This window comes from Manacus vitellinus, unplaced genomic scaffold, assembly GCF_001715985.3.
Source record: "Manacus vitellinus isolate BGI_N305 unplaced genomic scaffold, ASM171598v3 scaffold_108_pilon, whole genome shotgun sequence".
NCBI lineage: Eukaryota > Metazoa > Chordata > Aves > Passeriformes > Pipridae > Manacus > Manacus vitellinus.
Window position 1 is genome coordinate 627112 of NW_021938835.1, and position 51026 is coordinate 678137.

Sequence of the window (51026 nt, forward strand, 5' to 3'; positions counted from 1 at the left end):
TCCCCTTCCCTGCACACGCTCCAGCCCCTCCAGGTCTCTCTTCCATGAGGTTCCAGACCTGGACACAGCCCTGGAGGTCCCTCAGCAGTGCCAGCACAGGGGACAGTCCCTGCCCTGGGGCTGTGCCCACACTATCCCTGATCCAAACCAGGTGCCATTGGCCTCTTGCCCCCCTGGGCACACCAGGGCTCGTGTTCATTCCCTGTCTCCAGCACCCCCAGGGCCTTTCCCACCAGGCACTTTCCCCTGGAGCTGCAGGGGGTTGTTGTGACCCAAGGACAGGACCAGGCACTCGCCCTGGTTGGATCTGAGTCTGAAACTGCTGAATTTTCTCCCCTTCTCAAAAAATGCCTCAGGGAATATCTACGGAATTGGACAAAGAAAATAAATTAAATTTAACCAGAGCTGATACCTTTTGGAAGAACAAGATCCAGCCTGAGATGACTTTGCCTGTGTCACCACCGCCAGCACTGCTTGACTGGGGCTGCCTGACATGTTCCTTGGGAGCTGGAAGCACAGTGCTGTTCCCTTATCACTTAAAAAGAGGAATGGGAAATAACTGAAGGCCATCAGATTGTCTGCTGAACACAGGCAGTTATGAACTAAAACCCACAAATGGAAAAGTTCTCCCTTACTGCCTTCATCTTTTATTTTATCTCAGTTTTCTCCTTACCTTTGTAATGTATTGTGCTTCTTTGTTTCAAACTGGAATTCATTGCACCAGACTTCATTATTTTATTACACCAATGCATTTCTAGAAATATCTACAAATATCACAGTGGATAGAGGAAAGAATCTGAGTCACAGGACATAGGAGACATATACAGCACATAGGGGATCCAGCCTGAAAAGACACACTTGAATTTGCACATGTTCTGGCAGAGCAAACAGAGATTTTCTTTCAAAGCCTGGTTTGATGCCGTTCTTCTAAAAAGTTCACTCAAGTGCATTTTCACTGAAAAAATGTACTTGGACAATTTCAATGGATGAGAGACAACGTTTCACAAATTCAGAAATGTGTTATTTTTCTGGGGGGAAAATATAAATCCAAGTGCCTCGTTAGAATGTCTCCAGCTGAACCATGCACACAACATTCCTTGCATTCAGCTACTGACCTGACCTGACCTCTTTTAATTTATGACTTTGGGTGCAGGGATAGAGTGTAATCAGCTTTCTATTCCTCAGAAATCACAGCTACAATTACACAATTACAGTTACAAACCGCTGCAGGCACAGAATGTCATAAATTAGTTATGTGGTGTGATTTACACCCCCACAGCTTGTAGATCTTCCAGGCTGCTCTCTTCCCTTCATGTTTAATTTAATTATTAGCGCCGAAACAGCAGCTGTAAGTAAATGTTTGACTCGAGTACATAAAGGGACCTGCAGGTTTTACACGTGTTTCTGCTGGTAAAGGTTCAACCAGGGGATTAAAAAGCAGAGGGAGCTGAGCCGGGAGCGGGAGGGAGATGTGGTGTGTGAGCGATGCCACCTCCTGAGGGGAGGAGGTGGAGGAACAGCAGCTCAGGGCTGAGGGTGAGGGTGTTTGATGCCCCTCTTTGCTCCCCTCAGCCCATTTTAGGCACATCAACCCCTCATGCTGAGGCCAAGCCCTGCAGGTGTAACTCTGGCAGGGGGTTTGACTCCAGTGGCCACTGGAACTGAGCCTTCTGGAGAAAGTGCTGCGTGGGAGAGGGGAGAAGAGAGGACTGCAAACTTTACCCTATAAACACGTAAATCTTTACTATATTCTTGACATCTTTCAGTACTCACTAGTTCCCTAAGATTTTATAGGATCTTATTTTGTGTACAAGGGTTGCAAAGACCAAAGAGAATCCTGAAATCACAGAATGGTTTGGCTTGGAAGGGAGCTTTAAAGGTCATTTAATCCAATCCCCTCTGCCATGGGCAGGGACATTTTCAACTCCACTAGGTTGTTTAGAGCCCTGTCCAGCCTGGCCTTCAATGTTTCCAGGGATGGGGCATCCACCACCTCTCTGGGCAACCTGTTGCAGTTTTTCACCCCCCTCATTGCAAAAAACTTCTTTCTTTCTAAATCGACCCTCCCTCATTTTAAGGCCATTCCCCCTTGTCCTATCACTGCATCCTCTTGTAAAAAGTCCCTTTTCAGCTTTCCTGTAGGCCCATTTTAGACACTGGAAGGGATTCTAAGTTGACCCTGGAGATTTCTCCTCTCCAGAATGAACAGCTCCAGCTCTCTCAGCCTGAATATCAGTATAAAGTTTGCTGCTCCTGTATAAGAGAAAGCCAAAATACAGCAGTGATCCATTACTCTGGCACATAAAGAGAAATGAATATCTGAAACCATCTCTGACAGAGACTTCACTTACTGTGAAAGGGCAGCTTTCAGTCACAGGCTTGATATCACAAATACAGCGCAGAGGAGATGTTGATTTAAAAAAAAAAAACACACAACCCTGCCATTTCTACTTGGTGATCTTAACAATGCCCAAAGGGAGCAGTAAGATGTCAGTCACAAGGATGTATTTCATGAAAATGCAAAAAAGAAACAGCTCTTCCAGTAAAACACCTACTGTTATGGTGACAATCTGCTCTCTCATCACTGCAGTGGCAGTTTGGATCCTGCCTGCAGGTCACTCTGGGAATAGTCATTAATATTCTATTTTCAGAGGTTACTCATAACTAGCAGCCTTGCAAAATCATCAGGAAAGAAAGAAAGAAAGAAAGGAGAGGGGTATAATTTCATAGTCCCATGGTAGTTTTCCTGGCTTTATCAGGGCAGTCCTGTGGGATCTGGAGCCCTGGACAAGGCAGTGTCCACCTGACTTACTGTGCACTGGCAGAGAGGTGTTGAACACAACCAGTTTTAAAGGAGCTCTGGATACATTTGCACTCTGCCTGAACTCCTGGAAGAATCTGGCTTTGCATGTAAAGCTCAGGAGGAAGCCTAAAAACATGACCTTAAGCAATAATAAAAAATGTAACGAGTGGAGAGAATGATGTTTACATTTTCTTGGCACGTTAATATGCACTGAAAAGTTCTTTAGGAATAAACTGAAAGATAATCAGAGCAATTAAGCTGTTTGGACCAGAGACAAAGCACTTCTAAAGCTAAAGAAAATGTTGCCAGGGGAACTGATGTATTAAAGAGCACTAAAAATTTCCTTCTCGGATTTACACTCCTCCTGACAGCACCAAAGCTGCATCTCCTGTCATTCTGTGACAAACTTTATTACTTCTTGTTGCCTGGACTTCATCTACATTCCCTGAATTAGGACATTTTTGTTTTACCAGCTACAGCTCACCACTGATTTCAGTGCTGGAGAGGAGAAATACACCTGCCAAAGGGGGAACATGGAATGTGGTTCACAAGGAGTGCTGGCAGGAAAGTACTGGAGAACCACATTCCAGTTGTGCAGATTTAGTCAGGTCAAATAAAAACTGCAAGGAAAGTAGTGGGGGGGAAAAAAAAAGAAAAAGTGGTTAATCCTGTGGTCTCCTGTGTGTGAAAGTCTGGAGGAAGGTTATATCCAAAAATTTCCTCATTAAGGGCTCGCAGCAATTCTTCACACAGCTATGGCTTTATAATAACCAGCAAGAAAGAAAAAGAAATAAAAGAAAAAATGAAATGAGTTACATTTGTGTTATAGGGTTTTTGAGAATTTATCCAGGCCTTGATTTAGAGCAGCATCACTTCATGAATCTTTAGATCAAGACAAAGATTACTTGCTTTCCTAGGAAAGAGAGAAAACAAGATTCCTCAAATCAATGGGAAGCATCATTTGTTGGTGGGATTGGTCCCAGCTGACTTTTGCAGCCTAAACCAGAAAGTCCAGTCTAACCCAGTCTTTCAGACAACTCTGGAGTGAAAATAGAGAGGCAAGGACCCAGCTTGCACTGAGTGTTTGCTGTGCTTGAAGCTGAAAGCAGAAAAGGGTCTCCAGAGCTCTCATACCCTACAGCCTGGGAACAACACGGGGGAAAATGCATCCCAACATTCCCACAGGAAACACAAAGAGGAAATGGCACAGCCCTGTTATTTCTGGAGCTTTTCCTTAGGCTTCTGATTAAGGAAAAGTGAGACTACACTGAGATCAATTAAAAGATTTAAAAAATTTGTGAGACACAAAGAGGGGTCTGTGTGTCCCACTTTGATGTCTACAACTAATGCTGATAAAATCTGTTTTCAGTGAGAAACATGCCTTGCAGATCACCAAACATTTTGGCAAACAGTGGAAGAAAGGAGCAATGGCATAGAAAGAGAGGGTAAAAAAAACAGAACCAGAGTTGGAAAAGTTGTGGCTTAACATCTCTTTGGCCTCATTTGCTCCTGGAGAGCAGCATCCTGTAGGCATCAAGATAGAGGCAATTAATTCAGTCACAAGGGCAGCTTGTCTCCTCACTTAGTCTTTTCCAGCTGTTTCAATTCTCCTGCTCTTCATCAGAGAAAAGAAAGTGTATTTTTTTTAATAGGGAGCCATTTCTCAAAATCCATGTAATGGTCAAACCCCTTTTCAAGCCCATTTTCATGAAGAAATGAAGAATTTTATTCCTGTTTCTAGCACTTGCCTCAAATCAGCTTTAATATTTTAAGTGCCCCTTCTCTGCTGCTCTAATGCTCAAATCACCTGGTTATACTTTCTTTGACTTTTTTTTTGCCTAAATAAGCCAAAGTACAGCATGGCACTGTGGGGCCTGGGGATTTTATGAATGAAGGTGTTTAAACGCTGCTCATTTTCCATCACAGAATCATAGAATGGTTTGGGTTGGAAGGGACCTTAGAAATTATGTTGTTTCAACCCTCCTGCCATGGGCAGGGACACCTTCCACTACCCCGGGCTGCTCAGAGCCCCATCCAGCCTGGCCTTCAACACTTCCAGGGATGGGGCAGCCACAGCTTCTCTGGGCAACCTGTGCCAGGGCCTCACCACCCTCACAGTAAAGATGTTTTTCCTATTATCTAATCTAAACCTACTCTCTTTCAGTTTGAAACCATTCCTGTCATGACAATTTGTCCAATTCTCCCACAAGAGATAAAAAAATTGCACTCATGGCCCCAATGGCAATGACAGGAGGTTCCCAAGAAGTCCATTTCCCTTGGAGCTTCTTGTGAGGGATTGCTCAGCAAGCTGTGTAGATTTATGTTCCAGACTAACACACTCCAGAACAAAAAATGTGGGGGGTTGCTCCAGCAGTTTACACATCACACAGAAAGGAGTTTGGAAGGGTTGGGGTGGTGGGGGGGAATGTGTAAAAATCCTCCTACTTACAGGCAGAAGAAAAAGGAAGGATTGGAAAGAAGTGTCTAGAGGAACTGGAGTGGGAGGTAGGAATCTGCCTGGTGTGCAGGCTGATGATTCACAAAATGACTTTCTGTTTAAATCAGAGTGGCAAACTTAGGACCTGATCTTTTGAACAGTCATGGGCATGGGTAGCCTTGGGCATGCAGGCTGTCCTCAGCAGCTGGGGATTCAGACACTTGATCATGTGGTGTCTTATCCCATACCCTTCCTTACCAGTGCCAAAGGTCGCATTCACCACAATATCACGGTTCATTAGGCAAGGCAAAGTAAGGAAGGAGCTGGCAGGGCACTAATAAATAGTTAATAAAATATGAATGCGTGTGGTGGTTGCCTGAGCAGCCCTGGGGAAAACAAGGAACGTTTGAATCCATTCCCTGAGCCCCAGGAGGATTCCTGATGTAGCCAAGCCAGTGGGGGTGTGTGGGTGGAGGTGACAGGTGCTCTCCTGATGATTCCCACTGGGGTCAGATCCAGATTAGGATATAAACACTCTGGGCCACAACTCAACTGGTTCCCACTGCGGGTTTCAACTTTTCTCAGTGATTTTGGGGGTATTTTCCAACCTAAATGATTCTGTTCACTCTACACTGAGGGGATGCCAGTGAAGTCCCTGTGGTGGGGCAGCAGCTCAGGTGCAGTAACATGACATCCAAAGGGACCCTCACAAGCCTGAGGCCTGGGCCAACAGAAATATTGTGACATCCAGCAAGAAGGACCACAAAGTTCTGCACATCAGGTGCAACAACCTGAAGGTATGAGCTGCAGTGGTCCCACCTGAGTGACAGTGGGAGACAAAACCTCAGTGAAGAGAAATGAACATCGGGGTGAACACAAGCCAGCAGTGCACTCCCACTGCAAACCAGGTACCAGGGCACATTCCAGAAGTATTGCCAGCAAATTCAGAGAAACCATTATTCCCCTCCACTAGACACATCTGGGAAGCTGTGTGTGGTTTTATGCCCTTCAGCACAAGCTGGATGTAGAGAATTCCAGTGGCAGGATATCAAGTGGACAAAGGTCTAGAGCACAGCACCAGGGAGGAGATGCTGAGGGGGCAAGGCTTTAGCCTGGCAGAGAAGGGGACAAGGGTGATCTAACAGCAGCTTAAATCTACCTGAAGAGCAATTAGAAAGATGACAGAGCCAATCTCTCCTCAGCAGTTCTGTAAAAGTTTTAAAAGCAGCTATTATCCTTTCCAAAGCATTTTTACGAAGAGTTATCTATATTAATTCAAGCTAAAAATCCAGTCAATCTCTTTTAACCTTCTGCTTGGGAAACCAGTGATGGAATCTGCTTTTTAGATGTTACACCTTTTCTTCCTCTACCTTTATTCAGACATAACTATACAGAAGGTATTTCAAGAATGTTTTTATAAAATCGGGGTTGTTGGTGGAACAAGAAAATGGGATTTTAGACTTTAAAAATGGAGAAGTTTGTAAAAACAAGAAAGCAGTAAGAAAAAATTGTAATTGGTTAAAAAAAACCAAAACAACACCTTCCTGGATGTTTCATAACTATTGTTTTTAACAAGGCAGGGTAACTTTTTTTTTTTTTCTAATAGAGCAAAGTTTTTGAAACATCTTTTCGGAAATTGGTCACAATTCCCCAGACAGAATGTTTCATTTCCCTTTGTTGAACTGAACCTTTCATTGTGGCATTAATTTCTGCTTGCTAGTGCTTAGTAGGAAATATATTTCAGGAAAGTTGCATGTCCCCTCTTTACTGTTTAAGCTTCCCAGCAGATGGAGTCATCACAGAAATCTCCTGGTGTGTCACATCAGTTCAACTCACTGACCTACAGTGATGTAATGGGCAGGATGCAGTTCAGCTCTGGGAGGAAGAGGAAGGCTGCAAGAGCTGGACATCAGGAAGAATTTCTTCCTGGAAAGGGTGGTCAGGTATTGGCAGGGGCTGCCCAGGGAGATGGTGGAGTCCCTATCCCTGGAGTTGTCCAAGGAAGGCCTGGCTGTGGCACTCAGTGCTCTGGGCTGGGGGACAAGGTGGGCATCAGGCACAGGTTGGACCCCATGGGCTGGGAGGGCTTTTCCAACCTCAGTGATCCCGTGATTTTGTGATTCTACCACAGCCTGCTGCGTCCCTGGCCCTGGCTCTTGTCCCCTGGATGGGCCCCTCGGAGCCGTGTAAAATTTTACATATGAAAGTTTTACATGACAAGTTCTACAAAGCCTTGTCTCCAGCCCTTCCCTTGCCCCACCTCCTTCAGCTACTTCCCCCTGGATGTTCCCTGGCCCTGCCCCATCCCCTCACCCTGCCAGGGGCTGCTGATGGACCTCGTGGGTGACAGTGGTGAGGGCACAGCTGGCACGGACCCTTCTGCTCTCTGCCATGTCTCCTGCAGGGCTGGAACAGTGGGATGAGCTCCAGCCTTGGCACCAAGCACCCTCACACTCACCCGTGTCATTACAGCAGGGGAAAAACGCTGCCAGGACCTTGGCACTCACCTGTGTCATTGTAACGGGGGAAAATCAGTGCCAGGCACCATCACACTCACCTGCGTTGTCATGACAGGGGGAAAACCAAAACGGTGCCAGGATCTTCGCGCTCCCACGTGTCATTACAACGGGAAAACTGGTGCCACCAGCTCACCTGGGTGGTTGAACACCTGGAAGAGCAGCCCCCTCACGACCCAGCCGAGCTCTGCCCGGGGTCGGGCGCTGGCACCCACCCATCCCTTCGGCTGGGACGGCGTGAAGTTTGTTCCCTGCCTGTGTCACCGGCCGTGCCTCACTTCCTCCTGTGGGACCGGTTAAACATTAACAGGGCGACCGACGGGCGTGTTGGGGCGGAGGGAAGGGGAGAGGCCACCCTTTCGTGCCACGGGGACGGTGTGGGACAGGCGAGTGGCCCAGGGCTGGGGGACAGTCACCCCGACACCGGAGGGAGGTTTCCCCAGGACAACAGGTGAGGGAACCCAGGAATCCCGGCTTTGAACACCTCCAGCCTCCTCTTCCTCCAGCACCCCCTGGTTTGGGAGCTTGAGCCGGACCTGTCGCCGAAAGGAAAGCGGTGGGAGAACCTCTCGGCGCCCGGGGATGTGATCCAGGTAACCGCTCCAGGAATTTTATTGGCTTCCCAGCAGAAGCAGCTGGAGGGTGAAGGATAATTTCAGCCTTTCCCCTGCTCTCGCCCCAGCGGGAAGGCTGCCCCGGGGTGGCGGCAGCGGGGTGAACAGAGGCTTTTTGTGGCTCCCATCTCCTACTCTGCTCCCTGGCATTCGGGATGGGTGTCCCAAAGCATCCGAGCCCTGCTCTGTGCCAGGCTGGATCCAGCTGCCATTCCTCTGGGGCACGAGTGTTGCCATTATCCCCCTGCCTGCGTGGTGGGTGTGAGGAGGGAGCAGCTCGGAGCAGCCCCGGCGATGTGAGTCACCCCCTGCACCTGCAGGGTGAAAAGCAGCACGGGACAAACCCCAGGCATTTAATTCATCCTCAGCCAAAATATCCTGTTCCATCTGAGGATCAGATAGTATTTCCCGTCCCTTTGAAAGCCCGTTTCGAAACAAAGTGAAACAAAACGTTATAGATAGCTCCCTATCCCGTCCTGCTCTGCTTCACCCCGCGCTGTTTGCTGATTTTGCCCAGGATTTTGGCATCAGATTCTCTCTGGTTCATTTTTTTTTGCCACAAAAAAAAAAAAAAAAAAAAAAAAAAAAAACAACCAAAAAAACCAAAAAACCCCAACCCCCTCCCCAAAAAAACAAACAAACAAACAAAAAACAAACAAAAAACCAAAACCAAAACAAAGCAACCAACTTTGCCCGGCTCAGATTGCATCAGTGCAGCTGGATTTGTAGGTATGAAGGCTGCCCTGGCCAGGGGATTTCTCTCCGGTCCTGTAGATCCTGCTGGGGATCACAGCTTCCTGGAAAAGGACCCTGCCCTGGCTTTTGTGTTTGTTTCCTGCTGCTTCACTTGGGCTGTTTCGCTCCGTGGGACAGATAATACTGACTCTTGCAGCTACTGACTGATCTGTGGACGTGCCAAGAGCCATCCCAGTGACAGAGCCAGGAGGAATCCCTCCAGGCTGTGCACAGGGACCCTCCCTCCCCACACAGGAAACCTGAGAAGTGAGGAAAAACCTAAACCTTTCGAAATGCACTGGGTAAACCCAAACCAGCCCGTGAACAGCAGGTGGAGAAATAAACCCACGGGTTTGGCTTAAAATGTTCCTTAGTTGACAGGGTTGCCCCTTGAGCTCTCAAGGTGCATTGAAAGACTGTAAAAAGGGAAATGTGGAGCAGGATGCCAGCTGGGCTGAGCAGAAAAGTCAGAGAGACCCCTTGCTTAAAGCACCAAGCAGGGAATGGAGCTCTGGCATAGCCTGGTGCTGCAGCTGAGCAGGGAACTCAGGGTGTCCCTGTGGTGACACTTATTTTGTGCCTTGCACAATGTGCTGCCACAGAGAACATCCCCCAAATCAGAAACACTTTCCTGCCCAGAAATGTGGTCTGGCCACAAAACCACATCCTCTGTGCCATGACTTGGTTTCCTGGGGGAGAAGTTTGTAAACCAAGCAGCACAGTCAAACTCCCACATATTTTGAGAGGGAGGAGAAAAATATCTCACAAGTGAATCACAAACACTGAATGGCAGAAAATGCAGAAGTAAAGTGGTGGCTCACACCCAGGCTTTGTGTATTATCTCTGACCACAGTGGAGAGCTGCTGGTGGTTTATTCTGGGGTTTAAGGGACACTCTAAGTTTCAGAGAAATAACCCTGGTGACCTTCTTTGAACTATAAACCTTTCTGAGTGCTCAGACTGGGGAGCTGGGAGGAGATTTCATGTTTCTCATCCTTGCCCCAAGGCAGGTGAGATGGAGAGACCAGAGTGGCAGGAGCTGTTCCTCCTGTCCGGGGTGCCACATCAATGATGACAGCAAGCTCTCCCTGGAAATGTATGAATAGGAATGCTAGTTTTGGAGTGAAGCACACAGAAACACACCAAAGCAACATTTTTGGGTGTATCCCTCCTCTCCTGAAGGATACCTGGCTCAGGAGACATCAGTTTCCTGAGAGGGGGGTAATAACCCCTACAAATGGAGGTCTGGGCCCCTCTGAGCCCAAGGGAGTGGCTGGTGCCCTGCATGGCAGCGAGTGATGGAGCACAGGGTTCATTAGTCTGCCAGGACACCAGTGGCAGATGCCCACACAGTTTTGGGCAGCTCAGAGAGTTGTTTTTCCCAGTTGTTCATGACTAACATCAGTGGTGAAGCTGGAGCTCCCCCGACCCAGTCAGCCCTGAGGCAGCAGTGTTGTAACAGCCAGGAGGGACCAAGGGCACAAGAGATGTGAGGTCTGTAGGAGGAGGTTTCTCTGCTGAAAAAAGTTCCTCTCCACCTATTGAAACAGTTATTTGAGGAAAGATCCTGCTCTCCTTCCAAACCTTCCCTCATTTAATCTCTTCCCCCTGTTGGCATCACAGGTCACACAAAGTCACATTGATCCCAGGACCCAAAGCAGCAACTTGATAAGTCCTTGTCCTTCAGCTTCTCCTCAAGGATGCACTGACTGCTGGTGGCTTTCTGCCTGAGGGACCAGGAGAGAATGCTCCAATGGAGAGGCTCCAGAGATCCATTTTACTTCCTCTCATCCTGACTGCCTCTCTCCCAGGTAGGACACATCCATAACCTGTGAAATGAGCCCCCGTGGACCAAGTGTGGGAAATAAAAGCTGTATAAGTGGCTGTTCCTGGAGAGATCAGAGTGGACAGTCAGTCCCAGAGTGGGATTGTTAAATTTGGGAAATAGCTGAGTTTGCATTTCAAGCCTGAATGATCTGATGATTCAGAGTGGGGTTCAGTGAGCAGGACTGAGCAGTGTGTGGGGTAGGGAAGAGATGGGTAGATTGCCCTCTTCCAGTTTCCCCCTCTCCTTGTATTCCTCCTCCTTCTGTTTTCTGCAGCTTTTGAGGAGGCATCTGCTGAAAACTCAGTAGCAGCAGCTGGTTTTGCTTCCAGAAATATGTGCAAATCATCATGTTGCTGGTTTACCACCAAGTCACATTTCACATGCCTGAGTTTCCAAGTGGGTTCAGATTAAAAGTGTCTTGGTGCAAAGCTTTAAAGGCAAAGGAAATATAAAGTGACTCGCTGGATAATAAAGACAAGGCTGATTTTTTTTTTTTTAATTATAACCTAGCTGGGGTTTTAACAGGCTCTGACAGGAGCAGTGGGATGAGAGGGAAGGTATTGCCTTGGCTTAATAACTGGTGAAAGGAAACACAATGCAGGAATAAACAGTGTGTTTTATAAACAGAGTGCTATTCCCAGTGGAATTGCACAGGGATGTGTGGTATTCAACAAGCTCTTAAACAACCTGGTGAAGAGGAGTGAACTGTGAGGTGGCAGACTTTGCAGGTGGTGCAGAATTACATAGGGCAGCCAAATCCAAAAAGGAACTAGGAAGATTTGCCAGAAAATGTCATGATGCCAAGGAAGCAATAAAGGCACAGAAAGCATTCAATGCAAAGCATCACTGAACTGAGATGTCTAGTGGGGGAAAAGAGTGGATACATTGGAAGGAGAGTAAATTGCTGAAAAAGAGAAACAAAATTCACTGCTCAGTGCCTTCAGAAAGGTAGATAAAAAGAAATCTGGCATTACATAAATTCACAAAAACTTTATATCTTGGATACTGGATATTTTGTCAGCTTTTCCATTTCAAAAAGGACATATAAGATCTGAGAAATGTATAAAGTGAGGCAGAGGTGTCAAAAGTATAGAATCATGGAATAATAGGATGGTTTGGGTTGGAAGGGACCCTAAAGATCATCCAGTTCCACCCCCTGCCATGGGCAGGGACACCTTCCACTAGCCCAGGTTGCTCCAAGGCCCATCCAACCTGGCCTTGGACACTTCCAGGGATGAGGCAGCCACAGCTTCTCTGGGCCAAGAGGAGAGGATCAGGAGGCTTTCATTAGACTGGGATATTTTTTCTCCTTGTGAAAAAGAATAAATGGTAACAATGTATTAAAATAATTAATTCTGAGAAGTGGATGGCAAAATGGTTATTCACAATTTCTCATAAGAAAAAGAACTAGAGGCAACCAGTATCAGAAAGGAGATTTAAGGTGAACCAAAGACTGAACTTTTTCTTACAGTGTGTAATTAGATAGTAAAGCTCGTGGTCAGTGGATATGGAGGACACCAAATTATAAATAGACTGAAAAAAAGCTGGAAACAAATATGACAGAGTGCAGACCCATGGGTGCAGATTCCTTTATTGGCTCAGGAAGTCCCTGAATCTCTTATTTTTGGACACTGGGAAGTTGTAACAGGGACAGCTGTCAAATAGTGAGTAAGAGAAGAGAGGGGAAGACACTCCTGGGGGCTGTGGAGAGGTTTGGGTGCAGGTGGGTGGAAATCTGTGTTGCTGAGTATCAGTAGTCTGGTATTACTTGACAGAAACATCCTGTAAGCATTTAAAAATCTTGTTAACATAAGTGAACAAGCTGGTCCTTCTCTGCAGGCTTTGACAAGCTCTAACCTACTTTGGTTTTCAAAAAACTCAGCTGCAGGGCTTTTGGGTTTTGGAATAAACCTGAGCTGTTTATTTATTTAGTTATTTATTTTATTTAACAGAGCTGTTGCTGGAGCAGTGGGCCAGCAGTGAGGCAGGGGAGGCACGTGGGGGGAGCAAGAGACTAAAGAAAAAGTGAAGAGGAAAAGGAATTTGAAACTCTCTAGAAGGAAAAAATGTCAAAATTCGAACAGAAATAGCAGTGAGGGAAGGGAGGAAGAGAGAAACTGGACACAAAAACTGAAGGATAAAAGGCAGTGTTTGTGGAAGGGCAATATGGGTATAAAGGGGGAGATTATTTTGAAATACGATAATGAGGCTGAAAAAAAAAAAAAGGGAATCATTCTGGCAAAAGGATAAGCCCATCCTGTCCTTCACTGTGCTGCATCCAAATAGGTCACTTACAAAAGAGGGAAGACAGAGTGGGCAGAGGAGAGGAGGGAAGGAGGAGAAGGTGGCACATCTCAATGCCCTTGTTGTTGAAAACTTCAGCATGAGAAAGGGGTCCTTTGGAGGCACTTCAAGCGTGGAAGAGAAAACACTGTTGATGAAGGGCAAGGGCTGTTCTGTGGCAAATGAGGGAACAAGATGCATTTTCGTTTCCTCAAAACCTGCAGTGATGTGACAGTGAATTTGTGTGACAGATGAGGGAACAAACAGCTCATAAAGGGGCTGGTGTTTACCCCCGTGAGCAACTGGGAGCCCATGAGTGCTTCATCTAAGCAGATTCTCACCACTGCTCTGCACACCATTAGTGCTGTGCCTCAGAGAAGGTGTCCTCACTCAGCTTTGTTCTTCAAAAGCCTGGGATAATCATGGAGACAGCCTGACATTCCCCTGCTGCAGGGGTGGTGTTTGCCTGGGTGGGATGTCTCGCTGGTTGTGTGTGGGGAAGCAGATGCTGAAACAGCTGTGAGGAGCTGAACATGTAATTGCTGTAAAGTGCAGTGAAAATCAAGCCTGAGGCCCTAATTTGTTTAAAAGCAACCATCTGCAAGGCGTTTTTAAAGCTGGATGTAAATGAAACCAGCACTAAAATGTTCTCCTTGGTGCAAGAAGGAAGGTCCAGCAAAAGGACTCACAGCCCTGGCTGGAGGCACTGGGAACCAAGTTTAGACCCCATTTCTGTCATGAATGTCCTCTCTGACCTCCCACAAGGTACTTTATCAGTGTTTGTGTGTGGGCTGGACAATGGAACACACTGTTGGCTCAGGGGTCCACGTGCTATTGCAGGATAAACAATAAAAGCAAGAAGACAAAGAGACAAAGGTAAAATCACAGAAAATGTTTAGGGGGCAGGTGGAGAAGGCTCATGAAACTCCTTTATTGGCCGTGCTGGGGCTTTACTGGGATCTAAATGGAGGTAAGGCTGAGCTGTGTCCTGCTCCTCAGTCCTTCTGCCTCCCAAAGGATCCCCATGTGGGGTATGGACCTGTTCCCTGGTGGACAGCAATCAGGGAAAGACCATGTATTGCTCCAACAGACGTGGCTGGAGGAAGAAGATGTAGATCCTACAACATCTATGGACTGATAAAAAAGAATTATATTACATATATATATATATATATGCAGGAATAACTCCTACCTACCTGCCCATGCTGTCCTGAATGTCTGAAGAAAACAAAAGCAATATTAACCATGTATTTTTAGAGCCAATGGTCACTGATTGTTCCTGTTTAGGGATAAATTTCGAGGCTATAATGGAACTCACAGACATGATCTCATGGCAAATGATTAATTAACAGGAAACATTGTCCTGAAAGTCACATCATTTATTCAGAACCATAGCAAATCATGGCTCCTTTAAAAAAGCAAAGTGGTTGCACAGGCATGGAAATGAATTCCAAATGCACAGGGATCAGTTTGCATTAAGAGGAGCAGGGTGGGTAAGTGCTGCAGCTCCTGTTTCAGGAGCAGCCAAATGCATTTTGGTGTTCCCTCAAAGGAGGTTTGTTCATGTCTATGTCTATCATCGTGGTAGCTGAAGTCTTCCAAGCAGGAAGGCCTCAAACAAAATCTGTAAAATGAACAAACTCAACACACCAATATGTTACAGACATATTAGAGGTGCAAGGAGCAGTATTGGGAAGTCTGGCTACAACATGAGTCAAGGAAAAATAGTGAATTCAAAGACTTGTTTGAGGCTTAGGAGAGTGTCTCGACCCTGGTAATGTGAGTGATGATAAATCATGGCAACTGGATGTTGAATATCAGGGAAGAGGGACACATTACATGGCAAATGGAGTGAACTTCATCAGTGCATGTTCATTAGGAAACCCAGAGCTCTGTAAATGGTTCCATCCACTGGCATGTGGCCAATTCCTAAAATTCAGGAAGTGACAAACAGAAAAGAGAGGAAATGGTTTTTAGGCACCTTGTTGGGTTGGCTGTTTGCAAAGCAATGTTTTCATAGGTTTGATTGCTGAGTTCACCTTCAAGCTGTCTCATGTCTTAAGATATTTCAGTTCAGCTTTACAAGTCTGAAGGAAGCTTTGAATAAATGCTGCTGGAAAAAAATGAACCACTAAAGTTGGTCAGAAATATGTTTTACTGTATCTTATCTGCCTTTATCAACTATCAGTTTAGGTAAAGTTTGCTTTTCATTTAATGTTTTGTCGCTCACCCACAGATATCCTTTGGAGACTGAGGTGCAAGGCAGAGGTGACATAAGCCAGGAAGGTGAAAAAACGTTGGTTTTTGTAAACATGAGAGAACTCAGAGTCAACCATACAAAGAACCAGGGAGAGCTAGGTTTGTACAACCCTGCAAAACAAAAGAGGTCTGTAAATATATGCAGTGGGTGGGAGGAAAGAGAGGAGCTATTTATATTAAAGAACAATTCTGGGCACAAATCTGATTAGTTACACACTGGTTAGATAGAGATGTACTTTGACTGGGTTAAATGTGGGCTGGGAATTATAAAATTATCTGGACACTGGAGCAATGAGATTACAGATCCCATGCCCAGGGTGCTGGTTGCAATGTCATACCTGAGACTGGGCTCTGGTTCCATTTATACAACTATCAAACATCTCTGTTGTGTGAAACAATACATCATGTTCTCCCCCTACTAATTTACTGAATGAAAAATGTTTTTTTTTCCAATAATTTATAGTTAATCCATTACTGAATAAACTACCCAAAGCGTGCAAAACCTGGGGTGAGCAAAACCTTTAAAAATCACTTCATTGTCCTGAATGCTCTTAGGAAGGGGAGGAATGACCATCCCAGACTTCCTTTCTCCTGGAAAATAATTGAGCAGTTATTCTCAGGCCAAATTTGCAGGCACGAGGTTCTAATTAGACTGCTATGGACAATAATATCTAATTGCTTTTGTCATGCTGAGTACAGATGGAATCATTAGGGCACCACTGGCAGCCCTGGTGTGTCCTCAGCAGGAATGTTTCCCAGGAAGTGATGAAAAGATAGAGCTCCCTGGCAGGACTGCAGGGAGCTTGTGAAAGGTCCATCCTTGGAGAGACTCAAAGTTGGACTTCAGGGACTGAAGTCCCAGCTGCTGCTTTGAAAAAGAAGGTGTCAGCCTTCATCCTTTGTCCTTCCCTCACTTTCTGCTCAGCAGGAGCAGGTGCTCCTGCCTTCCCCCACCCAGGGAATCCTCCATCTGCCTGGGAAACAGCTGCACCTCCACTCCTCTGAGGGCAGTGGGAAGCCCTGGGCCCACTGAGGAGGAAAGGAAAACAAAATGCCTTCGTTAGAAAGGAGCCTTCAGCTCTGAAAAGCGGTGGCCAAAACTCATACTGCCTTTTAGGGAATTAAAACTGGTGAGTTACAGCAACTCTGGTTAACAGGAAGGCTGAGAAGGTGGGTAAGTATGCATGTGATACCTGCATGAGGAATAGAGGAAAGAGCACAGAAGGATATAGGTGGAACCCCAAAAAATCAGTGACAATCCAAGATATGGCAAGGGGACCACTTACATACCCCTTTCATTATTTAAAGTCTAGAGAACTCATTTATCTGCCTATTCAAAAGTGCAACCTCTTCTTTCCATAAAATGGTGGTCAGTGAGTTACTGAACAGAGAAAGGTGATTTTGGAGAGGGAGAAGGAGAGACAAAAGATTAAATACATCTTTAAAAAAACCCACTTAATCTAAACTGGAGCTGAAAGATTAGATTGCACATCTCCATCTCTGAGCTGGTTAAGATTTTTTTAAACTATCTAACCACCTTTGGTGGTGTTTTACGTGTGTTTACAGGCTGGTTTTTAATTCCTTTCAGGTCTTGGCTGTTGTTACTCTATCACAAAAGGCCCTGCTAATGCCACAGTCCTTGCTGGCTCCCAGGCCAGGTTTAACTGCACCGTGTCTGCAGGATGGAAAATCCTCATCTGGCTGTCCAATGGCAATCCTGTCCTCACTGTCCTCAGCTCCCAGGGATCCGTGGAAACCACAGACCGCTTCACCTCCCAAAATTACACCAGTGGGGATGAGTTTACCTCGGAGCTCATCATCCACAACACCCAGCTGAGCGACGCCGGGAAAATCGAGTGCAGCATCCAGCAACCCAGCGAGAACAACTTCGCCTTTCTCTCTGTCCAAGGTGTGTATGGCCACCAACAGAGAGGTATTTTGTTACACTGCACTCCAGGGAATCCTCTGAGGAATTGCTCAAACTATCCCTGGGAAGGAGTCCATGTTCTCATGTCCCACCCTTTGCCTCCTGTCCCCCTCGTCTTAATTTTACTGCCAAAGCAGGTTTGAGAGTCACATTCAGACCACCAGTAACAAAGGTGATAACTGCCCCTGTGTTTTCCTGTTACATCTCTTATTCTTTATCAGAATAAGCCAGGAAAGCAGGATTTAACCACCAGGCACTACCTGTTTGTCAAAGAGGTGCTTGGTGCGGTGATAACATCTCATCACCCACCCATAAACCTTTCCTGATACGACCTGAGCATATTTAAAACTTAAGAGAGAAACACTGTTATTTCATTATGTTGTCTGTCAGCTGGAAGTTAAGTCAGGATGGCTAAAAAGTGCAATTTCCTGCTTTTTATTGGAAAGGTACTGAAAGCTGAGGCTTGTTCTTTAGGTATAATGAACAATATGTCCATGCAGTTGCAATATCTGCATGTTTCTACCATGAGTATGGTATATCTGTGGTAATAATGATCGTTTTTCACTTCATATCTCAAGGCATAGCTATTTCTGGGTAGCAAGATAAGATTTGAAGCTACCAGCAGGAAAGCAATGCAGCAAAACATTCTGAAGGAACAAAACATCTTTTCCCTCCCACAGTTAATGGATCTTTATTCATCAAAAATAGCACCTTGACAGTAAAAGAGAACACAACAGTTGAAATTGTTTGTGAAGCCTTAGGATGGGCTCCAGCTCCAGACATTGCCTGGATGACAAATGACTCTCTCATTGATAAGTCAAGTTATGTTAACCAGCAAAGTCAAGGATCTGATGGCCTCCACAATGTCCTGAGCATCCTGACTGTGACTCCAAGAGCCACTGAGGTTCTGACTTGTTTAGCTGACATAGAAGCACTCCCTGAACCTCAGAATGCAACTGTAACCCTTATTTTTGACAGCTCCACTGCAGGTAAGCGAGTGTTTGTTGTACTTTGCCTGTGCTGCACTGCCTGTACTCAGAGCTGGGTGTTTTGTTCTGCTTTGCTTCATTTTGAAAAGATCTTTTATTTGCAAAGGGGATGTGCAGAGGTGACAGAATTAAGACCCAGTAGTCAAAATCTGATATATGGGTAGGGTTAAATGCACTGGTACAAGTCTAATGAACCACAAAGCCCAGTGTAGGACTGAGCAAGGCAAACAAAGCTGTACCTCTGCCACTGATTCCTATGGATTCACTGGAAAACCAGACTTTGCTCCTTGACCAAGAAAACATCTAATGAATTTAGATCTTAAATAAGATAATTCAGTACTTGCACTTCAGGTGCAAATGGAAAACATGGGAGCAGTGTCCATGGATTTTCTTATTCCAACCCCCTGCCATGGGCAGGGACACCTTCCACTAGCCCAGGTTGCTCAGAGCCCCATCCAACCTGGCCTTGGACACTTCCAGGGATGGGGAATATCCATGGACATTATCCCAAAGACTACTTAGATCAAAGAGCCATTAGACCTGTTTTCCTCTTCCTGGCATGCCCTCTTCCAAATGTTAGAGAAAGGTAAAAAATGTCCTGCAGCAACACATGTGGAATTTTTTGGACAGTGCATCAAGTTGCTTTATATTGGCTTTTACTGAAGGAGGTTTAAGGCTGGATGTCATGCAAATCTCTCAAGAACTGTTAGCAAGAGCTTTGATAACTCTAAAGATTTTTGCTGAGGTTACAATCATGCTGACAGCTTCTCTTGGTGAACTGCTGCTTCTTCTGCAATGGGTGAAGGTGGCACATGCAGAGACATCCTTAGAGTGGATCCACGAGGGGTCTAGTGGAGACATTTTGACACATAAACACCTGAGGAGATTGAGTAACTGTGCCTTTCATTTTCAGTGTGAGTCATTATCAGCATTACCTTTTTTCAGGAGAACTTGCTCGGAAACGCAGTCGGAAAAGGTCATTTTACCATTCTTAATATGGATTTTTGTAGTCGCACTGATCTTAATTACTGACTGAGCAAAACAGGGCCATCCTGAGGAAATTAATAAATTCCCCTGCCTACTGATTTGTGAAGTAGTGAGGGATCCACCCTCAGTTTCCATAGCTACTCACTGTAAATCAGAAGAGCAGAAAAACAGATGTCACGGAGCTCTATTAGTGTATTATTAGTGACTCCGTAGGACCATCATTCATTTCTCTTTGGAAATATCACTGTGCTGCAGCAGCCACTCAAAATTTGTGAGGGTAGGAGAACATGAAGCCTTTAAATGATTAGAATGAAATATAAGCGTGGCATTTCTGACAGAGAAAGATATATAATGTGTATATATATCACACTTAAAATCTCAGAGCTTTTCATATACAGGCTCAGCCTAAGCTACCTGTTGCTGGGAAAACTTCAGACATCTAAGAAATCCTTCCAAAAACTACTGTAATAACAATTTCCCCCTTCCCTTAAAAGCCTGAGGAATTGAATTCCTCCATGTTCCTCCCAAGCAATACAAGAAATACCAAAAATCTGAGCTCTCTACAGCCAGACAGCTCCTGGGATGGGAATGTCCCACCTTCCTGCACCTCTAGGTCAGTCTTGCCCTACAAGGTGATGCATTTTTATGTCAGTCACACCTCCTCCAGAGTTACTTTGCTCACAGGGGTGTTTGGCTGAGCCCCAAATTTGAGAACTCCTACAGAGTGATCCCAGGTGATGCATTCACAGAGCTGTTACTGGGAAAAGGGATCCAGGGCAGTCCCTTAGCTGGGCCCAAGCTCTCCTTGGCCTCAGTGTTGAATTCAGGTGGCCTTTAACCTGCAGAAGGTGAGGATGGAGAATCTTCCACGAGCCTGGAATTCCTTTGATTTTTAAGCTATCCAGGAAGCTCCAAAGTGTCCAGGAAGCCACGTGTGGGTTTTTCCAGTCTCTTGTTTCTCCTTGGTCACACGCGAGAGGGAAGATCCCCTTTTCTGCAGATACTTTGTCCAACTAAAAATTTGGACAGCTCTGGGAGGAGCCAGAGGTCTGGATGGGTCCTATGGAATGAGGCAGTGGCTTTGTCCACACTAAACACCCCATGTAACCTCGTGTGGATTTACTGATGGGCTCAAAGGGGTTTGATCCCTCAGTGCCCCTCCCTTGCACCCCTGCTTGTTGCTGAGCTGGCAGCTCCCATCCCCACCTGCTTGGTCTCAGCTCCAGTTTCTCTCTGGATGCTCCCAAACTGAGGAAACACTAAAATGCTGGAGTGCTGGGAGCGTTTGTGTTGTACCCTGTCTTACCTTCAGCTCTGTAAATCCTCTGGCACAAAACCTGAACATGCCAGGGAGTGAAAAACCTTGAGCTGGCAGACCTGGAGGTGTGGGCAGTGCAGGTGTGTTTAGCTCCTCTCTTCACACCAAGAAGTACCTTTCTCTAAAGATAAATGGCTGTCTTTAGCATTTTAATCATCTTGATATCCTCATGGCATGCTTGATGGAGCAAAACATAACACAATGCAGGTATTTGTTTCAGTACTTCTAGATAAAAATATCATTAACAAGTTTATCACCATTTTTAATCACAACTGATGGCATCCTACAGGATTTACTACTGGTTTCAGGGTTCCTGAGTGCTTGTTTTTTCGAACAGAAGAAATCCAAAACCTGCTGATTGAGCATTAGGATTAGGGAAGACTGGAACAAATTGCTTAATCATAATGACCTGAGCTTTGGAGAATGCAGACTCCTCTGGTTCTGTATTTTTGAAGTCTGAAACCTCCAGACCCCAAACACACCCCCAGGCAAATAAGTAGATAAAAAGGATTTAGTTTATTCCCTGCCATAGGTAAACCTTGTTCCCACATGGAATTGCCCTGACTCCGTGCAGCTCCCAGTCACCTTCCTTGCTGTGGTGCCTTTTCCAGAGCCTGTCAGCTAAGGGTGGCCATGGAATCATTAACTGGGACCTCTAATGAGGAAAACACATCCATAAACACATGCAATGGAATGGGCTGTGCCAGGTTTGGATGTGCCTCACCCCCGCAATTTGGATTGGAAGATCTGTCACAGTTATTTTGGGGCTGCTTTCCAAAGGGTAAATGAATCAGATAGAGGTGCTTCTGGAATATGTGGTCAAACCAAAGGGCAGGATGATGTGACAGTCAGAACTGTCATATCTTCCTCCTTCATCAGTATATCTGAGAAATATGGGAGTGTCCAAGGCCAGGCTGGATGGGGCTCTGAGCAACCTGGGACAGTGGGAGGTGTCTCTGCCCATGGCAGGGGGTTGGAACTTGATCTTTTCAAGTTCCCTTCCAACCCAAACCATCCTGTGATTCTCTGATTCTATTTTTCCAAGGTATTATTAAAACATGCAGGAGCCCTGGTTGGTCACAGCAACAGATTCCAGCAAGACACTGAGTTATCCTTAAATCACCTCATTTAACCCTGGAGATTCCAGTAAAGATAAAGGAACAAGTTAATTGGGATAATACTGGTAGAGAAAAAAAACCTCTTCAGGTTTTGCTCTTTGCTGCTCTTTAAGTGGGTGACAGATGCCCTACCAAGCATGTCTTGAAATCAAACACTTGTTGAAATCACTGAGAGAAACCCCAAGGCAGAATTGATTAGAAAATCATATCTCCAGACTAGAAATCACCAACTGTAGTAGTCACCTAAAACTCTTGCTGTGGTCTGTGGGGAGAAGTGGATCCTTTCAGAGCAGTTCAGCATATCAAAATTTACTCAAATAAATTACAACCCAAAATACCTATTTTGGTGGGAAAAGTTACAACTGCACTAAAGAATTTGAATTCGGAAATATTTTAAATTCTTGGGCAGCACCCACAAATCTGTCATTTGGAAAACACAGGCTCCTTGTTAAATAATCAACAAGCACCTCAGAGAAAAGGTAAATATTCTGCAAAGGGTGTTTTGAGGCTCTGATAAGACAATGTTTCTCCATTTAATTTAACAGAAAATTATTACAGAGAGGACAACAGAAGCTCCTGGGTTATTGTACTTGCAGTTGTGCTTTCATTCCTTGGTATTGTTCTTCTGACCACTATTATTGTGGTGGTTGTTCGCTGCTGCCTGAAGAGGAGAGGTGAGTAGAACTTTACAGTTGGTCTCTATATTAAAAAGTATCTTTGACCAGATATAAACCCCCAAGTTGTGTCAGCTCTGGTGCTGTGCAAAGTCCTGTAAGCAGAAGGGAGAGCGGAGAGATCCTGCTCTTAACCTTGGCCTGGTTAAAATGCTCCTTAAATTCTCCTTAAATTGGCCTTAGATGCTCCTTAATTTCACTTTCCTGTTCCTCTCATAAATTGACTCCACAGCAATCAGTGTCAGCCCTTCACATTAACTACAAGAGGGCCATGTTTTTTGGGAGCACATTAACTTTCAAAGACTTTCAGTCCCTGTGCTGAGGTTCTTTGTTGAAGAATATCTTCAGTGCTGTGTGCCTGATTCCAGTTTCTGTGTGAGCTGTTCTACAGGGCTGTAAATTTTGTAAGCAGGAGGGGAGAGATGCTCCTGTGGTAGCTGGAACACAGGGGATGCCCTAAGAGAACTTATAGTTTATATTTTAACTTCTTGCATTTTAAAAACATTCCTTTTTTTTTTCTTCTTCTTTCTCAGCATCTACATATCAAAGTGAAATCAGGTGAGTCAGATGAAAGGGGGGGGGGAACTTTTCCTGTTAACTGGACTCTTTCAGGGTGGCAAGAGGGATGTGGGAGTCTCCATGCCCTGCCACCCAGCATCCCAGAGGAAAGGGGACCAGCTTTAGGGGCGAAAAACCAGCAGCAGGTTGCGAATCCCGAGTGAAAAAAAAGCACCAAAATCCCGCCGGCGCCGCATCCCTGACTCGGCGAGCGCAGAGATGACAAACTGAGGAGGCACTCCCGCTAGAGCTGATGGGGGAAACGAATTCCTAAGAGCCGGCTGTGCCCCCGGGAAGGCAGGGGAGGGTCGCCGGGTGCCCCGGGCTGGCCAGCACAGCCCGGCCGGCGATTGCCGCCGCCGCCACAGGATGTCACTGCCAGCCCGGGGACGGGAGAGGAGGAGCTCCTTGGGATGGATGGGCAGGGAGATCGCACCGTCTGCCCGGCTCTTTTGAGGGTGGATAAACTGGCGAAAGGAGGGGTTTAGAGGGTAGGTTTAGATTAGATATTAGGAAATAATTCTCTGCTGTGAGCGCGGTGAGACCCTGGCACGGGTTATGCTGAGAGGTTGTGGACCCCTCATCCCTCAGCCAAGGCCAGGTTGGAAGGGGCTTGGAGCAACCTGGGGTAGTGGAAGGTGTCCCTGCCTATGGCAGAGGGTGGAACTGGATAATCTTTAAGGTCCCTTCCGACCCAAACCATTCTATGATTCTATAAAAAATTAATAAATATTCCCCAATGAAAAGCATCAACCCGTCACCAAGTGGTTGCCAGACATGCTTGGGTACAAAGCTGCTGGTGCATTATTGCACTGAGCAGGACAATTTTAGCCATCAATAGCTGATGGCTATCAGCATTAAGATCCTTTTTATTGGCGCAGTGTGGCTGTGACAGCAGTGGCAGTGGGGTTATTTATGTTATTTTTATTATTATTTATATCCAGGCAGTGCTGTAAATTCATACCCTGCCTACACTTGTGGGGGCTTTTAACTCCCTGTCCCTTCATGGGTTTCCAAAGCCTCACCTCCCGTTGCCTGGCACGTCAGTAATATCCAGTTTCATTAACAGCCTCTTGGGGGGGGAAATTTTGTGAAGGTCTGTTGACAGATTTCCATTTATAGAGCACTTTATTGATACGGAACAAAACAAGGAAATGAGATACCCACTGTTTTCTCCCAAGGAAATGGTGCTTATTATGCCATGCAAACTTCCATGGGATTTCTTAATTTGTGGGACTGACTTGATCGTTTTGCCAAGTGCAGCTTGCACTTTGGAAGTTGAGAAAACTGGGATGAATTCGGGCTTTCTGAGGCTCAGCTCAGGCTTGGAGACTCTGAATTAAAAGCTCTACAAAGTTTTACAAAGTGTGTAAACATTGACACTGAAATAAGGATTATTAACAATCACTTACAGATTTTGTAGGTCCAGTGGTTGGGTTTTTTTACCTGCAGTAAAAAGGAATGATGATTGTCCAGATTTGGGAAGCTCCATTATAGTAGCAAAGAAGTGGTGAGACCAAACATATATTGCTTTATTTCCCACATTTATTTTTAACTTGCCTGGATATCTTCTCATACCTCCCACACTTTTTTTTTTCTTTTTTCTTTTTTTTTTGGTAGCTCCTTTTTTATTTGGCTACGACACTGAGTTTGTTGGGAACTAAGGATGAGATAAAATACACAGTACAGTGTCATGTAACGTGTGGGGGTGGTAGCCCTGAACAATTGCTTTTGTCTTCCAGCAACCAGGACAGGTTTCTTGGTGGTATCTGACATGTTTATCCCCTAGAATAGTCAGTGGCTGGTTCATCAGGTTTGTGTGCATCAGTAACACCCATCTGAAAATCTGTGGGCCAGTAAAGCCATTCCTGCTAAACATAAAATTAGAATCACAGGATCCTTTAGGTTGGAGAAGAGCTCCAAGATCATGGGGTCCCCTCTGTGCCCAATGCCCACCTTGTCCCCCAGCCCAGAGCACTGAGTGCCACGGCCAAGCCTTCCTGGGACACCTCCAGGGCTGGGGACTCCACCACCCCCCTGGGCAGCCCTTTCCAATGTTTAACAACCATTTCCAGGAAGAAATTCCTCCTGATATTCAACCTGACCCTCCCCTGGCATGGCTTGAGGCCGTTTCCTCTTGTCCTGTCCCTTGTTCCTTGGGAGAAAAGGCTGATTCCCCCCCTGGCTCCCCCTTCCTTTGGACAAGTTCATGTGGCATTTTCCACAAACTAACAGCATGTCACCCCTTCCCCCTAAAAATTCCTGGGTTTTCATGGTGGATCTGTGCTTGGCACACCTGAAACCTTGGCAAAGGTGGACCTGGGACTATCCAGGAGAGGGGTCCATGGCAGGAACAGATCAGTAGGAGCGTTTCTTCTAGAGTAAGAGTTTGGGGTAAAAAAGCACTATTGTCTCACTGTGCAGCTCTGTGCATTCAGAGATGTGTAAATTTAACCAAGGGAGTTCCTTTCACTTGTAAAGTAAATTTCAAAGTGAAAGATTAACTTTGGAGTGTAGAGATGAATCACTTGGGAGCTCACTGTGGGGGTGTGAGATAACACACTTTGTTTTTGCAGCTGGGGACAGGCTCAGGTCACCGAAATAATGAGCGGTCCTGAGTGACCATTACTGGGCCACTGAATATCCTGCAATTCACAATTAGAGATCAAAATCCATTGCCTACAAAACCTATGAACTGGTGCAGAGTCTTCACTCTCTGAAGGTTGCTCAGTTATTTTCCTGCTTTCTGGGGTATTTGCAGCTCATGGGAACTTTCCAAACAGAATTCCATGGGCAATACTTACATGGGACGAGACTTGTACTCGTGGCTTGGAAGCCCCAGACATGTTTTGCACCTATTTTTTGGGAAGCAAAAGACTTTTCCCTCTGTACTCTGCTACCCAAGGGTTCTCCTATCATAGTGATTTTCTAATTACACACCTTTTTTGTTTCTAGAAAAGTTTCAACCGAGAAGAAAAAAGATGGAGATTTGGAAAACAGGCAAAGGAATGGTAGTGAAAACCCAGGATACCTTCCAGAGGAACTGTGGAACACAGAACAGAGCCCAGGTGAGTCTAAGCTGGTGAATCACATGTTGTCAAAGTGCTTCTCAATGTGGGCCTTTTGGACAACATATCAAGGAATTACATTATGAGACTTCACACATATTTCACAATACTCAGTGAGGGATCTGTCTTTGCCCTGAGCCTCTTCAGAACATTCTGGACATTCTAGAGTAAGGTCCTTCAAAATTATTGAGAGAACATAAAGTTCTTTGCAGTGGAATTTACATTTAGTCCTGGGTTTGGTATTTTAAATGCCTTTGTTCTTCCAAATATCTTCTGGGGCCAGATGTGGGAGGACTGGATTTCCATACAACCATTAATTTGGGCAACATTTTGCAGTTGGTCTGTGAAAACAAAGGAAAATCCACCACTACCAACAACAACAACAAAAATAAAAAAAAGAAGAGAAGGAAAGAAAAAAGGCAGCTAGTGAACTATTATTTTACTGAGAAATGACTAAGGCATTATAAATTCTTGTCCTTAAGCACAAAGACTCTTCAAAAGCAAATGTAAATCTCCACCAAATCGTTACCCACCACTTGCATTTATAACCACATTATTATCAAAACATTTAATCAAACACTTAATGACATAAAATTATTGTGCAGAGTTTCTAAGCCAGGCACACATCCTTTTCTCTCCAACAAATACATGGTGAAGAAATAAGTGCAGTGAAAAGATTTCCAGAGCATGTGGCATTGTAAAATGTGGTTACAAAGAATAAAAGGAAAAACTAAGTGAACCTGGACAAATTGATTCTACTGAGGCCTTGTATGGGCTTCTTTCATATTTATTAGTGTGGTGGATTGACCTTGGCTGGCCACCAAGTTGCTTTGTCACTCCCTCTTCTCAACAGGACAGGGGAAGAAAATAAGATAGAAAAGCTCGTGGGTGAAGATGAGGAGGGGAGATCCCTCACTAATTTCTGTCACAGGCAAAGAAGACTCAATTTTTGGAGGATTAATTTAATTTATTGCAAATTAATAACGGTAGGATGGTGAGAAAGAAAACAAAACCAATAACACCTCCTCAATTCCCCACTGCTTCCAAGTCTCAGCTTCCCTCCTAGCTCATCTAACTCCTCTCCACAGGCACGGCAGGGGGATGAGGGGACAAGGAACTGGGGCTGTGGTCGGTCCATAACACATCATTTCTGTCCCTCCCCCTGCTCCAGTGTGGGTTCTTCCCACAGGGCACAATCCTTCCCAAAATTCCACAGTGTGGGTTCTTCAAGAGCTGCTCCAGTGCGGGTCTTTTCCATGGTAAAGAAATGGAATGTTCCAGCGTGGCAGCCTTGTGGAGAGTCACATTTCCTGCCAGAAAACCTGCTCCTGCATGGGCTCCCCTCCTGAATTACAGTAATCTTGGATATTCTTACAGGAATTGCCTCTCTTCCCTCAACATCTTCCAAGTTCACTGGCCCTGAGGACAGTTTATACATCAGCTCTGTGCCAAAGGTAATTGCAATGCTGATACCTTGAATATCTTGAGCTTTTTTCTTTTTCTCACTGTATGTATTGTGCTATAAGCATACACAGATTTTGGGTGGAGGGAGACAATTGGTAAGTGGAATGTCCCTTCTGCATTCCTGAATGATTTATAGGGAGAAGTGACCTGAGTTGGCCTCAGATTTAGATTGATTTGGGGGGCAGGGAACGGGTAGGGGGGAATGAAGGAAAGTGAGGGAGAAACAGCCTCCTCTGAGGAGGAGATTTTGAAAGGAGTGTCTAATAAAGTTTTTGCCACATCTGTTCTCCTCAGCTACATCTTCCTCCCCACCTCCCTGCCTAAAGTTTAGGAAGCCACAAACTTCCCCTCGTAAAAAATCTCAAGTTGGAAGGGGCCCGTAAGTGTCACTGAGTTGAACTCCCTGCTCCTCCCAGGACTGCCTAAAACTAAACCAGGTGTCTAAAACCATCCCCCAGACTCTTCTGGAGCTCTGACAGGAGTTCAGGCAGCATCAGCTCTTTCCTTCCCATTGCTGTTCATGTCTTTCCTGCTCCAAATGCCAGCCAGGCCTTCCTGCTGGGACAGACTCCCCGTGAGTAAAGCCAGTGGTCTGATTGTCATTCCTGGGATTAAAAGGTCTCCCCTTCTCTCTCCACAAACCTACTTGTTACCATTAACAAATCAATTAATTCTTTCAGCCTTTCCAGGCAGAATAACTCCAGCTTGGCTTTTGAGAATTCACCTCTGTGTATATTATACCTTCAACAATTATAATGTGACCTTTAACAATTATAATTATTATATAACAATAATTATTATTATATAACAATGGAAATTATAAAGGTTTCCTTTGCTCTTGGCAGGTAGTAATTCTGGATAGAATTATTATATATTATTATATTATATATAATAATTACTATATATTATTATTTATATATATATATAATTCTATATATAATATATAGAAAGTTGTTATATAGGTGTCTTAATCAAAGAGGTCTGCAGTGTTTTTGTTCTCCCCAGCTGCCAGACTGGAGGAGATGCAGGATATAACATGGGGGTACTGCTGAAGGCAAGGTTTGAGGTTCCTTTGCAAGCAAAATCCAGTGTGATATAATGAATAAATGAGCATTTCTTGACTGTATTTTCCAATTTGACTGGGAACTTTACGCTGATCTTGGAGACTTTTGGTATCTCAGCAGCAAGTTCTGGGAGGGAAAGCGCCCAGTTAACACCCACCCTAGAGCTTTTCCCCTTTTCCACATGACTAACATGTCAAAAGTTGAGCTCAGGGTTTATTCCTTTCATTGTTCCACTCTCAGAGGCCTCTGTTCTGCAGGATGGTGCTGGGCTGTCTTCTGGCACAACATTAATGTGGATCCTAATTTATGCCACACGTTTTTAAAATACTTTTAGCACCTCTCTGATGGTTTGTGCCAACATTCTCTGGGGAAAGGAGCAGTGATGTGGTACCAAGTTCACTCCTCAACACAGTGAGAACTCATTTATTTTTGAAGAGCTGCTTCAACATGCACAGTGCAGGAATCTGCCATGGGATGACATTGCATATAAATCATAGCAGAGCGTGTCTGGCTCTTCTGGCACACGGTGGAATTTAGGAAGTGCTCAGTCAAAGATTAAAACAGTGATCAAAATAATAACAGTAAAAATAATAGCACTGATACTGATGCATTTGTGCCTGGGAGTTATGATGTTTGACATTAACTACGTGTCAAACAAAATACTATTGAAGCAAAGCTGAAAAGCATGTGCAGAACAGCTGAGGGTTTGGTGGGGATCTATAACCCTGAGCAGCAGTTTCAGACAGTGTTTGAAAGGCTTATGAACAGGATTATATTTCTATTGTCCCTGGACAATATAACAACTCTGTTACAGTGTCTTCTCCCTGCATCAATAACTGCCCACACGTTTTTGAGAAACACCCAGAGATAATCTAGAGGTGAAAATCGTTCATAACCATTTCCCATATGTCAAGGGAATATTTAGAATCTAAAAATGTCTTGCTGAAAACAAATTATTTGTTTGGACAGGGCTTCCCAGTATATTGTGGTGGCCCCATCTTCTATATTCAGAAGCTGATAAAACTGATGAAGATTTGTCTTAAATTGTGGATCTGCAGTCCACGATTTAAATTTATGACATTAAGTGCAAATATGGCAAAACATTTCCCATACAAAAAGTAGGGGGTTTTGACATTCACTGCCTTCCCTGTTAACTGCACAATAGAGGTTTTCTGACAAAAAAAAAGTGCTACTGGGTGTATTCTAATAAAGTTCAATCACCACTGATGGCAATATATTGCCTAGTAAACACTGAAGTGCTCTTTTATCATATTTCTTGTCAAGCAGGAAAAATCAGGTGGTAACTCATTTAGCTCTTTGCTGTCAGTGCTGAATCAAACAATCTCTCCAGAAACCACCTGCCTTCCTGCCACTGCATCTTCTAAGCCCAGGAAGTTGTGTTTCTCAGTTGGCTTTCCCTGCCTGAACACTGGAAACATTCCCAAAAATTGTTCATCCTTATTCTTCAGGAGTTTTTAATGAGTAATAGGGGGTATAAAACAGAGGGGAGAGGTGTTACCCTGAGAATTTTTTTCATAGTGAAGGAGGTCATGAAGGGGTGGACTCCAATAAATTGCTTCTCTTTCCCTGCATAATCAAGAAAAATGAGCAAATGTCCTTGCAGTGATTCTATGGAGGTCAAGAAGAAGGAGGGAGAGTCCAAGTCCTCCCTGAGGAGCAGGGAGTCCATCTACTGATGGAAAGAGTCACACAGACTGAATACCTAAAGTTTTACTTATTCCTGCCCCTGTAAGGGTATTTGATTCCAGTTTGATCTCTTCTGTTCCATGTGTAAAAAAAATTTACAATTTTAAAGCATTTGGGAGATTAAAGGAGGCTTCAGATAATGGATTTTGTTTCCTCAGAAGTCCTTTTCCATGGACCCAGCCAGGCACAAAGCCTGAAAGAACTGGTGTGTGTCATTGTAAAGGGTGGCAACAGAAAATCACTTAGGTCAGCTATTGGCCATTCAAAGCCTTTGAATCAGAAGCTAATGCAAAATGTCCACAGAGAAGATAAATGTTGCCCAGTAATTGCACTGATGAATTCCCAACATGAACAAGAGATTTGGCAAATCATCCCAGGGAAAAGTGATACCTCAGCAAAGAAGAAGGGAGGAAAATAAAAGGTGTGGGAGATGTTCAAAAAATGATGACTAACGAAGCAAATTATTGAGCTGAGGGAAAAAATGAGCCAGGCACTGGAAGAGGAGGCCAAGGAGCATCAGTCAGGGATGCTGGAAGGTCCCCACTCTGATTACATTAGCTGAGAAAAGGTCAAATTTAGAATAGAGTTGCAGGCTCCTCTTTGATTGCAAATGTAGTTACTGCCAGTGATCATAGAATGGTTTGGGTTGGAAGGGACCACAAAGATCATCCAGTTCCAACCCCCTCCCATGAGCAGGGACACCTTCCACTAGAACAGAGTGCTCAGAGCCCCATCCAACCTGGCCTTGGACACTTCCAGGAATGGGGATTAACAACTTCTCTGGGCAACCTGTGCCAGAGCCTCCCCACTCTCACAGGGAAGATTTTATTCCTAATATCCAATTTAAGCTACTCTTTTTCAGTTCAAAACTATTCCCCCTTGTCCTGTTATTACATGTTCTTTTTAATCTCTCTCCTTCTTGCTTGTAGGCTCCCTTCATGTACTGAAAGGCCACAGTAGGTTGATCCCTAAGCCTTCTCTTCTCCAGGCTGAGTGATCCTTGCTCCCAGCTCTGGAGTGGAGTTACAGGCCAAAGATCCCATCCAAGGGGCTGTTCCTCATTCCCATTGCACAGTGCCCCTTCCAAAACCCAAGTGCAATGGGGGGGATCCCCTGCCTTGGCTTTAGCAGATTTTGGGGCAGTCCCACAGACAGCTGAGCCCGAGCAAGGGCCAGTTCTGCCAGGTCCTGAGTGCCACCTCCGAGGAGCTCCGTGTTTCAACCTCCCACAAAAGGAGCTGAAGGGACTCAGCAACTATCAGGATTGGACAATCTCCTGGAAAAGCTTCATAATTAGTCCATTTAATCTGCCATAAATGTCTCTGTGATAAATCAGGAGACCATTCTGTAAGAGGCAGTGAGTGCTCATTTACAGTGGGCCAGATCCATCCCTGGTGTAACCCTGACTTCAGAGGCTTCCACTTGCCACCACAGCCACACTCCCCCTCTCCCATCCAGGGTGAATCATGGCTCTGTTAATGGAGAAGGATCCATTTTTCTTCTTAACTACTCCAAATGACACTCTATAAACTGGAAATATTATTTAGTTGTGGTTGTGGTTTTATACTGGGAAGGAAGCGAATGATGAATTGTAGCTCCATTTATTGCACCGTGTAGAACTGCTCCGACTCTGAGGATAGTTTGAAAAGAAAAATTAAGCTATCAAAATTGAATTAAAAGGTCAATAAACAGAAATATAAACCAATGAAAGCAAATAATTTTACCTCTACTGATGCAATGTACTACAGAGTATGTGTCAGGTCGTGGTATCCACTGGTTAGCAGATCTTGATTAAGAGAGTAATAAATATTGATGAGACAGGTACAGAAATGGCAGGTGCAGTTTGCAGTGTAATTTTTCCAAGTGTCTGTGGAAGAAGGGAAGGAGTGAAGTTTTGTGGGTGGGATTAAGCCATGAAGAAACAAGAAGGAATTTCCGGGCTGTTTGTCTGCTGATGGACAGGGAAATGTGCTGAGTGTACCAAAAGCTGGCAGGATGTAACTGGTTTTCTGTTTGAAGTAATAGTGTATCCAAACTATTTCAAGGGTATCCAGAACTTTTGGGTGGGTGTTTTTCCGGAAACGAAGTGAATTCGGAATGAAAATTAAAAACTGAGGGCAGGGGGGAAAATAACCTTGAGAACAGAAGGCTGTGCCTCCCTGATTTTTTGTTCTTGCAGTCAGCCAAGCACGAGATGCTTTTGGAACATTTGGAAATACTCCTACCACATTAATTTCGGCAATTTTTTCCTAATGCAGTTAAACTTGGATTTTTTTCGATGGCTAATACCAAGATTTCAGTTTATCACACACTTCCACAGTCTCTGAGGAGCTGCCATCTGTCAAATGAATGTCAGGATCAGAGTCCTGTTCCATCATGCCAGATGTGTGTTCATCATTCATATTACCAGTGTCACGTGGGTTGCAGAAGTGACTGAAACGTGCTTGTGACAGCAGAAATCCTGCTTTCATTGACTGGAGAGCAGTATTCCAAACATCACAGAAGCATTCAGCCCTGAAACCAGCTGATGCACACTCAGTTTACCTTCTGATTCATCCTCCTGTTGTTGGTTCTCTTTTAGTCTGGCTCAAGAGCTGGAAGAGATGAAAAGGTTTGGGCATCTGTTTCCCCAGCCAAACCAACAAACTGTGCAAAGCTTTTCCCAGTATAATTATCCCTATATAGAAATCCCTATCAAAAGGCATCCAGGGCAGATGATAAATCAACAGGCAGGCTTTGAAGCACGTGACTGTCAAATATCCATGGTTAACTAGGTGCCAGGTGCAAAGAGATTTAAAACTATATGAAAGAAATTCTGGTGTTACTGCATCCTTCCATATAGAGGGGAACACCTTAGAAACTCCTGCACAGAGAACCATTAGAGATGCCTTTTCTTCCTTCAATATGCAGGATATAGTGAATTATGAAGCCATTTTTTCTCAGTCTGGGACTGACAGGACTAGTGGAATCAACCTAAAGAAGAAACAACTTTAAAACTGAAACCAAGCAGAGGCTCAAGCAACTACAGCAGATCAGAGTATAAATATGAAACAGTTGTTGTGGTCCTACTCCTCCTCCATACATTATGGATTTGTAATGTGTTGTGTGAGATCTTCCACAGCACCAGAAAATGAGTTTTAGGTCACTGCCCAGCAGTCTCCATTTCAGGGAAGTTACATCCAGCGAGCTTCAAGCCTCAGTGAGGCTTTGCTGCTTCAGAGAGAGCTCTGCAGAAAATGGGGCAGCACACAGCATGGGCTGATTGAAATTCATGAAATTATTCATTAATTGATATCAGAGCCCAGTAAGAGTGAAATAGAAGTAAGCCAGGGCATTTGCTCTAAAGGAAATAACTATGAAAGATGCAGCAGGGCAGAGATGAAACGTCACGGGCACCGTCCCCACCCCGGGAGCAAAGTCACTGCTTGGTTCCTCCTCTGATGGGGAGGAGAAGTGGCAGGAAAAGGCAGGGGCTGTGTGGCTCATTGTTGCTAATGAGATTTTTAAAGCAAAAGAGGCATATTGGGGTTATATTTTCACCAGTGATGTCATAGAGCAGCCGAGATCCAGCTGGTGAACGTCCTCTGGCTCTGCTATTCAAAATCACATGGAAATAGAAATCAGAGAATCATAGAATGGTTTGGGTTCAAAGGGATTAAAGATCATCTCGTTCCAACCCCCTGCCATGGGCAGGGACACTTTGCACTAGTCCAGGTTGCTCAGAGCCCCATCCAGTCTGGCCTTGGACACTTCCAGGGATGGGGCAGCCACAGCTTCTCTGGGCAACCTGTGCCAGGGCTTCACCACCCTCACAGGGAACAATTTATTCCTATTATCTAATCTAACCCTACTCTCTGTCAGTTGGAAGCCATTCCCCCTTGTCCTGTTACTCCAGGCTCTTGGAAATAGTCTCTCTCCATCTTTCTTGGAGCTCCTTCAGGTCCTGCAAGGCCACAATCAGGTCACCCCAAAGCTTCTCTTCTCCAGGCTGAACAATCCCAGCTCTCCCAGCCTTTTCTCCCAGCAGAGCTGCTCCAGCCCTGGGATCCTCTTGGTGCCTCCTCTGGACTCTCTCCAACAGCTCCATGTCCTTGCTGGGCTGTTCCCCAGGGCTGGAGCAGCTCTGCAGGTGGGGTCTCACCTGAGGGGGCAGAGGGGCAGAATTCCCTCCCTAAATCTCCTTCCCCTTTCCACAACACTTCTTGGTGAACTTCCTGATCACTGTCTTTTTTTCCTGTAGTAAATCTGGGTGCAATAGAGTATTTTTGTGCAACAGGTTCCGGGAGATTTCCCCACCCCACTAATTTACTAAACATGGGATCCAAAGAATGACCTGTTTCAGGCAGTTTCAGACACAATTTGCTCTTGGTCCTCCTCTGAAACTTTCTGGTTACTCAGCTCACTGCTAGTTCAGTATCCTTTATACTCACAGTCCAAAATATCTGGGAATATTTGCTTTCTACAAACATAACACTTGGTTTCAGCTTTTTTTCCAGGCTTTTTTTTCCCCATTCTATTTGTAAATTCGTTATCTTGAGGGGGAACAGTAGCAGAGAGCTTCTCCAAACCTCTGTCCTGGCGAGAAAGCCCTGTCATAACAGACCTATAATTGAACAATCAGGAAAGGCCAAGGAGCTGTTCTGCCAGAAATGGAGCAAATCTCATCACATGTTAATCTCTGGGGTAACACAGACCACAGGGAAGTTCTGATGTGCTCTGGAAATGAGAGAGTGATGTCTCTGCTCAGCACCAGCCCGGGCTGAACTGCAGGAAATTAAGTGCAGCAGAGAGATCTTGGGAAAGGTCTCCTGAGCAGAGCCAGGCAATCCTGTTACTTCCCAGAGCACCTCTCCTCTCTGCAAAAATAAACAGCAAAGAAGGGTAAATTTAGAAAACAGCAGCCTGTTCTAGCAACAAAAGGGATGGGGAGGGAGGAGGGAGAGAGTTGTGTTTAAAACAGAAGGCAGCTGTCTTGTGAAATGTTTCGAGGATAGTTATATTTATCCCACGGTTTTCCTTGAGGTGCTGGGACTCATTAAATACCAGAGACATGTTGTCCACATTTGTTATCTAGCATTTCCCCTCTGTGGCCTGTTCAATAATGTATATGTACCAAATGCATTATTGAAGATATTTAATACTGGAAGAATACCAAGGCAATACAGGCTGCACAGGACTAATGCTCCAGAAAAAAAAAAAGCCACAAGAAGATTGGTCAGTAGTTAAAGAACCACATTTGTCTGGATAAGAGATTTCACTGGGAAAACCAGTGGAATTCCCGTTAATTTCCAAGGGCTTGAGAGCAGGTGAGGAATTGCAGGGAAGAGCAGCCAGAAGGCAGCATCTACTTGGAGGCAGATAAAATCAAACACTGGGGGCTGGACACAGCAAACCATTCAGCTGCAGTGTGTCATTTAGGAAACTATGTGAAAATACATGTTTTATAATTCTGGAATAAATTTTCATTCCTCGGAGCTGCTTCATAATTATCTATGTGAGGTCTCACTACTACATTTAAATATCCAAAGTGTGTGTCACTTGGATGCATTTGAGAATGAGTTTTTCCTTTTCTTTTCCCTCTGCCATGATATTCTGTAAGAGCACAGGAGTAATTAGGACTGGAAATGAGGACAGGCTTTGCAAAGCTGCTGAACAGGGGTCAACCTGGGAACAGGCTGCTGTCAGTGGAAGCACAGTCCTGCCAGTCATGGGAAGTTTTAAAAAAAGCCTGCCTTGAATAAACACTGAGATGTTGGGAAGGATCCTTCAGACACATGAAGTGCTGGTGTGCTCATTGCTGCAGTTTTAAAAGCTATGTTCAGGTTTTCCTTCTAACAGATATTTTCTTTAGGGGAACCAAAAGACAAACACCCAAAATCATGTTTTCCTTTAAAGAATCCAGACTGCAGAGGCCACAAGAAGTCCTCAGGTAGTACAGGATCAGTTAATGAATTCCCAGAACTGCCACGTGAAGCTTTTGTTTCGTTCTGCTGCTCATCCTTCCCTTTGTGTTTAGGTTCTGAGTGGGTTGCTGAAGAAAGATTTCATTTGGGGGTGAGGCTTTGGCAGGTAACCTCCTGAGAACCCTCATGGCACTGCTTTTCTAGGATTTCTTTGAGTTCTATAACTGCTTTTGCTCTCCCACAGGTGCGACCCCAAAGACATCCTGATCATCCAATCAACCCAAAGAAAATCAGGAACGTGACCCTCGTGTAGGATGGACTTCTCCAGGTTATTTTCTTTTTTTGCATTTCAGCAACAGAGAAAGGTTAAAACCACTTCTCTCGGTTTAAGTTATAAGTTATTTTTCTTTTTTTTGCCTCTTCTAATGAAATAAAATTGCAACCTTTATGAAGTAACACATTATATCTCAGAAAAATAATGGACATAAATGACATAAAATGGACATAAGTGACATAAGTGGACAGCCTGAACTACAGAGACAAGGAATTTGATGGGACTGGACAAGAGAAAGAGTCTGTGCTTTGGGTTCCAAGGAAACCAGCAAAACTCCTATCAGAAAAAAAAATCCTATGTTAGAGCAAGATCGAGGACTGGAACTGCAAGACATTTATGAGTTCAGAAGAACTGGTTAATCATAATAACAATAATAATAATAATAATAATAATAATAATAATAATGGTTACTACAATATCAACTGCTTTTTAATGTACTTTATGTACAGCTGAGCATCTTGAGCTTATGGATCAACAACATTTTTCAATTCCTGTTCTGTAATAAAATCAAGGGAAGTTTTGGTGAGGACCGTTTTAAAATTTCTAACAAAATCATCTTAGGGTCATAAATTAATTTGTTCCATTTCAGTAAGTTACTTTGTAAAAGGTGTTTGCCTTAAAGCCAATGTTCCATTTTGAAATAAAACCCAATCACTCACTTGCCAAAAAAATCCTTTTTTTAAATTGAAATTGAAAAATCTCGAGCTGGAAAATGTAGAGTTGAAAATCTTGACTTTGAAGAGTTGTTGCTTGAATGTTTTATGTCTCTGTTCTATTTGTGGGCTCAGTTTGCACCAAATGACTTGTGCCACAGCAATGGTGGTATTCGTGTTGAACAGTGTTTTTGCCTCAGGGATAGAGTGGATGAGGACCACGGGAAATGCACTTTATCAAGGCAACTTGTCAGCAGAGCAGATCCAGCACGTGGACTTTGTAAAGTAAAAAAAAAAAATAATTGTGATTTCTGGCAGAAATGTTTTGCCTGAAATTTTGTGTTTCATAATAAAACGTTCGAGCCTGATATTTTTTTTTATTTTTTTTTTTTTTACAAAAAGACAAACTTCTTCCAGAAAAACAAGTTATTTTCAGTGTGCTCATCTTTCTGCCCACTCAAAGAACTCTGAATTATTCAGCGTGTCGCATGTTAATGTTCAGCACAAACCGATGCAGGTGCCCTGTGAGTGCTGAGAGAAGCCACCCCTCAGAATCACTTCCAGTGGCAATCTGTGCAACAAAACTAAGAAATCCGAAACCTGATCCCGGGAAGAAGAGGCTGTTTTGTGTGTTTAGCATTTGGCATCTCGTGAAGTCGTGGCAGATTTTGCGCTGCCGGTGGCATTTCCAGTCAGTCTGTCAGAACGTGGCAGGGTCTGCCATGTGCTATTGTACACAAAGCTGTTGGGAATTCTGACCATCCACACCTAACTTGGCTGGGGAGGAGCTTTGAAATGCATTTATGTTATGCAGAGAAAAACAGAAGCAATTTAGGTTGTGGCATGTCTTGACACTTTCCTTGAAAATATCCTTATTTTCCTTGAAAAGAACATGCATGGAGAGAAGCATCTCCATGGAGAGAGAAGGGACCTGCAGAGGTTGGAGAGTTGGGCTGGTTCCAACGGGATGAGGTTCAACAAGGCCAAGTGCTGGGTCCTGCCCTTTGGCCACAACAACCCCCTGCAGTGCTACAGGCTGGGACAGAGGGGCTGGAGAGCAGCCAGGCAGGAAGGGACCTGGGATTTGGGATGGACAGGGAGCTGAACAGGAGCCAGAGTGTGTCCAGGTGGCCAAGAGGGCCAATGGATCCTGGCCTGGCTCAGGAACAGTGTGGCAGCAGGAGCAGGGAAGTGATTCTGCCCCTGGACTCAGCCCTGGTGAGGCCACCCCTGGAGTGCTGTGTCCAGTTCTGGGCCCTCAGCTCAGGAAGGACATGGAGGGGCTGGAGCAGGTCCAGAGGAGAGCAACGAGGCTGGGGAAGGGACTGGAGCACAAGTGCTGTGAGGAGAGGCTGAGGGAGCTGGGGGGGCTCAGCCTGGAGAAGAGGAGGCTCAGGGGAGACCTCCTCACTCTCTGCAACTCCCTGACAGGAGGGGGGAGCCAGGGGGGGGTGGTCTCTTTTCCCAGGAAGCAGCAGTAGGACAAGAGGGTATGCTCTTAAACTGTGCCAGGGGAGGTTTAGGTTGGATATTAGGAAGAAATTTTTTACAGAGAGGGTGATCAGCCATTGGAATGGGCTGCCCAGGGAGGGGGTGGATTCTCCATCCCTGGAGGTTTTTAAGATGAGACTGGATGTGGCATCAGTGCCATGGGCTGGGAACCACGGCAGGGTTGGATCAAGGGTTGGACTTGATGATCTTGGAGGTCTTTTCCAACCTGACTAATTCTATGATTCTATGATCTACCTCACTGACACAAGTATTCCTATTGCTGACATCTAGTTACAGCTGTAGCTTAATGCAACCTAAACACAAACAAAAATCCATTTTATTAGAGGAATGTCTATTGTATGAAAGAGAGATGGGCCCAGGGCAACATCAGCTTGTGACGTGGGGAGAAAAACCACGGAATTTTGGCTTTCTGTGCACATCCATGGTTAGCAACACCTCCTGGTTGTCAGAGAATGATGAAACCTGCATGGACACAGGAGGTTCCCAGCAGAAAATGGTGATTCATTAGAATTTACTTTGCAAAGGCATCAAACTATACTGTGTTATCTCCAAGCCCTTGATTTCAAGCTTAGCTCCGATATTATTTGGTGTCATAGCAAAGGAGCCAAACTAGAACAGGAGAAAACCTTTCCTCCACTTAATCTGTGTCCTTCCACATGAATCAAACACATTTCTGTGTTGATGCCATGGGCAGGAGGACACAAACTCTGAGGTAAAAGGCTGTGTCAGCAACATTTTGTCTTCTATGTTGAGGAGTCCCCACTGGGATTTCCACGTGGTGCCACCTGGGGCTTGAGGCTCTTCAGAGGAAAGAAGCAAAGCTTCACAAAATTGGTTTTCAGGCTGTGGCAAAAGAACCTCCTGGCACTCCTGTTGAATGGACAAGCTGAGAAGAGAATGTTGGAGACCTCATAGAAACTTTCTAGTGTCTGAAGAGGGTCTACAAGGAGTCTGGAGAAGGACTCTTCATCAGGAACTGGAGTGACAGGACAGGGGGGAATGGGTTCAAACTGAAAGAGAGTAAATTTAGATTGGATATTAGGAAGAAATTGTTCCCTGTAAGGGTGGTGAGGCCCTGGCACAGGTTGCCCAGAGAAATGATGGATTCTCCATCCCTGGAAGTGTTCAAGGCCAGGTTGATGTGGCTCTGAGCAATCTGGTCTAGGGGAAGATGTCCTGCCCATGGAAAGGGGTTGGAATGAGATGACCTTGAACGTCCCTTCCAACCCAAACCATTCTGAGATTCTGTGTGAGACCCCTCCTCTGGGGACCCTGTGGGAGCCCCTCCCCTGCTGGCAGCTCCAGGTTGTCCCAGTTAGACATCAGGGGTGTGCAGACAGATCACCCTCCAGCTCTGCATCCTGCCTTGGTCCTGGGAAGTGCTCCAACATTCCACATTTACCTCAGGGACCACCTGCCAGCAGACAATTGCCAGTGGACCTCACAGAGCAGCGGGAGGAATTACACCCCACTGGCTGCACATCTCTCTGACTGAACAAACAGAGCTTTTTTTTTTCACAAGCAGGTACCACAGCCACGGAAATGTTCACATTAACCAGAGCCTGGATTTATTTTCCTTCCTGCCAGCTCCAGGAATGCATCCCACGCAGCTATGGAACACTCTGAACAGCATTAGCATGAGGTTAAAAATTCTTGTGGTGTCCTTGAAATTTATGGCTGGGGGCATTTATATCCTTGCAGATTTGTTTTCCTCAGGCATGTCGTACAGACTGTATATCATCTGCAGGACTAGCTGTTACTTATGTTTGCAAATAGAGCTCCACAAATAACAATACATAAAATACAGAGATGATTTGCAGCACCCAGGGAATATAAAATATGCAGGCACTTTCAGAAGGCAGAGTAGGCTGAAAATATTGAATTTCGGGCACTTTATGGAGACACCAATCTTTTGTACGTATGCATATTGATTTATAATTATGACTTAAGGGATGTTTTAGTAATCTAGAAGTATCCAGGTTTTTACTGCTCACAGACTGTGCACAGTTTGATAGTATAAAACCCTTTTATGTCTCTTTACAAAATGTTCTGATTTGAATTCCTTGCTTGTATGTGTGGGGAAAAAATGCATTGAAGATGAACAGTATCATGCTACAGTTAAGTTTCCTGAAGTCATCTCACCAGTTTTATGTTTCACAGGAAACTCAGGCAACCTTTAGCACAAAACCACTTAAAAATAACATTGGCTTCATGTGGAGGTTTCTTGTTACAACAAAAGGCACCTCAGGTTTGTGTGGGCTGAGTGGAATCAACAGATGAACTCTCACTGAGGACGACTCACAATATTGATTAAACATTTGGTTTCTTACTGATCTGATTGAATACAGCTCCTGTTTTCAGTGTTTATTTGGCAGAATATACAATATGTGGTGCTGCTAACTCAAAAAACCACCATTCTTGAGTAGTTGGGCCTCCCAGTGACACAGATGGGAACAACTCTCTGGTTACTGGGCTCACTATCTCTTTCCTCAAAAGGATCCTTCATGAGGCAGGAAAAACACAGCTTCCCACAAACTCCCCCAGCAGAAGCTCATGGAAAACCAGGGAATGGTCTCCTCAAAGTGTTGCAGATAACTCATCTTGTTACCTTTCCCTCTCCACTCAAATAGATCTTACCCATCTAAAATGAGGGGGGACATGAGGCCCATCCCCAACTCTCCCTGTCTGAATTTCCATAAATCCCACACCCACATTCCCAGCAACGCCACAGAATTCATCCAGTGGCCTCGTGGTTACTGTGTAAGTAAAACTAAGCATTTAGGATAGACCAGAATGATCTCATATTTTCGAGATATAATGAAAAAAAGAAATCCCAAAACAAACAACCCCAGCTTCCAGCAGGAGAACGTTGCTGCCAAAACACCTTTGGCATCTTGGGACTTTTGTTCCAAACAGCCTCCAAACCCCTTTCTAAAGAAGAGGCTGAGCATTGAAATTCATAAAGCCACTTGCTGTGGAGGAACATACTCTCAGCAAATGTGACTTTTATGATTACTCTCCTCCCACTCACCACAATTGACTCTTGTTCCTCAGGCTATAAACCACCTGCCTCTTCCTCCCCCCAGGTGACAAGCAGCTTCATTTAACTTTAACTTTCTCTGTCTCTCACTTTCCGCCCTCTTTCCCATCCTTTCTTCTCCACAGCTCCCAAATATGCTTCCTTTAAACAAAGGCCTAATTGATACATACCTAATTAATTTGTTCTCGGCTTGTATTGAGCTCTGAAAATTGCTGCTTCTATTTCAGCCCTGAGTAAAGGCTTGCATACCTGAAAGTTTGCCTGGTATTTCCAGCAGTACCAGTTGATCCCAAAAAAAACCCACGCCCTGATGGCTGCGAATTCCCATCATCCCACCCACAGGGACTACAGCAGGACACTGTGCACACCTCAACTGACCTTCCTGAACTGCTGTTGGAAAAAAATGGGGGAAAAAAGAGAAGCCAAATTGGGTTTGCACTAAATGTCTGCTCCAAACCCCCCTCAGCCAGTGGAAAAGTTCTCCGTGGTGTTGTGAAGGTGGGATTTGACAGGAATGTTCTGCGTGGCTCAGGATGAGATCCTGTGTGAGATTCCTGCCCTTCTGCCCTGGGAAATTCATAGACTAGACCAGGCTGTAGAGTCATAGAATAGTTTGGGTTGGAAGGGATGTTAAAGATTATCTAGTTCCAACCCCCGTGCTGTGGGCAGGAACCCCTTCCACTAAATCCTGTTCTCTCTTCCCTATTCCTCAACCCTTCTCTCTGTTCTTTGGGAAGTGCAGGTTGGCAACAACTCCTTTACATTATCTTGGAAATCATGGGTTATTTATGCTAGATTAGCACAGACAATTATTTAAATGAATATGGATGTTTTCAGTCTCAGAGCAATATTGCAATAGGCTACTCCTTTCCAGCTCAGAGAACTAATGTCTGGGAGCTCCCAGCATCAGTTGGCATTTGCTCTCAGAGCAGAGCTCATGTCACACAGATGTTATTTATATTGTTTATTTTCTCCTGTGCTATGATCACTCCCTCAAATGAGCCTTACACTAAGTGCTTCTTTTTAAAAAAAAAAATCATGTTCCAGCAAAACACTCTGTTTGTTTTTGTTTTGAAAGAATAATGCCGAAATCAAGGGAAAACAGCACTGAGATGTTTTTATTAGAGAAGTCAGCCAGATCCATCTCAGCTCTCCTCCAACTCATTAACTTTCCATCACAAAAGGCCCAGGGGCTGCTCTGACGTTGGATCAGCTCATCTGGGCTATTGATTCCCTCAATCCCAATGACCTTCCCATCGGATACCGATGCCGTGGTCTCAGTCTGCTCACCTGGCTCTCTCTGCTGCAAACACCGGTGCTGCCACCACCCATTTTAGACCTGCTGTGGGAGATCAAAGGGAGATCTGTGGCTCAGGACTTCTGCCCCACAGCTGAGAGTCTTTCAGAGAGGGTGACAGACTGGATTTTTCTTTCCCAGTGGAAGTGCCTGATGCTGGGACAGTCCCAGGTGTCCCATGGCACTGGGTTTCATTTGGATCTCACCCTACAGTGAATCCCCCTGATGAACTCTGCTCCCTTTGCCTGTTGCAGCTCCTGTGCAAAATCCAGAAATCTTCATGACCATCACTGGTCCACACCAGAATTGTGTTGGGGAAACAATTCCTATTTGAATATCAGCCTTATGTTGTGTTATCTTGGAACAGAGCAGACAGACACACTCCAGCCATGCAAACCCCTGGAACAGAGAAGCTGTGGATGCCCCATCCCTGGGAGTGTTCAAGGCCAGGCTGGATGGAGCTCTGAGCAACCTGGGCTAGTAGAAGGTGTCTCTGCCCACGGCAGGGGGGTTGGACCCAAATGATCTTCCAGGTCCCTTCCAACCCAAACCATTCCATGTTTCTGTGATTCTAAACCAGAGACGGTTCTGTCAAAATGTAAGGAAATTTAGCAACCATTTTGTGGAGATCTCCATCTTGGAAGATTGCAAGGGTGGTCCCTGATCCTCTAAAGACATTCTTCTGAAGATCTAATGTTATCAGCCAAGCCTTTTGATGCTGCCTGTGAGCCTGAGCTCAGCAAACACTTTAAATCTGCTCTCTGCTTCATCGTCTCCATTTGTGAAATGAAAGCCAAAAGAGAGCAAAGAGGGAAGCAGTGCCTGTGCAGAGACACCAAAATTCATTGGAGAGGCATCTGAGCTGGCAGAGGAACAGTGGCTTTCCCCTACTCCTTTTATCCACTGCCAGAGCAGGGGACAAACACACAGAAGGGACTGGGATGGGATTGCTGATCACCAGGAGTCCTCAGGCATGGGATGCTGGGAGGACTGGAGCAATGTGCTTTGGAGAACAGCTGTGACTGCAACACAGATTAAAAGAAAATTAACCCTTTTTGCCTAGAATTATGTATGGATTCTGTCAGACTGCTTGCTACTAATACTAATTATTCACTATTTGCCTTTCCCTGTGAGGGTGGTGAGGTCCTGGCACAGGCTGCCCAGAGAAGCTGTGGCTGCCCCATCCCTGGAAGTGTCCAAGGCCAGCAGGTTGGACAGAGCTTGGAGCAACCTGGTCTAGTGGAAGGTGTCCCTGCCCATGGCAGGAGGTTGGATGATCTTTGAGGTCCCTTCCAACCCAAACCAGTCTGGGATTCTATGATTACCTTTCAGCTTGAGATCCTGAAAAGAAAGGTGCCATTCTATTTTCTATTGTGCAACCAAATTTGAGGAAGTTTTATAACTTTGTATTAAACCACAAGTCAAAATTCTGTTCCCTTTGCTCACGCAAAACCTTTGCTGATCTCGGCGGGGTGAGCCTATTTTAAAATTAAAAGACCTCTATCATTCAATAGGACCATCCAGAGTTACAAATAAACTTATTCCTTCCATATTTTACTTTTCCTCATAGCATTTAAGGATGAGCTGAGCATGATATGTGTGTTTACAAGATGCATGGACTGAAGAGGCTGGAACACTGGGAGGTTCAAGGACTGGAAAGTACCAGGTAAAGGAGGAGGTGGCTGTGGTACACACAGGTATTTCCACTGTTCTGAGCTGATATTTAATAGCTGGGTTCTTGGGAGAGTTAATGAGATGGCTTAGCTGTCATAGACAATTTTGAGAGCATTCAGAAGGAGCTTGTCAGGGCCCTGACTGTGTCAGCAGCCACATTTCTCTGCAATCCACATTTCTCTGCAATCCTCCTCTGCTGGGAATTCCACCCCACACATCTAAGGACTGAGCTGCCCGTGTTTGAGGTGATGTTGTGCAACCTTCCACCACATTGCTGTGGAAACAGTTGATCTGTGAGGGAGAGTAGTGAGAAGCCTCATCCAACACCTCCACTCGTGTGTCCCGCAATCCCTGGATGGGAGTTTGGATCCCCAGCCCGGATCCCGATGCTCTGCCCAGTCTCTGCCCCTCCTGGGCTGGCTGGACCTCAAATTTACCTCCCAGTATGGATCTGTGTGCTCACCTGGGCTCTTGGTGCCACCCTGTGCCCTCTGTGAGCTGTGTAGAAGTCCTCAGTCTCCTGGCAAAAAGGGGATGCTCAGGTTGTCAGAAAGATTATCCTGAGGGCAGATTTAAAAGTTGTTTTTACAAACGACACAAACCAAATGGCAAATGCACCTTCTGTGGCTCCCCCTGGTTGCACATTATGACAAGTACAATGTGCACCATCCACTCACTCCAGGACAGAGTTAGTTCCAGATTTGAGTGCAATCCCACCACCAGGCAGGGAGGCACAGCATCACTCTCCACAACTCCCTGGAAGGAGGTTGTAGCCAGGAGGGGGTTGATCTCTTCTCCCAGACAGCAGCAACAGGACAAGAAGAAATGACCTCAGACTGCACCAGGAGAGGTTCGGGTTGGACATCAGGAAGAATTTCCTCATGGAAAGGGTGGCCAGGCACTGGAATGGGCTGTCCAGGGAAGTGAAGTCCCCATCCCTGGATACAGAAGGCCAGAGTCACTCAGCCCTGCACTGCCCCTAAGCAGGTGCCTAAAGAAAATTCCTTTTGTGTTCAGAAACCTTCTCAGTGCAAGTCCTTTCCCACTGAGTTGCTGCAACAAAGTCACTGCTGAACTATGCAGCACTACTGCCAATAATGTTTTATTTCCCTCCAGAAAAGTTTTCTTTCTCACCCTTCTTTACAGATGGTTCTTTTCTGCCCCTCTGCCCTCAATTTGTTGTCAAGTCTCATAGCTTTACTTGCCTAATCAGGAACCCAAACGCCTCAGAGCAGGTACCTTGACTCCTCAGCTGCCTGTCAAGCTCTGTGAGCAGGCACATGGCACTGCAGAAATAAGGAAGGAGAAATCTATATCCCTTTTCCCTCTCTGGCCAGCCTGCTGACAAATTTTGCCCTGCATTGCAGATGCAATTCAATTATTTCAATGAACCCGATCAGAAATAATTAATGAAGACTTCCTAATGCATATTGGGAAGATCAGCCACCAAAACAGGGAGCTTTTCTTTTCTTTTCTTTTCTTTTCTTTTCTTTTGCTGTATTGCTACACTCAGCAGCTCATGGCTAATAAGTTACAAAGCCTTGGTTTCCTTAATTTCAAGTGCTAATCCCTTCTGGTGGGACTGAGGTAGATACAATTAATATCAGAGCATTATGAGGGCACTGGTGGTGCTTTGAAATGGAAACTGTAAGAAGAGCCACCAGCTATGGTTACCCGTGTAACAACACTGAAATCAGTCTTTTGCTTGCATTGGTTCATTTTGGTGCTGAGCAAGATTTTCCAGGCAGACCCCTTTGTCCCCTGTGCCCTTTGGAGCTGCTTTAATGATGAAAGTTCACCGTGGGCACGTGAGTGGCAGGGTAGGCCAGCTCTCATTTTCTGTATGTTCCCCTTCCAGGGAAGCTCTGCCTGCAGACACACTCGTGGGTCAGCAACCAGGCAATTCCAAATGTCATCTAACTAGCCCATAATTGCAGTGATGTCCATGGAAGTGCCAGGCTGGGACTGTTTTTCCTGCTGCAGGTGCACAGTTATGCTTGAGTCTTCATAGGTAAGAGTTCCCTGAACTCAGTTTGCTCCATTTGCTGTGTTTTCTGCTTCTCAAACACAGTTGTCAAATGAACATAATTGCTAGCACAGGGTTGTTTTGGTTTTTTTTTTCCTGTCAGGGGGCAAGAGGACTTTATGAAGGCTTAAAGATCTAAACAAAAGGTCGATTGGTGTGATCAACAATTTAAGTAATAAATCTATTATCATGCTTTCAATCTCATTAGCCAATTAGTGATTCCATCCCCTGGATTAGAATGGGCATTTCAGTGTGCAGGACATGGTGATTCTCAGTAGAGTTACAGAATGGTTTGGGTTGGAAGGGACATTAAAGCTCATCCAGTTCCAACCCCCTGCCATGGGCAGGGACACCTTCCACTAGCCCAGGTTGCTCCAAGCCCAGTCCAACCTGGCCTTGGACACTTCCAGGGATCCAGGGGCAGCCACAGCTTCTCTGGGCAACCTGTGCCAGGGCCTCATCACCCTCACAGTCAAGAATTTCTTCCCAATATCCAATCTAACCCTACTCTCTGTCAGTTTGAACCTATTCCCCTTGTCCTGACACTCCAGGCTCTTGTAAATAGCCTCTCTCCATCTTTCTTGTCAGCTCCCTTCAGTTACTGGAACAGCACATTTTTAATGTACTTTATGGCTAAGATAGTTTATAACACAGAGCCTCAAAAGGACATAATGGTCACTTCAATTCTCTAGAGGTCAGTCATGTCCTCCTTTAAATTAGAAATGTGTGTAATGGAACAGGGGGAAGAAACATCTAACACAGAAATGGACTGGAGTTGGGATGTTTTCTGCAGCAGTGAGGGAGGAAGGAGAACAGGGACAGGGAGGGAAAGACACATTTCAGCAGCAGGAAGAAGCTGAGCCTCATGTCATCTCTGCTGCTGTAAACCCAACCCCGTTCATTTGAAACTGTTTTGTTGAAAGACACCACCCTGAAGGTCCTGTGGAGTGACTGAGACAAGATCCTGGTCAGCTCTGTAGCAGCTCTCCTGAGAGTCAAATCACCCAGTTTTATACTGATCATCAAAGCTCTGCCCACTGAACCCCCCCATCCTGCTGATATCTGGTGCACAGGTCGGTGATAATATTTGTCACTGCTTTTCCAGGCTGAATTTAAATGTGGCCTAAGCAGATAAGTAGCAAACTGTTTATAGATGCAGTGCTGAGAGTGTAATTAAGCATCCTGCTTAATGAGGTATTAGGGAGACTCATCCAAGAGCTGGAGGAGATGTGTACAGTGGGGCTTTCACCTGCTCCTCAGTGCGTGCCCCCATCAGGGCTCATCACACTGAGCTCTGGAGAACAAACAACAACAGAAAACCCCATTAGGAAGTAAAGCTCCAGAATTCATTACAGATCCTGAGTCACCAGCACAGGCTGGTGCAGGACTGGCAGGGTTTTCCTCCCACACCAGGATAAGAGAGGTCCAACATCAGGCAGCCCTTTCCCTCAGGCTCTGGATTCAAAGGTTTTCTGCCTCCCAGAAAACTTTGGAATACTTCAAAGCCCGAGAAGTGCTGTGGCCTCTGGAGATGCACCACTAAGAGGCACACGAAGGGGAGGATGTGCCAATCTCCCCCTGATGTAACTCCACAACCAAGTGACTCCACAGGCTGGTTCTCCCCCTAAGGAACAACTCAAAGGAATCCTTATAGTGTGTGTTAGGAATGCTGAGATATCCCTGAAAACACAGGAAATGTGCTGGAGACTGGAACTACAGTGAGCTCACAGAGAAGCCTTCTTTACTCACCTGAAATTTGTATAAAAATATATTCTCTCATCTAATTCCACTCCAGCTGGCAGCATAATGATGAGTTGTTGACAAAGCTAATACACACACAGGCAAACAAAAAAATTCCAAGCTCTAGGACAGAATCCCTTGCACATGGTGTTCAGAAATTTATATTGAACTATGTTTCCTTACTTGTATTCAGTATTTCTTGGTTGCTCCACTGAGCAGGGGAACCCGACAGCCTCCAGAGGTCCCTTTTGACCTAAACTATTCTTAGATTCTGAGAATTATTTTGAATTCCATTATTTTGAGACATGAAACAAGGTAGATACATGCTCAGCAGAATGGCAATGTCCTCTGGAAAAGAAGCCAGCAAGTTTTTGGCCTTTTCTGGGTAAGAGCTATGTTATTTAACACCCTTCCCTTCCTCGATATCAGGTGAACTCATCTGTTTACAGTTGCATAACATCATTAAAATTTCAGCTTCTGAAACTTTAAATACAAAGAGATAATAAACTAAATATTTAAGGGAACCTGGGATTAGATTCCACCGACCTTCACAAACTCCTTCGAGTAATTTATATAAATGAACCCACTTATTATTCACACACACAAAAAAAAAAATGCATGAAAAGAATGCAAATCCAGGACTGCCACTGGATTTTCCAGCTGGGATCAGAGCTAGTGACTCCATTAAGACCCATGGCTAGTGCTCCATCCCACTGCCAAGGCCACTGTAGAGCCTGAACTGCTTCTAACTGACTCAAAATTATCAGATCATTTGAGGCAGCACTTACTGGACTTTTGTTTTGGCCAAATCTTGCTGTGCAGGGTGAATGTTGGACCCCTTTGTGCTTCATGGCCCTGCACAGGGATGAATCAACTGGGCAAAAATCCATTAAACCTCACTGTGTTGTTTTTTTTCCTAGTCCTAAGTAAGAGGATGCAGCTCCTTTGAGTTTCTGTGCAGCAGCAAGTGTTAAACAAGCTGCACGTGATCCAACTTGCATTTTAAAGAGGGAACATAAGAAGAGAAACTGTAGAAGCTGCACAGTGCCAGACACAGAGCCTGGGAGGTTGGAAATGTGGGGATCCCATGGCTTGGCCTTGTTCTTACCCTCCCCTGGTGCCATTCATAGAAAACTTCCATCTTTTAGGGGAAGGGTTTCTGTGTCAGCCCTTGGGGACATATCCACATGGTCAAAAAATACCTTTGGGTTCTTTCCTTTCTCTCATTTAAGCAGAAAGTTAAAGGAGAGGGAGGGGGAAGGAGAGATGCTCTGCCAGGGCACAAATCAGGCTGGGCAGAATGTCCTGAAATCACCTCAGGGGAAACTTGTCCTTTCATGGTCTGCAGAGAGATCCCCCAGAGCCCAGACCTTCCAGGCTCACCTTCTGATGGTGCTCTGGAAATACCACCACGGAAAACTCTGTGCTGAATAAAAGGGCCCCACAGTGAGCCAGGGCAGAGAACCACTTCTCCTTTGTGTTCCTGAATCTATTTTGGAGTTGTGCTGACCTTTGCAAGAACCTTCACTGCACAATACCTCAGATAAAGAGACTGGCTCAGGGAGAGCACTTTCCAGCAAGGGTAGAAGGTGGACAAGGCCCTCAGAGAAGTCATCAACCACTCAACTGAAATGTCACCATTAGTCCATAGGAAATAGCTAAATGAGGTGTTATTATTGGTAGCACAGGCATTGGAGAAGAAAGATGAAAGAAAGAGAACTAAGCATTTCTTTCTGCTAAAAGTGAGGGGTCATCCTTTTCCATCAGTCAGCAGGGAGCTGCTTTCATTTCCACCTCCATTTTATCATTTTTTAACATAAAAAAATTACAAAGAATATCATTAAAAAAGATTTGGCCAGATTAGCTACACCTATTCATCATCTCAGGGCTTTAGATGCTGAACATGATGGTTTTTTTCCAGCATACTTTATGTCTCCTTTCCTTTCCATGCCTCACAGTCCTCTCAGCAAACTAACCACCACTAAAAGGAGAGATTTAACCCAGTGGGACAGAACAGGCTGTGATAAAGTGCCTGCTTTTGGGTCTCTGAGTATGCCCATTAAATGGATATTTCTGTAAGACAGCCCAATCTGTCTCAGTCTGTTGTTGCACTTCACAGCTCAGAAAACAAAAAGTGCTGATCTCACCTTTCCCTAGCTCAATTTCTGGATGTTAAGTAAATGTCTTTACCTTGCTAAGTGGAAGAGATCCCATTTTCTGAATAAACCAAATGTAGGAAATAGGCCTAGAAAGGACCTCTTGAAGTATCAAGCCCATATTGTTCTTCTCACCCAATGTAACATCAATTTTAACCAGCTCCATTTAAAAATCAGGAATGTACGGCTCGAAAAGCCCCAGAACCTGAGGCTGAGAACTCCAAAACTTCACATATCAGTCCAGAAATACGTTTAAAAATACGTTTAGCAATAGAGACAACTCCTTTTCTCTGACCTTCCTGTGTGTGGGTCCTAACATTGATAAGGGTTTTCTCTTTCCAGC

At 45.0% G+C, this 51026-nt stretch overlaps 1 protein-coding gene across 2 annotated transcripts; it reads left to right on the forward strand.

Annotated features, from left to right (window-relative positions):
- The first annotated feature begins 8157 nt into the window (after positions 1–8157).
- On the forward strand, positions 8158–37593 carry IGSF5 (immunoglobulin superfamily member 5). 2 transcript variants are annotated; one of them, XM_029964456.1, is made up of 9 exons: positions 8158–8349; positions 10728–10915; positions 17063–17383; positions 18082–18390; positions 22359–22487; positions 23021–23045; positions 26001–26113; positions 27491–27567; positions 36496–37593. In XM_029964456.1, the coding sequence occupies exons 2-9, from the start codon at positions 10858–10860 to the stop codon at positions 36562–36564; spliced, it is 1101 nt and encodes a 366-aa protein (XP_029820316.1). In that variant the 5' UTR covers positions 8158–8349; positions 10728–10857; the 3' UTR covers positions 36565–37593. The 2 variants fall into 2 exon arrangements, with proteins under 2 accessions (XP_029820316.1, XP_017941421.1); XM_018085932.1 differs by lacking the exons at positions 27491–27567; positions 36496–37593 and adding an exon at positions 27285–27471.
- Positions 37594–51026: the final 13433 nt, after the last annotated feature.

What these genes read in the sequence shown, in the direction of transcription:
- IGSF5 (XM_029964456.1), top strand. Translation starts at nt 10,858, where the DNA reads ATGGAGAGGCTCCAGAGATCCATTTTACTTCCTCTCATCCTGACTGCC. An exon ending in CGCCTTTCTCTCTGTCCAAG is followed by an intron (nt 17,384 to 18,081) that starts GTGTGTATGGCC and finishes TCCCTCCCACAG; the next exon opens with TTAATGGATCTTTATTCATC. An exon ending in ACATATCAAAGTGAAATCAG is followed by an intron (nt 23,046 to 26,000) that starts GTGAGTCAGATG and finishes TTTTGTTTCTAG; the next exon opens with AAAAGTTTCAACCGAGAAGA.